The 72,089-nt window shown below is 36.5% G+C and overlaps 4 protein-coding genes across 10 annotated transcripts; 3 read left to right on the top strand and 1 right to left on the bottom strand.

The window, feature by feature from the left end:
- Positions 1–45,539: 45,539 nt before the first annotated feature.
- Positions 45,540–46,736, top strand: LOC107801215 (NDR1/HIN1-like protein 13). The gene has a single exon (XM_016624499.2). The coding sequence runs from the start codon at positions 45,715–45,717 to the stop codon at positions 46,492–46,494; it is 780 nt and encodes a 259-aa protein (XP_016479985.1). The 5' UTR covers positions 45,540–45,714; the 3' UTR covers positions 46,495–46,736.
- A 10,347-nt stretch (positions 46,737–57,083) lies between these two features.
- Positions 57,084–57,621, top strand: LOC142182240 (uncharacterized). The gene is made up of 2 exons (XM_075256366.1): positions 57,084–57,483; positions 57,614–57,621. Exons 1-2 carry the CDS (start codon positions 57,084–57,086, stop codon positions 57,619–57,621), a joined length of 408 nt encoding a protein of 135 aa, XP_075112467.1.
- A 307-nt stretch (positions 57,622–57,928) lies between these two features.
- Positions 57,929–58,522, top strand: LOC142182239 (uncharacterized). Its single transcript, XM_075256365.1, has 2 exons — positions 57,929–58,240; positions 58,358–58,522. The coding sequence occupies exons 1-2, from the start codon at positions 57,929–57,931 to the stop codon at positions 58,520–58,522; spliced, it is 477 nt and encodes a 158-aa protein (XP_075112466.1).
- Positions 58,523–65,238: 6,716 nt separating this feature from the next.
- LOC107801213 (protein FAR1-RELATED SEQUENCE 4) lies at positions 65,239–69,941 on the bottom strand. 7 transcript variants are annotated; one of them, XM_075256176.1, is made up of 6 exons: positions 69,660–69,941; positions 67,228–69,371; positions 67,071–67,124; positions 66,803–66,894; positions 65,940–66,137; positions 65,239–65,851 (listed from the first exon to the last, which is right to left on the bottom strand). In XM_075256176.1, the coding sequence occupies exons 2-4, from the start codon at positions 69,289–69,291 to the stop codon at positions 66,814–66,816; spliced, it is 2,199 nt and encodes a 732-aa protein (XP_075112277.1). In that variant the 5' UTR covers positions 69,292–69,371; positions 69,660–69,941; the 3' UTR covers positions 65,239–65,851; positions 65,940–66,137; positions 66,803–66,813. The 7 variants fall into 7 exon arrangements, with proteins under 7 accessions (XP_075112277.1, XP_075112279.1, XP_075112278.1 ...); XM_075256178.1 differs by having other exon boundaries at positions 65,239–65,845; XM_075256177.1 differs by having other exon boundaries at positions 67,228–69,367; positions 69,660–69,909.
- Positions 69,942–72,089: the final 2,148 nt, after the last annotated feature.

Below are 72,089 nucleotides of genomic sequence, written 5' to 3'. Positions count from 1 at the left end.
ACATGTCGTGGATATTGCCCGCGCATGAATCGGCGTGGCCTTATTCCCCTCGTTGCGGGTATCACTGATGGAATCTTCATGCTAAGGCCGATTTCCTTGGGCCTCAATGTTGTGTGCGATGTTGACATTGTTATCTGCCATTTTAATAATTTTTGCTAAGAACAAAGAATTAAACAAGTTAGTAATAGATGTAAGGATCAATTCAATTACACAACCATATAAGCCCCACGGTGGGCGCCAAACTTTTTACCTGTAAAATAGTACAATTGAATTTATACGTGGTTTATAGACAAATGAATCAATTTGATCCTAAAATGATAAATAAATTAGACAAAAATGTAAGACTTAGCCTTAAAGTTGAGATAAAATAACAGAAATTTTGGTTCCGGGAGAGCTTCCGGAGGGAGTAATAACAATATAAATAAGTAAGAAAGTAAAATGTTATTGAGCTCTGGATAGAATATAGTGTATGCTTGTGAGAAAATTTGTCTCCTTTACAATGATGGTAGAGCTCACTATTTATAGTTGCACCTAGGGAACAAGGTCCTAGGATCAAGCCCCTCTTTAATGACAATTATGAAGGCCATTGAAAAATATATAACAGTAGGCAGTGAATGTCATATTCTCTGTAACATACCATATACTTAATGCTGCAAAATATTCTTCATTAAGTTCTATCGGGTGACGGACATTTATTCGCCTTTATGAATATCATTCTCTTCGATAACAAACGAGATCGTTACCTTCAGACCCGATTATCTTTTGTTTTCGGCTCTACGTATCGCGTTCACGCGATCATTTAATATGAATATATTTTATCCTATACACGCATGAACAATATTTTGATTGAAGTTGAAATTCAAAAAAGTACACTATTTAAAAGTGCAAATAATGAACTTCAGAATTTCCAGATAATGAAATGTTTTTTTTTTTATGGTCTAAGGGTTCATTTTAAACAAGAAGTAAGAGGTATGTGACGTTAATCGTTTTTAGTAACTTAAAGCTGAAATTGCTCCCATTTAAATGATAATTAATAGGTTAAGTCACCAATTGCATGAAATATTGCTATTCTATGTGCTTACTAAAAATATTATTTAATTTTTTTAAATATCTCTAGTTTCATGTTGCGTAGCGAAAATACGAAGTATCGAATATGAAATATTAGCTGTTTTAATATTATTTACAATCGCAAATATAAAGAACGTTTTACCTTAAAATGTTATAGAATTTAAAACTCCTCTTTATCTTTTTCTCTTTTTTTTTTTTCTTTTAGCATTTATTAAATTTATAGGACGGGAGAGAGAATTTTATAGTGTTAGTAAAGCACTTATTATTTAATTTTATTTTTATTTTTTCCTTTTAGAAGGGACCTGGTCTTTGATCAAATGAAATGGAAGATATTAGTTATTATTTTTCATGGAATGGTTTTAATCGATCATATACTTAATTTATGTAAAGTATAGTTGCATTACCTGTCCATTGATTATGTAAATCATTTATATTACGGTGTACCAAATAATTTGTCAGCATTCTAGTTTATCAAACATGCAAAAAGACAAACATGCAAGTTGCTCGAGTATCATGATTTCCAATAAAATAAAGAGAAATTAACTTAAACAATTTAGGAAATCTTACCTCCTATAACAAAGCTTTACACTTTATTTGTTATAAATAAAAACTCTTTTAAAATATTATTTTCTATAGCTACCTATAATTTTTATAGCAAAATATGTATTTATGATCACTTCCTACCGTTAAGCTATTAAATACGCTGTCTAATATTTTTCTCTCTCTTTTATTCTCTCCCAAAATCACCGTATAGTATCAAAGTTCTCTCTCCACTATCTCTCTCTCACAGTGCCATTTTCTTCCCCATTCTATAGCCATGATTCTCCTTTTATCATCTCCATTGTCTCTCTTAATTTTCAATATTTTTTGCTCCAAAAAATTGTGGCAAGTGTAAAGTTGTTAGCTTTTCGTTGGTACCGTGCTTCTTCTTTTTCTATTTACTAATATTTTTTTAAATATTCACCATTGTTATGCTTTCACCAGAAAACTTAAAATTTCCTCTCTAATGGTTGATTCTTCAACTCAGAAGAGGGTTACCCGAGGTATACCCACCAAAACACTCAATTTCGATGGGCTATCTTTCAAATTGCAAATCACTCAAGCGGAACATGTATTTGCAGGTTCAACAGCAGCAATGTTGCAGGAAGGAGAACAAAAATACGGAATGACACACCAAAACAAGGCCAATTTGAGAAATCTTCGAAAGAATTAACACTTCCTGATACGAAAAAGAGAAGAAAACTCATGGATGATGCTTCAGGTGGTAAGGGAAAAGAGGTCGATACAGGAACTAGCTCGGAAACACTGAACGAAAAGGTAATTGTAGATGTATTTATATGTATTTGAGTCCGCATACATTGATTATTACCTTCTACAATGATTTTCTCTTCTTGTACGTTGATGTATTTATATATATTCAATAGTGCCTACACTGATTTTTTATATTATAATAACTTTTGACTGTTGTATTTAGATGTATTTTAGTTCATTCAACAACCTTTTTAAATACACTAGTTGTTCTAGTTTTAGTTATGTATTCCAACTAAGTGTTTTCATCTGTATTCTCAAGCCAAATGTATCATGCTGTATTTAAAATAACTGTCATTGTCATAACTAAAAAAAATTGTGGTAATTATCAATACATTATGTTTGTAAATTATGAATCTGTTATGTATTCCAAATAACTGTATTCATCTATATTTTCAACCATTTATTTTATCTTTTCAATTTTTGTTGTATGCGGAAAATAAAACTCTTTGTTAAACACCCACCTATTTTATTATCACATATCAGTTCCTACACTAACACAAACATAGTTTCCGACCTCAAAGAAAAGCTTACTCCAGAGCAGTAAAAAAAATTGGTACTACTTATTTTGGAAGTTTCCTCGATATGAAGCACTATGAGGTTCAACATCAATTGTTCAGGTGCTTCATGGTTCTACAACTGGAAGAAAGTCATGTTGATTCATTTTTAATATATGTGAATGGTACAACATTATCCTTCTCAATCAGGGAGTTTGCGGTAGTTACTGGTCTCAATTGTGTTAGTGGCGCTGAAGATTTTTAGTTTAACATAAAAATGTCTAACTGGATTGTGGATACATACTTCGGCGGTGCAAAGAATGTCAAGAAGAAAGATTTGTTGAAATGCTTTGATGACAAGAATTGGGGTTATGACAACGATGGAGATGCCATTAAAATAGATGTGTTGTATTTCATATATACTTTCATATTATCCACCGAGAAGAACTGCACAACCATCCCAAGACTACATTTTGACTTGGCCGAGAACGGGAGATATTCTGATTATCCATGGGGTAATGATGCATTCCAGGCCCTTATTAGATCTATTAGCAAGAAGATGGATTCTCAGAAGAAGTATTACAGGATAGCTGGGATGCCCCTCGCTATGCAAGTATGATTTTATGAGTGTTGTTTAAAGGTTGACCCCAAAATTGCACTCCGAGTTGATAAACGGATTCCCAAAATTTTTTAGTAATTTTTACCTCCTATAGCAAAGGTTAACACCTTATTTATTTTAAATAAATACTATTTAAAAAAATTATATTCTACACATACCTTTTAAGGTTTATAGCAAAATATTTAATTTTGGTTAACTCCTAGCCCTAAGCCACTAAATACGCTATTCAGTTACACTATTTTCTTTCTCTGTCTACTTTGATACATCCCATTCTCTTCCCCCTTTCCCTGAAAATACGATGCTCAATCTCAAAATTTCTCTCGTCCACACTATTTTCTTTTCATTCCGATCAATTCTTAGCACCGAATATTGTTTTGCGATAGCAAATCAAATCCCTAACCAAAACTAACTGATTTGGGAAAGGGAGTTAACCAACCTTTGAACTTTCCCAAAACTATCTGATTTGGGAAAGGGAGTTTTCTTCTCACTCTTTTGGTTGATCACGTAATAACGTATTCCTTCTCTGTTCTGAAATGAAAGTGAACATTGACGAAGATACTGGTGGTTCTCCGCCATCGACAACAGCGACAGTCAGTGGCGGTAGCAGTTAAAAGTATCGAAGGGAAAGGTAGTCAACGCAGTAGCATGTAATGAAAAAAGGTGTCGCATGTTGTACCTTCAAATTTCAAAGGTGTCGCGTGTTGTACTTCAAACGGTGCTACGGCGGATTCGCCGGAAATTAGGGTTTGTTCTTGAACAAAGACGACGGAGTTTGGGGCTGAGCAACTTGATTTTCTGTTAATATATTTCAATGTATTTTCATGTATTTCATTGTATTCATTGTCTTTTTTTTCATTGTAATTCAATGTATCTCGTTGTATTCCATGTATTTCATTGTATTCACTGTTTTTTTCCATTGTATTTCAATGTATCCCGTTGTATTCTATGTATTTTACTGTATTTACTGTCTCACTATATGCCATGAATGTATTCATATTTTTTTTAATTAATATAATTTATGTATTCAGATGTATTATATAATTTATCTGAAGATTGCTATTTTTTTTGGGGTATTTTTCGGTTGAGAATCTTTTTTATAACTGAAAATACAAAATTTGTGTGTTATAATTGAGTTTGTTGAGTTATATTAGGAGTCTATTATGTTAATTGATTCACTTTACGTTTAAAAACAGTGTAATCCCCTGTTTCACGCCATGAATACAGTCGAATACAATAATCTGTCCAGCTGTAATCCCATGTTTCACTCCATGAATACAATCGAATACACTCGAATACAACAACTGATTAGCTGGACTTCCCCGATTCATGCCTATTTTTGCTACTGTATTCATTGTGAGCACGTGATTTTTGTTTCGCACGACAATCGCTCCAAAAAAAATAAAAAATAATAATAATTGGCCCTGCTGTACAATTTTCGGATTTCTGTGCGGCACTTTGTTGATTTATTTGTGACTTTTGCCCATTTTTATTTTTTTTCTTATTTATTTATTTATTTAAAACAAAATACAAAATGTGTGTGGCATGCATAATTCGAACCGTAATCCGGTCGTTAAATAGAAAATCATAAATAGGCATCTTCGTCCGTGATTTTGATTTGTTTGATTTTACCTGTTTTGAAATATTTTAGTGTGTGTGCAAATAATTGTATTGAGTGTGTATTTTATTTTTAATTTGATTTTTTGCTTAGTTTTGTTTTTAAAATAAATAAGGAAAAGAAATAAAAATAAGAAAAGGTCCTTTCTTCTTCCGGATTGGGCCAATTTATTAAAATTGGCCCAAACAAACAATACCCAAACCAAGCCTGCCCGGTCCAGTCCAGCTGATGCCTAGAGAGTCCAAACGACGTCGTATTGATACAGGTTGATCTGGGCCGTTGATCTCGGATTGATTAACGACCAAGATCACATTTCTCATACCCACGAACAGAACCCGACCCGTTTCTACCCGGACCAACCCAAACCCTTTACCCTCGAAACGACACCGTTCCACTTAAGCCATCAGATCTAGACCGTAGATCTAGATTGATCTAACGGTTGAGATCCGCCTACCCATTAACTATATAAGCCCATAATCTTACCCTGCCCCCCCTATCCGAACCCCAGCCTCGTCGTCTTCACCAGAACCCCCAAACCCTAGAGCCGCCCCTGTACTCTTCACCATGAAAACCGGCGGCACGGACGCCGGTGACCTCCACCTGAACACCATAGAACCCCCTCACCACCCTGAACATGGACCTATTGACCGTTTAGGTCGAATCATCCTCTAGGTCCTCGAATCTTCATTTGAAGATTCGAGTCAAAACTCGGTTTACACCAACCGACCCCAGCTTCACACCAGACACTCCCCAGACCCTCCTCGTGACCAAACCATACTTGGTTTGGTCCGAATCTGATCAGGGAAGCATGAATCCCAGATCTGAGTTTTGGAACTTTGTAGTTCTTCATCACTGGTCCATGTCCGTCCGAGCCAAAGAGATTAAGGTCTAATGGACCTTAATCGAAGTGTTTCTCATCTGAGAAACACTTCGATTAAAGTCCGTTCAGCCTTAAGAAAGGTCTGTCCAAATCCGAGTTCAAACTTTTCACTTTTCAAGTTTTAAGGTGAGTCTGCTTTCTTTCCTTTACTTGTTTTAGTCCGTGTAATTTGTTTTAAAAGTCTGTTCATATTTGTTTTAATTTTATCAACTTTTGTTTGTCCACTTTACCTGAACCTCTGTGTTTGTCTGAATCCCCCTCCTATTCTGATAAGGCATATGTATTTGTTGTGCAATTAGTTTGAATTTCAAATTTGTACTGATTAACTGATTCCTCGAAGTACAGTTTTGTTTAATCAGTATAAGTCGAGTCATGTGTCCTATACTTTTGAATGTCTGATTTTTGGCTACGATTGTGTATGTTAATGCTAATATAGTCGAGTCGACATGTGTCGTCAATTAGTTTCAACTGCCTGAACAAAATAAATCGATTTGCTTTTGTTGAACATTTGCCTGAATCAATTAAGAACCAAGTTCAGTTACTTATAGTTGTTAATATGATTTCAGAAACCTAAGGCTTGATCTGTAATTAAAATCTGAGTTGATGGCATGTGCACTTGTGCACAGCATGTGCATTGTGCACAGCCTGTTTCCTGCATAAAAGGGTTTTTGAGTTAAAAAATGGTTTGACAGCATATGCTGTCAGATATATTCTACTGCCCATACCTTGCTTTAGTTTAAAAGTATTAAACCTTTTAAAAGTTAAGTCTGCCAGGGAATGTTGATGGGGGTTAATACTGTTAAAAAGGGGTAAGGTTAAGGCTTATAAAAGGGGGGCAGACATCTGACTAAAAGGGAGGGAGGATTAGAGGTGAGAGAACCTTGAAGATTTAGAGAAAAGAAATACACACACTGTGAGGATAGAAGAGAAAAAGAGAGAGCTGATAGAGATACGCAGACAGAGCATACAGAGATAGGGAGAGACACTGAGAGGGAACATCTGAGAATTCAAATTCTGGAAACAGAAAACTGGAAAAGAATTTTTGTCTAATAACTCAGACAGACAAAAACTAGAAATTGCTTCCTTTCCTTTTGTTTTGATTTCACTAAATCCGGACCTGTTTTGTGCAACACTGATTTCTCCCAACTGAGTCTGCTTGGTTGTTGTTTGTTCTACTCGAGAGTTTGGTCTAGTTGGGGTGTTGATCTCACTCCAATTGTTTTGTGAGTTGTGGCTGCTACTATTCTGTTTCCTGTTGCTGCTGCTATTCTGTCCTGCTGCTACTGCTAGTCCTGTTTCTTGCTGCTGCTGATTTCCCCATCTTCTTCTTATTCTCCTTTGCATTTTCATTATTTCCAGGTACACATTTCGAGTCCCATCTTGGTGTTAACTGTAACAGTTCGAAAGCATGAAATGAAAGGAGTTTTGAAGAAGTTCAAATATTTGTTCGTAATGCTCATGGTCTATGGATTTTTCTGCATAAATTGATTGATGTGTAATTCAATAGCAAAAGAAAAAAAAATCTAGTTAGCTAATACTTAACTGAGTTTAGCCTTTTGTATCTTAGTTTATAGTTGTTTGTTGACATGAATTAAGTAATAGTACAATACGTAGAATTGTACAAATGTTCGACATAGTAACTGACCGGACTCCTGTTTAGTTATAATGATATGCATAGGATAAAAGGCTTCCGCCTTCACAATAATGCTCTGTTTTATTTTAGTTTCTTTCATCAGAACCCGCTAGACAGTATATAGGAGCACGTTCGAACCCCCGTTGGTAATAATGCCTAGTAAGTTAATTCCCTTAATCCAGCCTAAATAAGTCTAAATTCGATTCGAGAGATGTTTTGGATATAAGCATAGCATTTTGTCATGTAGTTTCTTTGTCAAATTAGAACATTTCTCATAAAGTATGACTTTCTTTGCTTTATAAATAATTAATCCGAAATCAATAAGAATTAGGCCCAAAGCATATACTTGAATCAACATGTATCTTCCTTTTTCTATTTTAGACTAAACATAACAAAGATGTAGTCATCGAAGATTTATCCTCTTTAAATAAAATGAGACGAGCCTCGACAAACAAGCTGCGGGGCCCTCTAAATGTATATATTAAAATACTTAGAATTCGGGACAGGCCGTTTAGCAAATTTCGCGGCCTTCCCAAAATAACAATACGATAGTTGCTTTAGGCGCGCCTTTAATAAATTACATTCTTAAACTTGGGTGCACATTGATGTGACCCGAATCCAAATCTCAACGGAGTTGAAATGTGTTAACGACTACGGGTGCATTGATTGTGACGTGGTTCGAGATGCATTTTCACGACGTTGCAATTCTATAAAAATAAATGATAAAAATAAAAGCGGTTTAAACTTAATAAAAGCACGTAAGTCATAACATGTATTTAAATCAGATATTTAGCCATTATAACAATTTAAGCGACCGTGCTAGAACCACGGGATTCGAGGGTGCCTAACACCTTCCCTCGGGTCAACAGAATTCCTTACTTAGAATTTCTGGTTCGCAGGCTTTATTCAGAAAGTCGAAAATTTCCTCGATTTGGGATTCAAGATAAACCGGTGACTTGGGACACCAAAAACCAAACCTTTCCCAAGTGGCGACTCTGAATTAAATAAATAATCTCATTTCGAATATTGTCACTTAAATTGGAAAAAACTCCACCCTCGCGCGTTTAACCCTTCGGGGCGGGCGCGCAAAAAGGAGGTGTGACAGCTCTGGCAACTCCGCTGGGGACTGGACCCAGAACCACTGGTTCAGGGTTCAAGAATTCGAGCTTAGAATAATTGTTATATTTGGCTTTATTATCTGATCTTTATTACATGTTTTTGCATAACGTGCTAAATGTCGTCTTTACCGCTTTGATATTATCTGAACTGTATATAAACTGTGCCGAAACCCTTCTCTTCTTACCTCCGGGGAGAAGCTCGCTGGTCGAGACTCCCTATTCTGTCAGTGTCAATACCTTGAATAAGAAAGAGGTCGGACAAGTTACAAAGCCGGACGATCTCGCGGGTCCCCGGTACGTAGCCCCTTCCTCGACTCGAGTTGTCCGCTCGGGTACACAGTCTAGAACAAATACCCAGGTTACGAACCTAGAATAACTTGACTTCATGCCGGATCCCTATTAGGAACGCTTATTTGCATCATGTTGCATTTGACTTAGGGGACTCAACACAGGGGTTGAGTCCGTCTAGGACAAGCAACCTGAAATGAAAAAGGACCATCATGCTGCATTTTATCTATGTGTGCATTTATTTGCTTCAATTCCGCATGTCGACCGGTTCCTAAAAAGGAAAATAGCAACGTAGGGGAGATAATTACTTAGGTTGGAAAAATAAAACCAATGTCCAAGTAGTGTCAAAACCTCACCGGAATTTTTCTAAAAAAAAATGAAAACAAAATTGGTCTTTTTATTGAGAGTTATTAAAAAAAATTAATATAAAAATTTTTCTTTTTTTTATCACTTTCAAAATAAAAAAAAAAGAGTATTTATTTTTAAAAGTAAAAAAAACGAAAATTCATAATTCAAAAAAATGTGTTGTTTCTTTCGTAGTACCCCTTTTATGAATTCAGACTAATAGTCCAAATTTTTCCTAAAAAAAAATATAAAAAAATAAATAGTTTCTTTAATCTTTATCTCTTTTCAAAAATATAAAAATACGTATTCTTGATTTCTAGGTTTATTCGATTTTTCCTATTTTACGATATGCCCGAACTACGCCGGTTTGATTCTCACCGGATGTGAGATACATAGGCAACCCTCGTTGGGTTCAACCCCATTTTGCTAAAATAGCTAAAATCAATAAATAAATAAAAAAAATGTGTGTCAAATTTTTTTAAAAAAAGAGTCATAAATAGGTCAGGTGACGTTGTTTTGTCATAAATAGCCGAATGTTCCCGAAAGGGACGCCGGAAGGCTGACTTTACATAAACAGCCACCTTTGGGTCTTGTTTAGCACTTTTATCCAATAGACCCACACAGCCTTAAAATCTTCGTCCCCGAAGTGTTTAAAGGCCGTGTTCAAAACTTGATCCACTCTGTAAAAATACTTTGAGTCAGCCATTTTTGTTAAAATCACCTTAATAAATGTGCAGGATGAGCACGATGCAAAATGAACATTTTTCAATATGACCAAAATCCCTGTCAGTTTACGGCTATGGTGGAATGATCTAGGTGTTGAAGGACAAAATGAGGTTAAGAAATATCTGAAAGGTCTTGTGGGTTTATTGGAAATCCAGCCTCGAGGAGATATCATAAGAGCTTTGGTTACCTATTGGGACCCGGCGCACAATGTTTTCCATTTCCCTGATTTTGAGCTCACCCCGACTTTGGAAGAAATGGCCGGATACATCGGGAATACTGAACTTCCCTTGAGGGAAAAATACTTGGTCGCCCCAAGAGTCGTCACGGTACATCGGTTCCTGGATTCATTGAAAATACCTTAGAACAATCCACAACCCGGATCTGGCAGCCGAATTTTGTACTCCATGCTTCATATATGATAGGTACGGTCATGAGGAGGGATTCAATAATCCAATCAACAAACTGTGCAGCAAAGGAGTTCGTCAGAAGTGGGACAAGCACAGACGGGTAGCGTTCATGATGATGTTCCTGGGCCTTCTGGTATTTCCAAGGAAAGACGGAAACATTGATTTGAAGATATCCGGGGTCGTCAGCACTTTACTCACGCAAAGTGACAGTACTCTCGCGCCTATGGTGGTGTCCGACATCTTTCGAGCTCTTACAGCTTGTAAAGCTGGGGGAGATTTCTTCGAAGGTTGTAACTTGCTCCTACAGATATGGATGTCCGAGCACCTCTGCCATCATTCCGAGATTTTGAGCCATGGTTCCCCGGAAAAGACCTGCATAGAAGAATCTTACATGAGAACCAAAGAGATCAGCTTTCCCAAAGGAGTCCTGGCATGGACCTCGTTCTTTCAAGCTCTTACTGCCAGCCAAATACAATGGACGTTGGGATGGTTGCCTGTTGATGAGATCCTGTATATGCCTGCAGCTAAAACTCATTTCTTACTAATGGGGCTTAAGAGCATTCAACCTTACGCACCCTGCCGAGTTTTGAGACAGTTCGGAAGATGCCAAACAGTACCTCATGAGGAAGATCTTAGCACTCAAGCAATTGAGATAAGTCCTAACGGACAATTCCCAGAAGCAAAGATTCGTCAAATCTGGAGTGAGTATCAATATTTGAAATCAGATACTTGCGTGCGGGATCGAGCCAAAGGAGAGACGGCGCCAGGTTACCTTGCATGGTACAGAAGGGAACTTGAGCATGAAAGGCTAGCTAAGAGGCCCCACGTCCGGAATTTCACCGAATCATCGCAAAAGCAGTGGGATTGGTTAGCAAAAGAAAGAGGCTATTGCGCCGAAATAAGCAGGTTAAAGCAACAAGTAGAAGGCTTGAAATATGAGCACAACATACAAGTTGCTACCAATCTGGGAGAGCGGAACAGGTTAATTCAGGAAAACGAAATGCTCAGAGCACAGATCAAACAGATAAGGGTGGATACGGATAAACAGCCAAGGCGTCGATCAGACGAGCAGCTGATAAAAAGGCTAAAAATGAAATCAGGGAATGGCAAGACGGTTTGGAGAAATCTGAAAACGCCATAGCAGAACTCAGGGCACAGCGGGATACGAGAGCAGATGAGCATCGCCGATACCTGAATCAATTGGAAGGCGACCACGAAAAGACTGTTGCTAAAATGAAGAGGGAGATGGCTACACTTGAGATCAAAGCAGCTAATCAGGCCAAGGATTTCGAAATTGAGAGCAGATACTGGTACGACTCAATAGCCCAGATAAAGTTGGAAGTACGGCGACTGAAGCATCAGCATATACAGGATGCTCAAGTATTCAAGATATGCAGCGATCAGATAAAACGCCTACTCGTAGAGAAGAAGCAAACCCGAGATAGGATCAAGGCCATTGCCCATGCCATCACCAGACGATGTCTACGATGTGAGAACATGTCCAGCATTACCGTCCTCTCGGCAGTAATGGTTTATATTAAGCAGACTATGCATGAGCTGGAACAACTTGAGAGGGATCTCACGCCTAGGACTGCGGCGAGGCCGAACGATGCCCCGCGGAAACCAATTTTTAAAACCATAATGCATTCATAGGTCAAATCTGTATCTAGCATTTTCTGCCTGTTTTCCCATCAGGGTGATTTTTAGTCTATGTGGAGTCTAGGTTTGTTTTCGAAGTTTGCTTTTCCTTTTGCAAAATGTAGTTTGTAATAGACCACTTCAACAATAAAGAGGTTGCTTCTTTTACGCTCATTTGTGTTTTTCGAACTACGTAATGATCTGATTCACGTAGGCATCGTGATACGTAGGCAATCCTCATCAGATCCGGTCGCATTTCTTTTACTGCAAAAAAAAACATAAAAGAAAAACAAAAGAGAAAAGAAAAAGAAAAGAAAAGAAGGGGAAAAACTAATAAGAGGAAAAATGCCGGAATGACGCATGCTCTCGTAGCAAACATATAGTAATCCACTTGACTGTATAGGTGCAACATGCCCAACGTGAGATTAACTATCTGTTATTTGCTACAAATTAACTGTGCGTTTGTCGTTGAGTTTCCAGGGTTTTTGAAAAGACGGTTGGTTTGGTGAAAGTCTGGCCTCGCACTCATATTTCACGAGGTCAAGGAGAAGTGTTCAACTACCTGTTGTTAGGGCCAGAAGCAGTACTCACACTTACTTCACCAGGTCAAAAGGAAGTGTGGAAATGTCTTCAGAAATTCCATTGCAAACGATCCCTGTTTCTGAGGAGAGCTCAATCTCAGCCGTATTCACACCTGAATCCGCAACTGCGGAGGAAAATAGAATCCTACGGCTCCGCATGCTGGAAATGCTGGACGATTGGAATAATGGGAAAGAGCCGCCAAGTGTCGTCCCCGGATTCCCTGAATTATTCTCCAGGTCAAGTGGAACGTCTAATGTCCCCATAAATTATCCTGCTACCCCATTTGGGTACCCAGCCACCTCCGCCTTCTCTGCTGGATCACCTTCTGAGCCTCATCCCCGAATGTCGGCCACTGATGCAAGCATGAACATCTTTGCTGCATCGCCTTGCCCGGTTACGGCACAGCCCACCACGTACAAGCCAAGCTTTGACTCATCCTCTTTTACATTCCAAGCACCATCGTTCTCAATGGAACCAACTACGTTCGCTACCAGTACCAATCCTCTACCGCCTCAGTGCGAGCTTGCACCTGGGCAGGATCAGAACCCCAGAATTGCAGAACAAAATGAGATTGCCAAGAGAATGAGAAGCCTTGAACAAAGTTTGAAGAATATGCAAGGGTTGAGCGGACAAAAGAGCGTCTCTTACGCCGACTTGTGCATGTTCCCTCACGTGCACCTGCCAACGGGTTTCAAGACCCCCAAGTTTGAGAAATACGATGGGCACGGTGACCCCATTGCACATCTTAAGAAATACTGCAACCAATTGCGGGGAGCCGGCGGAAAAGAAGAACTGCTAATGGCATATTTTGGGGAAAGTCTAGTAGGGATAGCTTCAGAATGGTATATGGATCAGGAAATGTCCCGATGGCATATATGGGATGATCTCGCCAGAGATTTTGTAAAACAATTCCAGTATAACATCGACATTGCGCCAGACCGAAACTCTCTGTCGAATTTAAAGAAGAAACCTTCTGAAAGCTTTAGAGAGTATGTTATTAAGTGGCGTGAGCAGGCGTCGAGAGTGAAGCCTCCCATGGATGAAGTGGAAATGGTCACTACCTTTCTCCAGGCTCAAGAGTCTGACTATTTCCAAAACATGATGTCAGCCATGGGTAAGCCATACGCAGAAGCGATCAAGATTGGAGAGATGGTGGAAAATGGTTTGAAAACGGGTAGGATTCTGAGTCAAGCAGCCATAAGGGCAACCTCCCAGGCCGTCCAAAGCGGGTCCGGAGGAACGACGAGGGGGAAGAAGAAGGAAGAAACGACTATGGCAGCCTCTGAAGCAAGGGAGTATCGTCATCCCAGGCCCCATTTTCCGGAAAGAGCCCCACAACACTACTACCCCCACTCAAGTTTGGCATATGCTCATCAACCTTATATGGTCATGAATGCCCAACCTTATAACCATCCATCACAACAAGCCAACCGAGGCCCAGCTCCACCTCCCAGAAATCAGCCTCCATACCGCAACCACTATAACCCACAACCCCCACAGAATAACTTTCGCCCTCAGGAGCCACCTCGACGGCGGACTTTCACGCCCATCGGTGAACAATACTCTACTTTGTTCCCTAAGCTAGTCCAGTTGGGTTTCTTGCAACCAATTCCCCAAACAAGGCAAAACCCAACATCGCCTTCTTACAAAGCCGGAGTCAGATGCGCCTATCATTCAGGGGCCGAGGGACATGATACAAACGACTGCTGGTCATTGAAAAGAGTGGTAGAAAATTTGATAGAGCAGGGGAAAATAGTGCTAAGAGACGAAGAGATCCCGAATGTGACTAACAATCCATTGCCTGCTCACAATAATGGGCCGCTGATCGGAATGATTTGTGAAGACAAAGAGTTCGACCCTGCTCTGAAAGCCATAATTGCCATTGTCGATACGGGGAAGAGGCTTGAAATAGACCAGAAACCAGAGAAGGGAAAGGAGGCCAAGGCTATAAAGAGCAAGCCTGAAAAGAAGATAGAGAAGAAAGTGGTCCCTGTAAAAAATGAAGTTCTTTACATACCACGAGGTCGAGCTGAGAAGACGCAGAACTTCGGGATCAAAAAGACGAAACCTATGTACATGCCGAAAGGGGCCTATGTGGTCCGGGGGACGATTCAACCACCTCGGCTGAATGAGCCAGTGGTTATCGGACGCGTGCCACAAAAGCCAGTGACCAACCCGTCCACAGTGCCGTGGAATTATCAAAAGACTTTGGTGATGTACAAAGGTAAAGAGGTCATGGGAGAACTTCCAGAAAATACTTTCATTGGAAGGTATTCAAATACCCAAGAACTGAACAACGCCACACAAAGGCGCTTCCCTCCAAAGAAGCCAGTGAGTGTTGAAGAAGCGGAAGTGTTCTTCCAACAAATGAAGATGCCGGATTACGAAGTGATAGATCAGCTGCGTAAGTACCCTGAGCAAGTATCCATGTTGTCATTATTGATGAGGTCAACCAAGCATCAAAGGATCCTACTGAAAACCCTGAATGAAGCATATGTACCAGTTGAAACCTCGGTGGAGCAACTAGAGCGGATGACAGAAAGATTCTTCGCCGTCAACCAAATCTCTTTCAGCAAGAATGATTTACCCCCGGAAGGAGCGGCACACAACAAGGCTTTGCATCTAACAGTTAAATGCGAAGACTATTATGTCAAGCGGGTAATGTTGGATGGGGGATCAGGTGTTGACATTTGCCCGCTCTCCACGCTACAAAGGATGGAAATTGGGACCGGAAGGATCCGACCCAACAATGTCTGCGTAAGAGCTTTCGACGACATCAAGAGAGATACCATGGGAGAAATAGACCTGCTGCTGGTCATAGGACCAGTCGAATTTCGAGTAACCTTCCAGGTAATCGACATGGACACATCCTACAATTTTCTCCTTGGCAGACCTTGGATCCATGCGGCAAGAGCCATTCCTTCCACTCTTCACCAGATGGTGAAGTTCGAGTACGAAGACCGAGAGATCGTGGTCCACGGGGAAGATGAGCATGCCATTTATCGGGACCCATCCATCCCGTACCTTGAACCGAGGGAAGGAAGTGAACATACGGTCTATCAAGCTTTCGAGATTGTACTGGCAGAGCAGCACGAAGAGGGAATACCCTGCCCCCAGCCTTTCTTGTCTAACACCTCGTTTATGGTGGCCAAAGAGATGATCCGAAATGGATTTAGGCCAGGGAAGGGGCTTGGGCGAACCCTTCAGGGAATAACGGAACCCATTACTTTGCCAATCACCAAGAAACCTTTTGGACTAGGTTTCAAACCTACTCCATCAGACGAAGAGTGGGCAAAGAAAAGGAAAAATGAGGGTTGGAAGTTACCACAACCACTGCCGGATTTATACGCAACTTTCATCAGGCCGAGGTACATTGAAGAAGAAGATGATGAGGTCTTCACAGCTGAGGAAATCGAGGAGATATGTGGGGCAATGAGAGAGATGCTCTACGAGGTCCACATGGTTCAACCAAGTGAAGGCACAAGCACTGCTGAGATGCTGTACATGGGGCCGAGCGCCCAACTTCAAAACTGGGAGGCCACGCCATTCCCGACTAGACGGAAGTCCGGGTAGACCTGTCCTGCCACCTTTCCTGTGTCACAAGTTATCTCCAGGACATAACTTGAACGTTTTCTTCTTTTCAATTGTTGATTTGAATTCCTAGTTGTAAACATTGTTGTTTTCCAACTTTCCAAAGAAAATATAAAAAAAAAAATCAATCATTGCTTTCTTATTCTTTCTTTTGTTCTGATTTTTATCATTTTTCCTTTTATCTTTCTTTTCAGTCCTAATAATGCGGCTTTAAATATGACATGCTTGCGGACTTCACGCCCAGATCACAATGAGTTATTTAACTGCGAATTAATGAACCCAGAACCAGAATATGATGCGGAAGAGGCTTTTAGGGAGATAAATCGAGAGTTGGAATATTTCGAGAATAAACCTAAGCCAAATCTGAATGACACTGAACCGGTAAATTTAGGAACCCCGGAAGAAATCCGGGAGACCAAGATAAGCATTCACACGGACGAGAAAACGCGAGAGGCGATAATTCAACTCCTTCTTGAATTCAAAGACGTGTTTGCTTGGTCATATGATGACATGCCGGGACTAGGTGTTGATCTAGTGGTTCATAAATTGCCGATTCATCCTGATTGTCCTCCAGTTCAACAAAAGCAACGAAAGTTCAAAACGGAGGTCAGTGACAAGATTAAAGAGGAGATCACCAAGCAACTGAAAACAGGAGTGATCCGGGTAGTCCAATATACAACATGGTTGGCGAATGTGGTTCCAGTACCAAAAAAGGACGGGAAAACTCGGGTATGTGTAGATTACCGAGATCTGAACAGAGCAAGTCCTAAAGATAATTTCCCGCTGCCCAACATCCACATCCTCGTTGATAATTGTTCCAAGCACGAGATACAGTCTTTTGTAGATTGTTATGATGGGTATCATCAAGTACTGATGGATGAAGAGGACGCCGAGAAACCTGCCTTCACCACGCCTTGGGGCACCTACTGTTATCGGGTCATGCCATTTGGTCTGAAGAATGCGGGGGCTACTTACATGAGGGCCATGACTGCCATTTTCCATGACATGATGCATCAGGAAATAGAGGTGTACGTGGACGATGTGATAGTCAAGTCCAGGACGCGGGATAATCACATCCAAGACTTGAGGAAATTCTTCGAGAGGCTAAGAAAGTAAGACTTGAAGCTAAACCCAGCCAAATGCGCTTTCGGAGTTCCGTCGGGCAAACTTTTGGGCTTCATCGTAAGCAGGAGAGGAATCGAGCTAGATCCAACTAAGATAAAATCCATCAGGGATCTACCTCCCCCGAGAACAAAGAAAGACGTGATGAGTCTATTGGGCAGGTTGAACTACATCAGTCGGTTTATTGCCCAGCTGACAAGCACGTGTGAGCCCATATTCAAGCTGTTAAAGAAAGATGCGGCGATCAAATGGACAACTGAGTGTCAAGAAGCCTTTGATAAAGTCAAAGAATACCTTTCAAATCCCCCAGTCTTGGTCCCTCCAGAACCAGGGAGGCCACTTTTCTTGTATCTGACAGTCTTGGAGAACTCTTTCGGTTGTGTCCTCGGGCAACACGACGTAACCGGAAAGAAGGAGCAAGCAATTTACTACTTGAGCAAGAAATTCACCGGCTACGAGGCCAAATACACTCTGCTGGAAAGGACATGCTGCGCTCTCACATGGGTTGCTCAAAAGCTGAGACATTATCTCCAAGCCCACACTACATTCCTCATAAGCAGGTTGGATCCTTTGAAGTATATATTCCAGAAACCAATGCCTACAGGGAGACTGGCTAAATGGCAAATCTTGCTTACGGAATTCGACATAGTTTATGTCACTCGCACGGCAATGAAAGCCCAAGCGTTAGCAGATCATTTGGCCGAAAATCCGGTCGATGAGGAATACCAGCCATTAGATACCTACTTTCCAGATGAAGAGGTAAACACCGTAGAAGTGATCTCGGAGGAAGCTCATGTTTGGAAGATGTTCTTTGATGGAGCCGTGAACGCCAAGGGTGTAGGGATTGGGGCAATTTTGATCTCGCCTTCCGGTAAGCATTATCCCGCCACAGCTAGACTGCGTTTTTTTGCACAAACAATACAGCTGAGTATGAAGCCTGCATTATGGGCATGCATATGGCAATCGATCAGGATGTCGAAAACTTGCTGATTATGGGAGATTCTGACCTGATCATCCGGCAAGCTCAAGGCGAGTGGGAAACTCGGGATGTCAAACTTATCCCATACCGACAACATGTGGAGGACCCCAGCAAGCGCTTTACCTCAATAGAGTTCAGGTATATTCCGAGGTGTCACAACGAACTGGCAGATGCACTTGCTACTTTGGCTTCAATGCTACCTTACCCGGGCAACGCCCACATCGATCCTTTGGAAATCCAAATCAAGGAAAGACACGGTTACTGCAGTGTAATCGAGGCGGGATCAAATACGCAGCCTTGGTACCATGACATCAAGAGGTTCCTGAAGACGCAAGAATACCCCGAGCACGCTACTGGTGATCAAAAGAGGATCATTAGGCGACATGCAAGTGGTTTCTTCTTGAGCGGTGAATTGTTATATAAGAGGACCCCGGACCTCAATCTTCTAAGATGTGTCGATGTCGAGGAAGCGAGAAAGATCATGCACGAAGTACACGCAGGTGTGTGCGGACCTCACATGAACGGGTATGTCTTAGCAAAGAAAATCCTTAGAGCAGGTTATTACTGGATGACCATGGAAAAGGATTGCTTTAGCTTTGTTCGGAAATGTCATTAGTGTCAGGTGCACGGTGATTTGATTCATGCACCTCCCACGGAACTGCATCCCATGTCCGCACCTTGGCCATTTGTCGCCTGGGGCATGGACGTCATTGGACCAATTGAACCAAAGGCCTCGAATGGACACAGGTTTATACTGGTTGCCATAGACTACTTCACAAAATGGGTAGAGGCTGTCACCCTCAAGTCGGTCACTAAGAAAGCTGTGGTGGATTTTGTACACTCAAATCTTATCTGTCGTTTCGGTATTCCTGCGACTATCATTACAGATAACGCAGCAAACTTGAACAGTCACTTGATGCATGATGTATGCGAACAATTCAAGATAACGCATAGGAATTCTACTCCTTATCGGCCGAAAGCCAATGGTGCTGTGGAAGCGGCGAACAAAAACATCAAGAAGATTTTGAGGAAAACGATCCAAAGTTCCCGACAGTGGCATGAGCAGTTACCATTTGCATTGTTGGGGTACCGCACTACGATACGCACATCGGTGGGAGCGACTCCTTATCTTTTGGTTTATGGGACCGAGGCTGTAATACCGGCAGAGGTAGAAATTCCTTCGCTTCGAATCATTGTCGAAGCAGAAATCGAGGACAGCGAGTGGGTCAAGACTCGGTTAGAGCAATTGACGTTGATTGATGAAAAGCGGATGGCCGCAGTTTGTCACGGACAGTTATACCAACGAAGGATGGCCCGTGCTTACAACAAGAAAGTCCGACCCCGGAATTTCGAAGTAGGACAATTGGTACTGAGGCGTATTCTGCCGCATCATGAGGAAGCAAAAGGGAAGTTTGCTCCGAATTGGAAAGGCCCATACATCGTAAGGAAGATATTGCCAAGAGGAGCATTGTATCTAGGTGATATCGAAGGAAATGACCCCGACACAGCAGTAAATGCAGATGCAGCCAAGAGATACTACGTTTAAATCATACTCCAGTGGTCCTGACACGTTTGAAAATGGCGAAGGTTTTATTCCCCACTACTCCCCAAACACTACCCAATTCTCTCTACCAACTTTTGAGCCGCTTACAAAACAAAAAAACAAAAAAAAAATTGATTGAGGCCTGAACTACGTTTGACTTGATTTCGAAAGGATACGTAGGCAGCCTCTCCCTGAGGTTCAGTCACACCAACAATAAAATCCCATTCACCCTGAAATTGAAAACCGGGGCACGTCGAGCAGTTGAGAAGCTAGTATCATCTACCTTTATTTACCAAGCACAAGCCTTCAAATCAATTACCAAATATGGTGGGGAACCAATAAGCATCACAAATGGAGACCAGCACACTCTGAATCGAGAGAGATAAAATGAGAGAGTCTCGGCGGTGAAAACATTCGGGCACCGCGAGGTGACAGGAGTAGAGAAACCAAAATGAGAGAGCTTGTTTAGTAAAAACTCGCAAAGAGTGCTATCAAGCGATGACAGGAAGAGAAATGAGAGAGGTCAGCCAGCGAAAACCCGCAAAGGGCGCTGTCGGCCGGAAAAGAATGACGCCACCCCAAGAAAGTTTCGGCAGAGTGCCACCGGTTTGGAATCACAGATCCGTTCTGGTTCAGGAAAACGCAAGTTCTTAGAAGGTCAGACGTCCAGTCCAAAGAGCATGTCATGTCATTTAAAGCCAGCGTTATCTTTCTCAGATAAGTCTTTCTCGTCCCGAAAAGGGTATTCCTTTTCTGATTTGTTTCCCCCTTTCTTTGTTTCTTTTCGAATCCCCTTTGCATTTTAACCCCGAGTTCAGGACACACCGGAAAGGGCAGGTGGCATGGTTTGTTTGCACAGGAATCCCGTCTCATGAAGGAAAGCGCCTCATCTCGTTGGTATGATTGCCCAAGCATGATGAATCATGACGTTTGATGGTGTTTCAGAGTAAAGAGGAAAGAGAGGAATCTTGAAATCTTCCCCAGCAAGTCCGCCTTCGGACAAATCCCCACAGAGTCTCCCCCTGTACAAATCCCCACAGAGTTTCTCCTTTTGTACAATCTCCCACAAAGTCTCCCCAATATGAAAAGAAAAAAGAAAAAAAAAAGAAAAAAAAATCCCCGTCGGAATTTCATCAGCACATCCCCAGCAAGCCTGAACAGTCTAGAAGGGCTTCGCCATTCGAATCAAATCAATGGCGGAACTTCACAACAGAAATAAAAAGACGCAAGAAAGCAACTGGAAACGATCAAGGTCACCAAACCGACCGTCATTTCCGAACTAACAAATGATTCTTTGTTAGAAAGGTTGAAACAGGTCTAATCCAAGACAATCGTGTAAGAAGCGGGTGTCGCCCAAAGAAGAAGGTACACGGGTACAGGAAGTACTTCGGCAATGATGAATTCACTCGAAAGGTAAGCTTCCACGAAACTCCCTTTTATCTTCTGTTAAAACAAGAAAACTCAAAAATAGATCGTATAGTATTCTCGAGCTTTATCCCCAGCCAGTCAGCATTAGGGTTTTAAACCCTAAACTGAATTTTTTCTTAGTCAGCATTAGGGTTTTAAAACCCTAAACTGAATTTTTTTCCATTCAGCCAGCATTAGGGTTTTAAAACCCTAAACTGAGCTTTTCCATGCAATCAGTATTAGAGTTTTAAACCCTAAACTGAATTTTCCTTTTAGTCAGCATTAGGGTTTTAAACCCTAAACTGAACTTTTTCCTTTCAGCCAGCATTAGGGTTTTAAACCCTAAACTGAGCTTTTCCATGCAATCAGCATTAGGGTTTTAAACCCTAAACTGAATTTTCCTTTTAGTCAGCATTAGGGTTTTAAACCCTAAACTGAACTTTTTCCTTTCAGCCAGCATTAGGGTTTTAAACCCTAAATTGAGCTTTTCCATGCAATCAGCATTAGGGTTTTAAACCCTAAACTGAATTTTCCTTTTAGTCAGCATTAGGGTTTTAAACCCTAAACTGAACTTTTTCCTTTCAGCCAGCATTAGGGTTTTAAACCCTAAACTGAGCTTTTCCATGCAATCAGCATTAGGGTTTTAAACCCTAAACTGAATTTCCCTTTTAGTCAATATTAGGGTTTTAAACCCTAAACTGAACTTTTCCTTTCAGCCAGCATTAGTGTTTTAAACCCTAAACTGAGCTTTTCCATGCAATCAGCATTAGGGTTTTAAACCCTAAACTGAATTTTCCTTTTAGTCAGCATTAGGGTTTTAAACCCTAAACTGAACTTTTTCCTTTCAGCCAGCATTAGGGTTTTAAACCCTAAACTGAGCTTTTCCATGCAATCAGCATTAGGGTTTTAAACCCTAAACTGAATTTTCCTTTTAGTCAGCATTAGGGTTTTAAACCCTAAACTGAACTTTTTCCTTTCAGCCAGCATTAGGGTTTTAAACCCTAAACTGAGCTTTTCCATGCAATCAGCATTAGGGTTTTAAACCCTAAACTGAATTTTCCTTTTAATCAGCATTAGGGTTTTAAACCCTAAACTGAACTTTTTCCTTTCAGCCAGCATTAGGGTTTTAAACCCTAAACTGAGCTTTTCCATGCAATCAGCATTAGGGTTTTAAACCCTAAACTGAATTTTCCTTTTAGTCAGCATTAGAGTTTTAAACCCTAAACTGAACTTTTTCCTTTCAGCCAGCATTAGGGTTTTAAACCCTAAACTGAGCTTTTCCATGCAATCAGCATTAGGGTTTTAAACCCTAAACTGAATTTTCCTTTTAGTCAGCATTAGGGTTTTAAACCCTAAACTGAACTTTTTCCTTTCATCCAGCATTAGGGTTTTAAACCCTAAACTGAGTTTTTCCATGCAATTAGCATCAGGGTTTTAAAACCCTAAACTGAATTTTCCTTTTAATCAGCATTAGGGTTTTAAACCCTAAACTGAACTTTTTCCTTTCAGCCAGCATTAGGGTTTTAAACCCTAAACTGAGCTTTTCCATGCAATCATCATTAGGGTTTTAAACCCTAAACTGAATTTTCCTTTTAGTCAGCATTAGGGTTTTAAACCCTAAACTGAACTTTTTCCTTTCAGCCAGCATTAGGGTTTTAAACCCTAAACTGAGCTTTTCCATGCAATCAGCATTAGGGTTTTAAACCCTAAATTGAATTTTCCTTTTAGTCAGCATTAGGATTTTAAACCCTAAACTGAACTTTTTCCTTTCAGCCAGCATTAGGGTTTTAAACCCTAAACTGAGCTTTTCCATGCAATCAACATTAGGATTTTAAACCCTAAACTGAATTTTCCTTTTAGTCAGCATTAGGGTTTTAAACCCTAAACTGAACTTTTTCCTTTCAGCCAGCATTAGGGTTTTAAACCCTAAACTGAGTTTTTCCATGCAATTAGCATCAGGGTTTTAAAACCCTAAACTGAATTTTCCTTTTAATCAGCATTAGGGTTTTAAACCCTAAACTGAACTTTTTCCTTTCAGCCAGCATTAGGGTTTTAAACCCTAAACTGAGCTTTTCCATGCAATCATCATTAGGGTTTTAAACCCTAAACTGAATTTTCCTTTTAGTCAGCATTAGGGTTTTAAACCCTAAACTGAACTTTTTCCTTTCAGCCAGCATTAGGGTTTTAAACCCTAAACTGAGCTTTTCCATGCAATCAGCATTAGGGTTTTAAACCCTAAATTGAATTTTCCTTTTAGTCAGCATTAGGATTTTAAACCCTAAACTGAACTTTTTCCTTTCAGCCAGCATTAGGGTTTTAAACCCTAAACTGAGCTTTTCCATGCAATCAACATTAGGATTTTAAACCCTAAACTGAATTTTCCTTTTAGTCAGCATTAGGGTTTTAAACCCTAAACTGAACTTTTTCCTTTCAGCCAGCATTAGGGTTTTAAACCATAAACTGAGCTTTTCCATGCAATCAGCATTAGGGTTTTAAAACCTAAACTGAATTTTCCTTTTAGTCAGCATTAGGGTTTTAAACCCTAAACTGAACTTTTTCCTTTCAGCCAGCATTAGGGTTTTAAACCCTAAACTAAGCTTTTCCATGCAATCAGCATTAGGGTTTTAAACCCTAAACTGAATTTTCCTTTTAGTCAGCATTAGGGTTTTAAACCCTAAACTGAACTTTTTCCTTTCAGCCAGCATTAGGGTTTTAAACCCTAAACTGAGCTTTTCCATGCAATCAGCATTAGGGTTTTAAACCCTAAACTGAATTTTCCTTTTAGTCAGCATTAGGGTTTTAAACCCTAAACTGAACTTTTTCCTTTCAGCCAGCATTAGGGTTTTAAACCCTAAACTGAGCTTTTCCATGCAATCAGCATTAGGGTTTTAAACCCTAAACTGAATTTTCCTTTTAGTCAGCATTAGGGTTTTAAACCCTAAACTGAACTTTTTCCTTTCAGCCAGCATTAGGGTTTTAAACCCTAAACTGAGCTTTTCCATGCAATCAGCATTAGGGTGTTAAACCCTAAACTGAATTTTCCTTTTAGTCAGCATTAGGGTTTTAAACCCTAAACTGAACTTTTTCCTTTCGGCCAGCATTAGGGTTTTAAACCCTAAACTGAGCTTTTCCATGCAATCAGCATTAGGGTTTTAAACCCTAAACTGAATTTTCCTTTTAGTCAGCATTAGGGTTTTAAACCCTAAACTGAACTTTTTCCTTTCATCCAGCATTAGGGTTTTAAACCCTAAACTGAGTTTTTCCATGCAATTAGCATCAGGGTTTTAAAACCCTAAACTGAATTTTCCTTTTAGTCAGCATTAGGGTTTTAAACCCTAAACTGAACTTTTTCCTTTCAGCCAGCATTAGGGTTTTAAACCCTAAACTGAGCTTTTCCATGCAATCAGCATTAGGGTTTTAAACCCTAAACTGAATTTTCCTTTTAATCAGCATTAGGGTTTTAAACCCTAAACTGAACTTTTTCTTTTCAGCCAGCATTAGGGTTTTAAAACCCTAAACTTAGTTTTTTCCATGCAATCAGCGTTAGGGTTTTAAACCCTAAACTGAATTTTTCCTTTGATCAGCATTAGGGTTTTAAACCCTAAACTGAATTTTTCCTTCGTTCGGCGTTAGGGTTTTAAACCCTAAACTGAACCTTTCCCCAGCTAGTCAGTATTAGGGCTCCAACCCTGAACTGAGCATGCATATCCCCTTTCATCAATTTTATGAACTTCCTGGCGAATAATTAACGAAATTTTCCTAGTGAAACTGGGGCAGAAAATTTTGTTCGTTTGTTTTCTCCCGCAGGTCTAACCTCGACCCACATGGATCGAAATGACCTACGAGATGAGTCCCAGTTCGGAATCAAAGAAGAAAAATAAAAAAAGAAGATGTCCCGAGATATCGGAGTAAATGGAAGGCGGATTGACTCCAACATTTGATTAAGGTCCTGAACCCTGCCAATTGCGTCTCACTCAGTATCCCGGAGATAAAACGAGTCGCCGCAACTCGCAAGTATCAAGATTCAGATCGGAGTCTACAAGCAGAATCAGCTGAGACCCAAGATCAAGTCATAAAAGAATCATAGATAGGAATCTTGTAACTAGCAGTTGACATGCATATAAGTAGTTAGTTCAGTTTCCAATTTTCGTTTGGTTGTAATAAGGCGGTCAGTGACGCAGCAGTGACAACAGCAACAGCAGTAGCAGCAAGCATTGCAATCCCATGGTAGTCCCAGCTACCAAAACTTCTCGAACTACACTGACCTGATTCCTGTTTAGCCCAGGATATGTAGGAAATCTTTGAAGCAAGATTCGGTCAGATATTTCAAAAACATGCTTCATACGGAGTGGTCCATAGGCAAAAATCGCTCATACACGCTCACTTTATCTTTGCACGGAAACTCTTCGTGTTTCCGAACAAAGAGGGGCAGCTGTGAGCACGTGATTTTTGTTTCGCACGATAATCGCTCCAAAAGAAATAAAAAATAATAATAATTGGCCCTGTTGTACAATTTTCGGATTTCTGTGCGGCACTTTGTTGATTTATTTGTGACTTTTGCCCATTTTTATTTTTTTTCTTATTTATTTATTTATTTAAAACAAAATACAAAATGTGTGTGGCATGCATAATTCGAACCGTAATCCGGTCGTTAAATAGAAAATCATAAATAGGCATCTTCGTCCGTGATTTTGATTTGTTTGATTTTACCTGTTTTGAAATATTTTAGTGTGTGTGCAAATAATTGTATTGAGTGTGTATTTAATTTTTAATTTGATTTTTTGCTTAGTTTTGTTTTTAAAATAAATAAGGAAAAGAAATAAAAATAAGAAAAGGTCCCTTCTTCTTCCGGATTGGGCCAATTTATTAAAATTGGCCCAAACAAACAATACCCAAACCAAGCCTGCCCGGTCCAGTCCAGCTGATGCCCAGAGAGTCCAAACGACGTCGTATTGATACAGGTTGATCTGGGCCGTTGATCTCGGATTGATCAACGGCCAAGATCACATTTCTCATACCCACGAACAGAACCCGACCCGTTTCCACCCGGACCAACCCAAACCCTTTACCCTCGAAACGACACCGTTCCACTTAAGCCATCAGATCCAGACCGTAGATCTTGATTGATCTAACGGTTGAGATCCGCCTACCCACTAACTATATAAGCCCATAATCTTACCCTGCCCCCCTATCCGAACCCCAGCCTCGTCGTCTTCACTAGAACCCCCAAACCCTAGAGCCGCCCCTGTACTCTTCACCATGAAAACCGGCGGCACGGACGCCGGTGACCTCCACCTGAACACTATAGAACCCCCTCACCACCCTGAACATGGACCTGTTGACCGTTTAGATCGAATCATCCTCTAGGTCCTCGAATCTTCATTTGAAGATTCGAGTCAAAACTCGGTTTACACCAACCGACCCCAGCTTCACACCAGACACTCCCCAGAGCCTCCTCGTGACCAAACCATACTTGGTTTGGTCCGAATCTGATCAGGGAAGCATGAATCCCAGATCTGAGTTTTGGAACTTTGTAGTTCTTCATCACTGGTCCATGTCCGTCCGAGCCAAAGAGATTAAGGTCTAATGGACCTTAATCGAAGTGTTTCTCATCTGAGAAACACTTCGATTAAAGTCCGTTCAGCCTTAGAAAGGTCTGTCCAAATCCGAGTTCAAACTTTTGACTTTTCAAGTTTTAAGGTGAGTCTGCTTTCTTTCCTTTACTTGTTTTAGTCCGTGTAATTTATTTTAAAAGTCTGTTCATATTTGTTTTAATTTTATCAACTTTTGTTTGTCCACTTTACCTGAACCTCTGTGTTTGTCTGAATCCTCCCTCCTATTCTGATAAGGCATATGTATTTGTTGTGCAATTAGTTTGAATTTCAAATTTGTACTGATTAACTGATTCCTCGAAGTACAGTTTTGTTTAATCAGTATAAGTCGAGTCATGTGTCCTATACTTTTGAATGTCTGATTTTTGGCTACGATTGTGTATGTTAATGCTAATATAGTCGAGTCGACATGTGTCGTCAATTAGTTTCAACTGCCTGAACAAAATAAATCGATTTGCTTTTGTTGAACATTTGCCTGAATCAATTAAGAACCAAGTTCAGTTACTTATAGTTGTTAATATGATTTCAGAAACCTAAGGCTTGATCTGTAATTGAAATCTGAGTTGATGGCATGTGCACTTGTGCACAGCATGTGCATTGTGCACAGCCTGTTTCCTGCATAAAAGGGTTTTTGAGTTAAAAAAATGGTTTGACAGCATATGCTTTCAGATATATTCTACTGCCCATACCTTGCTTTAGTTTAAAAGTATTAAACCTTTTAAAAGTTAAGTCTGCCAGGGAATGTTGATATATTCTGAACATGCTGTTAAAAGGGGTAAGGTTAAGGCTTATAAAAGGGGGGCAGACATCTGACTAAAAGGGAGGGAGGATTAGAGGTGAGAGAACCTTGAAGATTTAGAGAAAAGAAATACACACACTGTGAGGATAGAAGAGAAAAAGAGAGAGCTGATAGAGATCACAGACAGAGCATACAGAGATAGGGAGAGACACTGAGAGGGAACATCTGAGAATTCAAATTCTGGAAACAGAAAACTGGAAAAGAATTTTTGTCTGATAACTCAGACAGACAAAAACTAGAAATTGTTTCCTTTCCTTTTGTTTTGATTTCACTAAATCCGGACCTGTTTTGTGCAACACTGATTTCTCCCAACTGAGTCTGCTTGGTTGTTGTTTGTTCTACTCGAGAGTTTGGTCTAGTTGGGGTGTTGATCTCACTCCAATTGTTTTGTGAGTTGTGGCTGCTACTATTCTGTTTCCTGTTGCTGCTGCTATTCTGTCCTGCTGCTACTGCTAGTCCTGTTTCTTGCTGCTGCTGATTTCCCCATCTTCTTCTTATTCTCCTTTGCATTTTCATTATTTCCAGGTACACATTTCGAGTCCCATCTTGGTGTTAACTGTAACAGTTCGAAAGCATGAAATGAAAGGAGTTTTGAAGAAGTTCAAATATTTGTTCGTAATGCTCATGGTCTATGGATTTTTCTGCATAAATTGATTGATGTGTAATTCAATAGCAAAAGAAAAAAAAATCTAGTTAGCTAATACTTAACTGAGTTTAGCCTTTTGTATCTTAGTTTATAGTTGTTTGTTGACATTAATTAAGTAATAGTACAATACGTAGAATTGTACAAATGTTCGACATAGTAACTGACCGGATTCCTATTTAGTTATAATGATATGCATAGGATAAAAGGCTTCCGCCTTCACAATAATGCTCTGTTTTATTTTAGTTTCTTTCATCAGAACCCGCTAGGCAGTATATAGGAGCACGTTCGAACCCCCGTTGGTAATAATGCCTAGTAAGTTAATTCCCTTAATCCAGCCTAAATAAGTCTAAATTCGATTCGAGAGATGTTTTGGATATAAGCATAGCATTTTGTCATGTAATTTCTTTGTCAAATTAGAACATTTCTCATAAAGTATGACTTTCTTTGCTTTATAAATAATTAATCCGAAATCAATAAGAATTAGGCCCAAAGCATATACTTGAATCAACATGTATCTTCCTTTTTCTATTTTAGACTAAACATAACAAAGATGTAGTCATCGAAGATTTATCCTCTTTAAATAAAATGAGACGAGCCTCGACAAACAAGCTGCGGGGCCCTCTAAATGTATATATTAAAATACTTAGAATTCAGGACAGGCCGTTTAGCGAATTTCGCGGCCTTCCCAAAATAACAATACGATAGTTGCTTTAGGCGCGCCTTTAATAAATTACATTCTTAAACTTGGGTGCACATAGATGTGACCCGAATCCAAATCTCAACGGAGTCGAAATGTGTTAACGACTACGGGTGCATTGATTGTGACGTGGTTCGAGATGCATTTTCAGGACGTTGCAATTCTATAAAAATAAATGATAATAATAAAAGCGGTTTAAACTTAATAAAAACACGTAAGTCATAACATGTATTTAAATCAGATATTTAGCCATTATAACAATTTAAGCGACCGTGCTAGAACCACGGGATTCGAGGGTGCCTAACACCTTCCCTCGGGTCAACAGAATTCCTTACTTAGAATTTCTGGTTCGCAGGCTTCATTCGGAAAGTCGAAAATTTCCTCGATTTGGGATTCAAGATAAACCGGTGACTTGGGACACCAAAAACCAAACCTTTCCCAAGTGGCGACTCTGAATTAAATAAATAATCCCATTTCGAATATTGTCACTTAAATTGGAAAAAACTCCACCCTCGCGCGTTTAACCCTTCGGGGCGGGCGCGCAAAAAGGAGGTGTGACATTCATGAACACAATAGCTTAAATACATCAAATACATCTTATAACCACAGAAAAGATATTTGTAATCCGTAATATATCAAATAGTATTTATAGAAGATAGTGCTTTATGAAAAATTTTCTTTATTAAGCAGGAAGGATGTTGGGCCTCCTTACTGTCCAATAAGGCCGTCAACTGGGTTGCTTATCAGAAACGGATCTTTACATAAATAGTCGGTCATATTAATTTTTTTTTCTAGCCATAAAATATAGATTATATATTAATTATATATAATTATACATATGTAATATATAAGTTATACATATATACATTCATCGGCTATTTTTAATTTAAAAGGTAGGGTAAACAACTATTTGGTTAATTCTTTTATCAGAAAGTTTAGTATTTAGGCTAAATGGGTTTCCCTACAGCCCAGTAAGTTGGATTGTTTTTGCACTAAAATTGCAGAAACATGAGACCTTTTGGGTGGTCTTTAATATTTGAACCTCGCTTGTCCCATGGACAGAATTTCAAGATCGAAAGTTAAAAGTGTTTCTATGGGGAAAGCGAGGGGCAACACTTGTTAAATTTGAAGTTCTTCCTATGGGGTAAACGGGGACAAACATTCAAGATCATCCGCATTGAGGTCTATTTGTGTACTTCACATGTTTTTGCAGCTCCAGATAACATGAAACACGGAAACCAAAATTGGAATCGTATTGCCTTTTGAGGACACACTTTGAATTATGTTTCCGTTAGCTCAGAGAGCTAAAGTTTGAATTGAAAATGGATTGGATGAATTTTTCTTCTCGCATACAAATTTAACCCAATGAACTGACAGATGTAGAATTTAAGTAGTATGGACCAAGAATTACAATTTATTAGGAGTTTTTTCACTTTTAGCTCACGCTAAAAACTATTTATATTTGGTGGCCGAAAAAAGTATATAAATTTTTTATTATTTTTATATATAACATATAGAGTGTATATGTATGGGCCTCGAATACTAGTATGAAAATGTTAGTCACATTGTTCATGTGTCTATTAACAACAGACTGCAACTCAAAATGTTGCCGAATTCGAGCTAACCTCCAATAATTGTGGAGCCATTCTTGTTTGCTTATTCTGGAATTTCTGGTGATCATTTTGTGATATTTTCTTTTTTTTTTTCCGCCACTTTGAACTGATCATTGATTTTGCAAATATCGAGAAGAGTTCTTCATACATCAGGCTAGAAATTATTGGAACTAGAATATTTAATGAAAATAAATACTTAGAATTGCTGTTGATGATTAGAAGAACTTTCAATATTGTTACTCCTCTGTCTTTATATACGATACTGTAACTAATTTGGATGTCACAAAGTTCTTTCTTTGGCTGTGGGTTTTCCCAAATATATTTAAAGTGGGAGAAAATATTCCTCTTGCGTGAGCATTAGCATATATAATACTAACATTCAATAACATCTAGTTGTCAATATGATCATATATTCATAGTATATTAGGCCATTCAGAAATTGAGATTACACAAACAATTTCCTTATCCTTTCATTTCACTAATGTAGATATAACAATGTATTTAATTACCTTGTGGAGGTAGAGATGTAGGATATGCATACCATTAATAAAAAAAGAAATACAGTAATGTAGAAGTCACGAAAGAAGATAGTAACAACAACAATATAATAGGATAACGAAGCGACAATAATGTAGATAGCTAAGCAAAAATAATAAGTTTGTAGAGATCATGGCAAAATCCGGGGATCTTGTGAGGGTAGTGTGTATACAGACTTTACCTTTACCTTGTGGACCAGCGAATTCAGAATTTTAATGTCGTGGGTGCTCAACCGTCTTTAACTAAATATTTTCACGATGTGATGAGTGCTCAGTCAATATTTTTGTATATTAGTACTAGTTTCTGTTGGGATTTTAAGTATATGATATGCTTAAAATAGGGTGAATGGGAAATGGAGGGAAATAAAAAATTTAAGTGAAATTTGAAGTTTTTCCCCTTGGCAAAGGGACATTGTCCCATATTGGAAGAGGAAGAGGTTTTTTATCGGTATATAAGCAAGGGATAATTACATAATAATACACTCCACAAGTTAATATTGCGACCGGATGACCCAGATTTAAGTTTACAAATATGTAGCCAACATTAGTTGGCTCAGATTCGAAAAAAACCTTCATGCCCTTTTTATTCTGGTGCAAATTTTTCATGATTTTTTATTCTCTTTCTTACCCAAGTTTATACATTCTCATCTCAGCTATAAAAATATTAAAAAAACATACCTAAAATCTCTTATTTTCCAAGTTCTATATAGATGAATTTGCTCCAAAGTTTCTGATTTGACAGAAAACTCAACAAAGAAAGAAATATTTGAAAGTTCATGATTTAGTAGAGAAATCAACGAAACAATTAACTTTATCTATAAATTGTTCGAAAAAGTGAGAAAAATACAAAAAAAAATCATTTTCAGTTTTAACTACATCTGTACAGTACGTGTATAATGATGTATAAATTTGTATATGAAATGTTGAATAATGTATACCAGTATTTCGCTGGCATAGAAAAGCAAAATCAGTGTTAATGGAAAACATAGAGAATACGAAGTAAAAGCAAAAAGAAAAATCTAAACAAAAAGTAACCAAAACAAAAGCAAACGGGAACTGCAGCAAAACTAAAAATAAAAAACATGCAACAAAACTAAAATTATTACCGTAAAAGAGAAACTTACTTCAAAAGAAAGATCAATGCTGTATAACAGTATTTTTACACCCATTATACAATATTATACAACATTATACCCTTATAATTTTGGATAATGTTATATAATATTGTATGATGATGTAGAACGGTGTATACAAAACTAGATTTCATCTTCAACTTGCTTCTTCAACTAGTATGGTTCCCAAAACCAACGTTAATCAAACACAGTTAACCCAGCACTCAAGATTCATATCATTACAAGCTTTTACAATAATTTTTAACTTAACCCTATCACGTTAGAGTAAGATTTTCCAAATCTGAGTTGAACTTAGAGCTTCAAAGCTCCTTCAATGGAGTTTTTCATACGGATGCAACAAAACTTCAATTTTTAATTTGGACACCTATAAATCGAGATTCAAATATCTGAGATCTATAAGAATTTAGGAAGATTAAGCAACTTAGTAGAAAAAATTCTTTAAATCAAGTTTGAGTTGTATTAATATTCAGATCTATGTGAATGAGAGAAGAGAAAGAAAGGAGAAAGTAAAGAGAGGCAGTGGAAAGTATAGAGTGTGCTGGGAATGAAGAAAAACGAAAATAAAGAAACCCTAAAAGTGTGTCTCTAATAGTGGCTAAAGGCTGAAAATTTTCTTTCAGATTATGTACAACTTGGGCCAAACTAGGTAAGGACTTCAAACGTGGGTCGTTTTCAATTGGACTCTTCTTCTAGCTCTTAAAGAGTTGAGAAGAAGGCAAGCCTCGCACCGTCATCGTCGCTCACTCGGCTCGGCTTCGGAGAAGAAGGCAAGCCTCGCGCAGCCGTCGTCGCTCGCTCGGCTTCGGATTTGGATTTGGTCAAATGATCGATTGATTGATTAATTTTCTGGATCAAATTTATTTGTTAATAGTAAAATATTAACAGAAATGTTATTAAATATTTATTTTAATAACAGAATATTAATATTAAATTCAATCCGTTTTCAGTTGTGTAACTAAAAATTGAACTACCCTCTTCAATTTTTCCTCTTTATTTTCCCTCTTTATTGTTGAGTAAATAGTCATTTATGTTGTGACCGTTTTGCATAAACAGTCATTCTGAAGAGTTGCACCTCTTCAGATTTCAACCCAACTTTGGCTATAAATATAAGACTATTCTGCTCAGAATTTTCATATGATTTTCTGAGTTTATCCTCCTTCTCCTGCATACTTTTAACATCAAACAAAGCAACAGTAAGTGTGATTTGCTACCGAAGTTTGTGTTCGTTGAAACACTGGGGTTTGAATTACCACTACACCAGTGTGTAATTCGTTCTATCTTGGGAGGAAATAATCTACAACCTTAGATACTAGGAGGGGATTAAATTCCTTAAGGAAACACTGTGAATTCAATGGGCTCGGATTAAGATTTTGTTTCTGTTTATATTCATTTATATTTTCTAGAATTATTTTACAAATACAATTTACTAACAATTTCCAACATAAAAATATACAGTTTTAGAAAACACAATGAATGGGTGCTTGAGCACCCATTAGGTTCAATGTAGATCCGCCACTACTTGTGGAGGTAGAGAAATCGTTCCAATAGACTCTTGGTCCAAGAAAAGCATAAGTAACAATAATAAAAAGACTATAGAAGCCATAAAAAAAATAGTAACAACAACAAGATAATGAGATAATAAAATGACATTAATGCAGATAGCTAAGCAAAAATAATAAGTTTGTAGAAGTCATGGCAGAATCAAATGCAGATTTACAGGTGCAATAGAACTCAGAATTTCAGGATCGAGCTCTACTCGATATACGTATATTTCAAATTCACAATATTTTAATTCTGAATACATTATCGGAGAGAATACTCCTGATTAGGTACTGGTCCAAGTAGCCATTTAATGATTTTAGAGTTCGAAATTGCCATCTGGAACAACCAAACAAATTTTAGGCGTGGGAATAGGGACCAACAGATCACTCTCACATATATGGTGGAAAAAAGAAGGATATATACCATCGAATCTATTTATAATAGTTCCGATATTTTTTATTTACTATAATAAAATATATATTATAATATAGCATGAAAAATTAATTCCTAAAAGAAAACTTGATTATTATATATATTATAACATAATATAAAAAATTAACTAAATTGATAATATTGTTTTAAAAAATAACAGTTACATAATCATTTCACTATATATATATATATATATATATATATATATAACAAAATAAGCCCTCGAAAGGTCCACTGGGCCATAGTTGTTGAGGTGGAGACATCTATTTTAGGTGCAATAACACAAATCTTACTATCTTAACCACTCGTTTAGCACGCGTCTCCATTACCAATTCTTTATACGTCAGCTTCCTCCTTTTTTTTTTTTTTCTTTTTTTTTTTGTTAATTGCTAGAAGGCTGAAAGCTATTTTCTGTTATATATATTATGGATGTTCATTTAGTACTCCGTTGTAAATAAGTTTCCTGAAAAAGCTTATTATTTCGGTATTCCGTTATGGATAAATATTACCTCCGACAGAAGATTATCTATTGCTCTCAGTAGAAGATTATCCATATCTAGTATAATAGCAGCTTACACAACAGCTTGTAGTAGAAGCTTACACAGCAGCTTGCAGTAGCAGCTTACACAGCAGCTTCCTTTCTTCTATAAATAGAAGAGATTTCAGTTCATATGTACATCAGTTTGAATTCGAATTCATTATGTACATGAATTTGAAGTTGAATAATAAATCTCTCTTTCTCTCTATCTCTTCTTGTCTTTGATTTCTTTACTTTAAAGTCTTAATTTTATAACACGTTATCAGCACGAGACTCTGCCATTTTGAGCACTTGCTTCAAATTTAATTTATATTTCAGTGTTCATCTTCGATATAAGGCGACGCTCTTACATCTGTGGTTAGATCTTGTTCATTCCGAGCATCATAAGGCATATTATATCCTTGAGGTGGTAAGCTTTTCTTCTTGGCGGTAGAGATGTGGATATCACTTACGTCTGGAGTGGCCAAATTTGTGTAAAGTAACTTGAGTCTTTTGCTTATATTTGGTTTAATATCTTTATCATCGCTTGCTTGGTTATATGCTACGTATACAGTACCTATTTTGGTATTTATTTTCTTAATCCTAATTATCTTAATAAAGGATTATAAAGTGGATAACATTGTTAGATCCACTTAAACTCCAGCAGAGTTTGCAAGAAATATATAACCACCAGAAGTGGTTATGTTTTGTATATCTCATTATAACTAAATTTTGTTAACCACCAGAAGTGGTATATGCCTATAACCACCAGAAGTGATAATTTAGGATTTTTATGGTTACAATTAAAGATAAGTTAGAGAAAATTTCTCTACTTTACTTGTATGCCTCGATTTGCTCTTGAAGTAGCAATATCTTAAAAGAGGTTTTAAACCATCACACAATTTGGTGTGATTAATACACATTCAAATAATTATGTTCCATTCCCCGAAGGAAGAGAACTTTTGACAAATATTAACCATTCCCGAAGTCAATGTGACAATATTAATAAAGCTCGTAAATATGAACGTGCTTTTGATGTGAATATATTACACTTTACCTCCAGAAGAGGTAATATAATTGAGAGAATATATACTTAATATTTCGTATTTTAAATTTGCTCCTGAAGAAGTAACGCAATTGAAATTTTCTCCTGAAGCAGGAAAATATTATGAAACTGTGTCTTTCTGTGCTTAAACAAAATAATAAGCTATTCAAAGTTATTTTTGAAGCACATTTTCATTCCCTGGAGTGAATGAAGAAATACCACAACTCACCTCCTGAAGAGGTAGAATAACAAAGGATATAAATTTTATTTTTGTGGCATAAAGATCATTGCCGCACGTACCCGTTGTACGTAAAATATCTTGAATAATTTTATTAAATATCATTCTAAGGCAAAAAACATTCTTGTAGAATGCTTTGTACAACAACCACATTAATATGATATGGTTAGTTATCGAGTTTCCCGAAGGAAATAACAATGTATGTATCTTTCCCTGAAGGATGTAATGATTATGTGGTTGCTACTTTAATATAAAATATTCAGATGTTAATGGTGTTTCTCCCTGAAGGAGATATTTGTCACAAAGTTGGTGGTAAAAATACTGAAATTCTTAATTTATTACATTTATAAATTTAGAATTGTCTTTATAGTGTTCATTTTATTGTGATTTTCTCTCATGATACCAGAAGTGTCTGAGCAATATTTGATAGTACAAAATATATCAACAACTCCTGAAGAGCTAACTGCTTGTCTAGAAGACACATGACACCAGTAGTGTCTGATAAATATTAAATTGTGGATAATAAATGAAGGCTCTCGAAGAGTTTATATACAAATATGTCATTCATATTATATGATTATGGTCAAAACGTTGTAGTAAACCTGAAGTTTACTAATACAAATGACTGTCATATTGAGACTACAAATGATTGGAAGATTGAAAATCTTCATGTTTCCACAATCATAGGGGTAAAATAATATGTATGTGAGAAGTTACCCACCTTATTCTTCAATTTTGTACTATATCATGTATCAGAGTAAACCAGAAGTTTACTAATGCAAAAGCAATCACAATAAATCAGAAGTTTACTAATGCAAAAGTTTATGTCATAATAAACCAGAAGATTACTAGAGATAGCACATGCCATGATAAACTTGAAGTTTTCATTTGCCATTTTTAAATGAGCTATTTTAGAATTCAGATAAGCATATACTGAAGAACTAGAAGATTCTTCAAGAATTCTCTTGTGTTGCTTGTTCTCATAATAAATTTGTTATACTGGCTAAAGTTGGGACTAAGACCCCTGAATTCTAGAATATATAAAAGGTGAATATGGGATCATTCACCTATCATGTGAACCACTAATAGATGCATATATAAGATGGTTACATATGTGTTCATTGCTTTTCTAGGTTAAGAGCATAATTTTCATATTATAAAATCAAGAAAATTTATCTTGATAATGCTAGTTTATATCCAAGCTGGTTTAGCATTGAATACCTCCTATTAATGGCTAAACCATTGCTTATGAGAACAAAACTTCATGTGTTGGTCTAAGATTTTCTAAATTGCATATAGCAGCACTTGTATGCATCAGACCAACAATATATGATAAGTTCTCACCTCACAATTGGTTTAGGATCAGAAACCAAATATTTTTACTATCTTTTGATGTGCGGTATATGATTAATTTCTTTACCACAATGCACAAAGATATGTTTCTCAAAGAAGATTGGGAACATATGTTAGTTTTCTAATATTTGGGGGATGGAATAAACAGCTGAAAAATATGCTATATGAATCGAATTATTATTAATATGATCTTCACTTAGAAGATAATTCAAGTCAAATGTGAGAAGCATTTGCTGATCCAAAATCAAATATCGTATTTCAGCTGCAAATGCTCCTATTAAAAATTTAAAGTCCTTGAAGGATAGAGTTTACTATACGCATGAAGCATGGTAGACCGATAGGTTCCAAAGGTAACAATCCTTGAAAAATGATAAGGAGCTAATGATCAAATGATCATAATGAGAAGGAAACGAGCTCTAGAAGAGCCCACAACATAACATTTCATGAAACTCCAGAAGAAGTTCAGGTACTTGAATATAAAGAAAGTGATGAGATCTCAACAAGTTATGTCTCTTGCGAACCGATACAAAATGATCGTCGATGATATATTTGATATAATATACTGCACAATATTGTGAAATATTGTGAGGGTCAGACCAGTAGTCCAGACACCTGAAGATGTCATGCCATTTAAATGCGAGTCATAACTTATGTGACTCATTTGATCAAATCTCTATAAAGATCCCTGAATGATTTAAAATGTCTGAAGCATATTCAAAATCTCAGGAAATGTACTCAATCAGATTACAAAGATCTTTGTACGGTTTAAAGCAATCTGGGCGTATGTGGTATTATCGCCTCAGTAAATATTTGATAAAAGAAAGTTACATAAATGATGTTATTTGTCCATGTATTTTTATAAAGAAAATGAATTCAGAATTTGTTATACTTGTTGTTTATGTTGATGACATAAATCTTGTTGGAACTCCAGAAGAGCTCCAAAAGGCAATTGAATATCTTAAGAAAGAATTTGAGATGAAAGATCTTGGAAAGACAAAATTTTGTCTTGGTCTGTAAATTGAACATTTAGCAAACGGGATCTTTATCCATCAATTTGCCTATACAACAAGGGTCTTAAAATGCCTTTACATGGACAAAGCGCTTCCGAAGTACCTATCTCAATGCAATTGATGCACTAATGTATCTTGCTAATGCTACAAGGCCTAACATAACATTTTTTGTTAATTTTAATAGCAAAATATAGTTCTTTTCCTACACGGATTAAGGATCCGTTCTTACCTCCAGAAGAGAATGATGAACTCCTTGGACGAGATATACCCAAGTCTCTGCACTGTACTCTTTTTCCCTTGCTCGGGTTTTTTCCCACTGGATTTTTCCTGGTAAGGTTTTTAATGAGGCAGCTTGCAATGTATATTATTGATGTACTCTTTTTTCTTGACTAGGATTTTTTCCCACGGGACTTTTCCTAGTAAGGTTTTAACGAGACACATAATAATGAACATCCAAGGAGGAATGTTTTGAAAATATTTTTGTGGATGTCCATTTATTACTCCGCTGTAGATAATCTTTCTGAAGAAGATTATCCATTTAGTACTCTATTGAAGTGAGATAATTAACGAATCATTTAGTCAAATTGAATCTGGAAATTGGCCAAATTCTTCCCTGACAGAAAGCAAAATGAAGGATTTGACTGATAGAACAAGTACAATCAAAAATCAAATAAAAAGAATTACAAAAGAGAAAAAAAAGTAACTCCACAAATAGACACTGGTCATAATAAAACAAATAATATTAAAAAATTCGAATCACCAAAAAATATTTTCCAAATATTAGAAAGAAGAAATACTCGATTAATATGGAATTCCATTATTTTCTAAAATTATTCATTCAAAGATTATACATCGATCTATTTTTATCTATCATTAATATTCCCAGAATTAATATACAACTCTTTCTTGAATCAACAAACAAATTGATTGATAAATAAATTTTCAATAATGAAATAAATCAAGAAAAAATTAATAATAAAAAAATCACTTTATATCGACTATAAAAAAGTCACTTTATAATAGTAGTAAGAAAAAATTCACATATTTTTTTTGATTTATCCTACTTATCACAAGCATATGTATTTTACAAATTATCACAACCCCAAGTTATTAATTGGTCTAAATTAAAATCTGTTCTTCAATAAAATAGAACGTCTTTTTTCCTTAAGACTAAAATAAAGGACTATTTTAGAATACTAGAAATATTTCATTCTGAATTAAAACACAAGAAACTTCAGAATTATAGAATCAATCAATGGAAAAAATGGTTAAGACGACATTATCAATACGATTTATCTCAGATTAGATGGTCTAGATTAATGCCACAAAAATGATGAAATAGGGTTAATAAAAGTTGTATGGCTCAAAATCAAAATTTAAACAAATGGAATTCATATGAAAAAGACTAATTAATTCATTACAAAAAAAGAAAATAATTTTGAGCTCTATTCATTAGCAAACCAAAAAGATAATTTTAAAAAATATTATAGATATGATCTTTTAGCATATAAATCGATTAATTATGAAAATAAAAATGACTCTTTTATTTCTAGATTACCCTTTCAAGTAAATAAGAAACTTGAAATTTCTTCTAATTCCAATACGTCCAAACACAATTTTTTTTATATGCTCGGCAATCTTCATATCAATAATTATCTAAGAAAAGGCAATATTCTATATATAGAAAGAAATATCGATAAAAAATATTTTGATTGGAAAATTATCCATTTTTCTCTTAGACAAAAAGAAAATATTGAGGCCTGGGTTAAGATCGATACCAACAGTAATCCAAATACTAAAATTGGTATTAATAATTATCAAATAATTGATAAAATTGATAAAAGGCCTTTTTTATCTTACGATTCATCAAAATCCATAAAACAATCAAAAAAATTCGAAAAAAGACTTTTTGATTGGATGAGAATGAATGAAAAAAATATTAAATCGTCCATATTGAATCTGGAATTTTGGTTCTTCCCAGAATTTGTACCACTTTATAATGTATATAAAATAAAATCGTGGATTATACCAAGCAAATTACTTCTTTTAAATTTGAATACAAATGAAAATGTTAGTCAAAATAAAAACATCAATAAAAACCAAAAACAAAACTTTTTTCTACGATCAAATAAAAAAATAAAGAATCAAATTCAAGAAGCAAAAGAACCCGCAAGTCAAGGAGAAAAAGAGCGTGGATCAAATATAGAAAACAAAGAAAATCTGGGCCCTGTTCTCTCAAAACATCAAAACGCTCTTAAAAAGATTACGCGAAATCAGACACAAAGAAGGGTAAAAGAAAAAACAATACAAAAGCAACACGGAAGTAGAACTAGATTTGTTCTTGAAACGTTAATTGTTTTTTCAATTGAGATGGAACGATACTTTGAATCAAAGAATGATCGAGAATATCAAGGTATATTGTCTCCTGCTTCGACTGATAAATCCAAGCAAAATTGCTATATCGTCAATTCAAAGGAAAGAAATGAGTTTAGATATAATGCTGATTCAGAAGAATTTAACATTTACAGAATTGATGAAGAAGGGGATATTGATTATCGAACATATTCGGCTGTCTGTAAAAAATAATGGACAATTTATTATGTATCAAACTATAGGTATTTCATTGGTTCATAAAGCCCTCTAAAAGGCTCAAGAAGAAGGATTGGATGATCTGCGGAATGAAACTGCAACAATTGCCAGACCAAAGTCTTACCCTTTCTTTCCCTTTCGACTGGCATTATCACACCGCCATCACCAGATTCAATAGCTGCTCCTAGCCCGATTCCAAGACCTGACCAGGTTTGAAAGTTCAAGCAGCCTTGATCAACTATAGGAAAGCACCAGTTTTCCACAGTGACAAGGACTTCGCGCGAAAGCATTGATTTCCGGTCTCATGGTGGCAAAGAAAAAGAAAGAGGAAGCGCTCTTGTTCTTGTTGCGCGGACCCTACAATAAAGAAAGATGGAAGACAAGAAGCTCAGTAGCAAGGCCGTCTCATAGTCACCACTTGTCTGTCATTTCAAGCTTCCAAAACAAGCAGAAAAACACATTGTCGGTTCAGCAGCTCGAAGTTCATCTCAATAAAATGTCAGGTCAATCACATGACTCATTCTGTTAGTCAAGCATAGCTAACGCTACCATGACGTTATGTTGCGCCTGCACTGACGTGACTTGCAAACAACGCTGACGCTATATAGCCATATAGGCAAGGCTAGTCAGAGAAGAGTCTAGTTGCGAACCTGTGCACTCCTATCCTATTGTTGCTTCTATCACGATAAGGAATCGTGTGATTCTTTCTATCCCCATACTTTCTCACTCTTATAGAGTTGTATTCCCTAGGTTATGCAGTTATCTTCCCTGGCCTGACAGTAGTCAAGGGAAAATCACTTGAGCTTTTTTGCCTTTGCTCCTTCTTTTCGGAGCGCACTAACAAAAAACCTGAGATAATTCTTAGTTGTTGTGGAAGTTAGCGTCTTAAAGAAAGTAAGTGCTTGCTGCTCCTGCTCTTATAGTTAGATAAGGCACTAAAAACATACCTTATCTCAGGGGTATGAGTACACTGCTTTCACACTCGAACTCTCCTAATGTGTGTTGTGTGTGCTTTCAAGCAATAAGACTGCTTGCTAAACGAACCACTACTGACGAAGTGTCCCATACCCGCACTAAGGGGTAACCTGAGATAAGGTATGGAAGCAGTCTGATTATTTCCATTTGAGCCGACTTAAGTCTTTCTCTCCTCGTACAGTCTTGGCTCTAGTAAAGAGAAAGAATCTCTCCCTACCCTATTGCGGGAAAAATTCTATCCCCCCGTGCTACAAAACAAACAAACTTATCTAAGCACTAAAAGCAACAATAAGGAATGGAATGGGAGAAGCTATAGTGCAGAGCACTTTTCACTTTCTCATCAGTCCAGACCTTGTCCTTGGTTCTATCAGCTATGGAGTCTTCTTCTGGTTCTTTCCGTCTCTAGTACAGATCAAATCACAAGATCTCTGTATGTATACGCTGAGGAGCTATATCTCCCGTACGAAAGACTTCTAAACCCTGATTTCCGGAATGGTAGCAATCGACTTATTTCTGTCTTACAGCTTTCTTGTAGTACTGCTCTATTTTCAAGCGAATCTCTATTTCAACTGCATTCCCTATTGCAAAGAAATCAACCTCGGTTCTTTCTGTTGATAGGTTAGTTTGATGTAAGGTGTGAGCCTTTTCAGTTGCAGTAAAAGTTCCCGACTCTCTAGTGCTATCCCCCCTTTTAAGCCTGACATTACAAAGGTAGACTTCATCCACCGGACGCCCTGGCTTTCTTTTTAGTTTTCCAATCTTTTGTCCTTCATTCTTGCAGATGCAAATCATAGATGACCTAGTGGCATTTATGCCAGACCAGAGCATTCTTCTCAAGAAAAGAAAGCGGAGAGGGTGACTGAATTTCACTCTTTATCATTCCTTACTACTCCTCAATTCCCATCAAGTGTTGTCTTATTTCCCAAGCCACAACTCAATCCTCCTTTTCTGATTGATTGAAAGTAGCAAGGAAAGACAAGCAAAAACTTTGTTGGCTCAAGAAGCAACTGAGGAGAGAGAAAGAGTAGTAAAGGAAATACAAGTAGCAGTCTTAGGTCAAAGGAATCAAGGAAGAATCTTCTGATATTGCGGTTACTCTTTCAGAATCTCATCTTGAGACCTAAGTATGTCATTCTCTTCGTCAAGAAAGATCGAGCAGCATAGAAGCCTTGACTTCAAGCTTAGGTCTTTTTTTAAAAAAGGGAACTAAGGCAACTTTTAGGTGCAGGGAAAGAAAAAGGTTAGCGAACCTCTTTCCAAGCGGTACAATACAAAGGGCGAAGTTCGAGTAGGTTACTTTGATTGACCTTCATGGCGGGTGTTCCGGTGTTAACGAGTTCGGAAAGAATTTTCTACAAGCAGCTGATGCAGGCAGGTTGCAAGCAACTCAATGAAATGACTTGTAGCAGCTTCTTGGTTTGATGAGATTAATCTAAATCGATCTGAAATAGTGGTGGATAATATTCTCTACAAATTCAACTTTTGAGAAGATGGTATAGAAGATTCGAATGAAGAGACTCGAATATTTGAAACAAAGTTTTCATCACGGGGAGTAAAATATGCGATACACTCTTTTTTCCTTACTAAGATTTTTTCCCACGGGGTTTTCTTTCTAAGGTTTTTAATGAGGCACCTAGCAATACGTATTACTAAATATGTGTACTAATTTTCCTTCACTATGATTTTTTCCCACGGAGTTTTTCCTAGTAAGGTTTTAATTAGGCATATTATCTTTTAATGAACATCCAAGGGGGAGTGATATAAATATATATATTATGGATGTTCATTTAGTACTCCGTTGTAAATAAGCTTCATGAAGAAGCTTATCATTTCTGTGCTCCGTTATGGAAAAATATTACCCCCGACAGAAGATTATCTATATCTGGTACAGCAACAGCTAACAAGCAACTTACAAGAAGCTTACACAGCAGATTGCAGTAGCAGTTTACAAGCAACTTACAAGCAGCTTACACAACAGCTTGCAGTAGCAACTTACACAGCAGCTTCCTTTCTTCTATAAATAGAGGAGATTTCAATTCATTATGTACATGATTTTGAAGTTGAATAATAAATCTCTCTTTCTCTCTATCTCTTCTTGTCTTTGATTTCTTTACTTTAAAGTCTTAATTTTATAACATTTTCCCCTATTCATCTATATTGATCTTGCGTTTCTGCATTATTTCTCCTTAAACGTATGTTTACAATGTATAAAATTGAAGGCAAGAGTCATTATAATCATCAAATAGTCAAGAAAATGTAAGCCTTTGAAAAGTTATAATCTTTTCTTTTCTTTATTTTTTTCCTCAGGAAAGGCACTCATGGAAGGGGAGAACAAGTTATTTAAATGTCGATTAATGGTCGAAGGCGAATTAAGAATTTGTATACGGTTAAAATTTGGCTTGCCCGATTTTGTCATTAAATTGAGACCAGGAAATAATATCGAGGGTCAGCCCCGTAATGGATCAGGCCAAAGTACGAAGACAAGGTATCGAGTTTGAGAATCGAAGTGCCCATCGAGATCGAGACCATCAACAATAGAGACTTAATATGATCGACTTCGAGCGAAGCGCAATAACGGAAAGGCGGAATATCTGTAACCGGTCGGAGATCACGGCAGAAATTCCAGAACAGATCAAATCAAGGGCGATTGCTTAGGCTAATCATGGAATTTACTTCCGTAATTAGAATTATACCATAACTATGACTTCTCTGCTATATAAAGACGGCCCTAATCATTTTGTAAAATACTTACATTCATACAGATCAAGGCAATATAATATTTTGTTTTACATTCTTGTTAATTCCTATCACTTATCTTTAAATTAATCAATTGGTATTAGGTGAAATCACGTATCCTTAAAACCACATTATAAGTTTAATTGTTACCCAATTTTTAGGGTAAACAAAATTAAGCGATGAAAAAATTAAAATTAAACTCAATATATGAAAATATAAAGTTAGTCCATGAGAAAGCATTAGCAAGATTTAATGTAGTTTATCTCTTGGTTTGACGTGAAATTATAATCAATAGCGGCAACTCTAATCTTAATTATTAAATTCCCATTCAGAAAAATAGTTTAAAGTAAGGCAAGTTTTCTTATAATAATCAAACTGTCAGAAACTTGTATGTAAGACTTTGAGAAGTTAATTTTTCCCCCCTTTTTCTGTTGAAAATTGGCCCTTAAATAATGAAAATGGAATATTTTGCAACGAATCTTTAAATTTCCCACTCATAAATTATTTTCCATATTTTTTCCTAACATTCGAAAGGAGGCTTCAATGTAACGGTTCCGCGTATAGAGATAAAAGGCAATAATATTTCATTACAAGCGGTTAATCTCAAATTATTAGCCTAATAACTGCTGATTAAACACTCGCTAATGAAAGCGTGTGGTGATATGTGAACACAGCATTAGTTATAAGGTACTTGTCTGTCTCTTCAAAATCTCCATTGCAGTTGCCATTTCACCTTCCTTTCACTTCACAATTCAACTCTCTTATTCTTCTTACTACCACCGCCACCATAATTTTATTCCTTTTCTTTCTATATAAATACTATCTATACATAGAAACCAAACCCTAATCTCTAATCTTTTTTTTTAGTTCCTAACATGGCGGATAGAGTATACCCAGCTGCTAAACCCGCTACAGCAAATGGCACGGCCGCTCCCGCCGTCAACGGCGGAGCTAATCCAGCCTTTCCGGCAAACAAGGCTCAACTTTATAACGCCACCCGCCCTACCTACCGTCCTCAGCCGCCTCCCCGTCGTAAACACCGACGGAGCTGCTGCTGTTGCTGTTGTCTCTGGACGACATTCTTCATAATCACTATCGTCTTCCTCGCGGCCATCGCCGGCGCTATTTTCTGGGTCCTTTACCGTCCTCAGAGACCGTCGTTTTCAGTTTCTTCTCTTCAAGTCTCGCAATTCAATCTCACTTCCACTAAACTCGTCTCCAAATTCAACCTCACCGTCATCGCTCGTAACCCTAACAAAAAAGTCACCTTCTTCTACGATCCGATCAATATTTCATTCAGTTCCGATGACGTGGACATCGGTTCTGGCTCTTTACCGGCTCTCACGCATGGCACGAAAAACGTTACCACTTTAAAAACTGTCGTGTCAAATTCGGGTCAAAATCTCGACGATTCGGCGGTTTCTGCGTTGAGATCTAAACTGAAGAATAAGAAAACACTGCCGTTGGAGATACAGCTTGATACTAAGGTGAAAGTCAAAGTTGGAAGCTTAAAAACGAAGAAAGTTGGAATTAGAGTTAAATGCAACGGTATTAAAATTACTGTTCCTACCGGAAAATCGCCGACTAAAGCTACTACCTCTGATGTGAAATGTAACGTGGATCTTCGGGTCAAGATCTGGAAATGGACTTTCTAAGGTGTAGTTCCCTTGAATTTACTGGGTTAAAGGAAAGAGTGTGATTTTCCTTTTTCCTCTTTTTGTTTTGGTTGTTTAATTTTTCATTTTTTTTGTTAATTTTTTGCTTTTGTTTTTGGGTAAATGGATTGTTGGTAGGATATAGTTGAATTTGATTTTTGTTATGTATACATAATCTGCAAATCGAATTTGTTCAGTTAGGCATATTCATTCTTATACAGAGTACTACTATTTGTTTGTGATATTTGATCATAAATTAGATTTGCATTTGAATGATAGATCCTTCTTTAGCTCCACCGTTGTCTTCTTCTTCATTAGCCATTTCCAAGGCAGCTAATGTGCACCTCGAGTAATTTATTTTAAGTAACTTTTGACCGCTAACTTTGTGTAACATTACTATTTCATTAACCATTGTTGAATACTAGGAATAGTATTTTTTTTTTTTTGAGCCGAGGATTTATCGAAAACAATCGTGTCTACTGAGCTGAGGTAGGGGTAAGTTCTGCGTACACAATATCCTCAAAATTTTAGTGGGTCGTTTGTTTTTTGTTGTCGAGTACTGGTAGTACTATTGGCAAATTGCCGGCAAAGGAAGCTGGTGAGAGCTGTCAGTAATTGAATTATGTATAAATAGCACGAATTATAGTGTATAGTATTAAACTGAATGCATTGACTTAACACATGATAGGAGTAGGGGAAATGCCTGCACACCAAATCACAGCTGTTTTAATTTATTTTAAATACTACTATTGTCAAAATCTGTAGATGCCGTAATATATAAGGTCAGCAGAGGGCAGGTTCAATTATGAAGATTAGTTTAATGTCGGAAATAGGGTGGAGCTGTCGGTGAGGAATAGTTTACATGTGTTGTTGAATTTGGAGTAGGACCAATATAACTTTCCCCCTCATTTTCCAAGATTTGTCGTTTGCATTTCTCTGAATTAGTTGCCTTTCTTTGGTCATTTGTTGTCTGGTTTGTAGAAAAGGAGGGGCATAAACAGCTAAATACACAACTCAAAAGAGGTGGTCACTTTAACTATGTAATCCTAGTCTTATATTACTGATCGTGGTTATTAAAAATAGTTATCTTAAATTATTTATTATTAAAATTTTAAAATAAAATTGATTATTTTTTTTCCGTTTTATCCTTAGTAATAATTATCCTTGAACATTTCAATTATAAATAACTTTGTTCAAATATCAATGAAAAAAGATTAGTAAATATTAAGACATAACTAAGGATAAAATAGTTAAAATTTCATCCTAATTAATTATTCTTAAGAAGCGTATTCAAGAGAATCATAATAAATAATATGTGACGGAGGGAGTATATGATTAAATGATTTTAAGTAAGTATTTGTGTTTACACCAGAAGTGCTACAAAAGTTGGGAGTTTAGTAGTAGGTGGCTTCCCTTCAAATTTTGATATTTGAATAGGTGAAGCCATTTTATTTTGGTTCTACTTAGTGATACTTACCGGTTACCCCCAATTTGATCATAGATTTTGGCTTTATTTTTTTAAATAAATTTTGAAAATATTATTTATTTATAAAATATGATCATATTTTGTGGTAGGAAATTTTTTCAAGTTTTCAAAAACTAGTTTAAGGCAGTTTGTGGATGAAAGGTTTTCTTCAACTCACAAAATTTTAAGTTTTCTTCGAATAAAATGCATGTCCAAGCCCGCAAGGGTTGGTCGAGTTAGTTGGATGAGTGGTTTCCTACATGGGAGACCTGGGATCGATTTCCCTCACCAGCAGCCTCCTCAATCAGAGCTCGTCACATCGGGTTTGCCTAGTGCGGTTTATATCTCTGATGTGGTTTGCGAGCTATTGCATAATGAGCAGGTTACCCTGTGCGCATCTAAAGGGTAGTGGCTGCGGATTTTCCTGGGGATTTCCAAAAAATATATGTTCAAACATAACTTTAATTTCAAAAATTATTTTTAATAAAATTTTAATTTTTTTTTTTAAATTTCAATTAAACTTATATCCAAACGCTAACTTGTTTTATATGATACTCGATGATTTGAGGAGTTTCTTTCTTTTTACCTTGGGAGTCGAGATGCATGTCAATTTCATACTACAAGGTGAGGTGGAATATGATGTGCCTCTTACCTTATGTAGAGGTAGTGATTCATTCACACAATAATTCACTTCTATTGACATACTACAAAAGATGTCAACTTACAATTGTACCTGAGAAATAACAATTAGTAGATATTAGCACTGTCATTATACAAGCAAATAATTGTATTTAAAATAATAATAGAAGTAATAATATTTTACGTTTAATTAATTTATAACTCTGGAATTCTGTTCAAAGTCGGAAAGCTTCGAGGACCACGTGAAGTTATAAGGTGCTTTTGATAATAAAGGTCAATGAGAGCATAAGGCATCCCTTTCGTAGTATAGTAAAGAAGAAGAGTTAATGAGTACATATGCATCAAAAGCATGTGAGTTAAAGTTTTAGGCTGAATTCAGTAAGTGATGGATTTTTTTTGTATTCGTCTTAAGAAATGCATCAAATATATACAGGAAAAAATAAAAAATATTTATATTTATAACTGATAATTGAAAAATAATCACAATTTTAAAAGTAATCGACATTTAGCTACTTTTTCATATAAAGATAAAATTTGAACAAAACACTCTTAAAAATTCGGAAATATTCCAGTATAATAGGACGGATTTCGAATTTTTTACATAGGAGTTTCCAACATAATGTGTTGGAGTTCCAACATAATATGCCAGAAGTTTATATGCAGGAGCTCCATAATCCAGCATATTATGGTGAAACTTTCCGTGCGTTGGAGTTCTAATATAATATGCTAGAAGTTTATATGCAAAACCTCCATAATCCCGTATATTATACTGGAAATTTTTATATTTTAATAAAACATTGACTATTTTTTAATAACTTTACAAATATTAGCTATTCTTTTATTACCGATAAAAACTGACTAACCCATATTATTTTTATAATATATATACAAATTACTAATATAAAATTCAATAATTTAAAATGATTAAAATCTTATAAACTTCAAATTATGACTTCTTTATGTAAAAGATGATTAGTTCAGAATGGAAGAATACAATTGAGTAGTAAGATTAGTGATCGGGACATGTGGACAAATGGTATATTATTATTGATATATAAAAGTATACTAATCCAAACACACAGTAACATGCCCACATGTTTACTGATATTTGGTTCTGTTTCATTAATCATTGCAACGCAAACGCAACTAATGCTCCAACTTCCAACTCATATTATTGCGACGGCCTCCTTCAATGATATATCATGTACAACTAAACTCCTCTATACTATCATCCTTATATAATAGTCATTCTCTCAAATATTATATAATATTATAATATGTGTTCTCTATAACATCATTTTATGATAGCAGTTAAAATTTTTTAAAACGAACAAGACTGTTATACAGATGTTTTGAGTGTAACTGTCATTAGTTCAAGTTGTATACATTGATAATGCATAATATTTTTATACTATCACATTAAGTTACAAGCAATAACGAAAATTGTTTTAAAAAAATATAATTTAATAATTTAGGAAAATAAAATAAATACATGTTTAGTAAGTTAGATTATACTAATGGTATAAAAAATTATACGTAAATGTATATTAATAAATCCGTAAAAATTTAACACGCAATGGGTATTTATATGAAGCCAGTAAATATAAAATATATGTCTTATATATACACTTTGTAACACAATACCTTGATTAAATGATGTACAGTTTTATTTTGATATGTTGATTCTTTAAGGTAATTATTTGGTTATGTATAAACATCCTATACATGTAAGTATTTACGGTTAAATGCTTCTAGAGTATACAGTCTTGAGCCATTTCTATTAGAGTTCAATGATTGGCGCCGGTCGCCAGATAAGCATATCCCTAAGTTTAGACCACTACAGCTCATTCATTAATTATTTGTATATATAAAAAATAAGAATAACTCGATACGTTGTGAAGTCTCAATTGTTAGGCTTTCACCACTTCGTTTTTATTCATATATCTACTACGGTTTTCTGATAAAATTAACTAGACAAGTGGGATTACCGAGTTTCTTTAATAAAGGATTATTTCTTTAATCTGTATACAATTCAATAAGCCTCTGCATGTGACAAATTACTCCATTTTCGTTAATATTTGTTCACCTTTAAAAAGTCAAACTTTAAAGGAACATGGATGACGTGTTTTAGCAAATTACTTGCACCATTAAATTTGTTAATCTCTGTAAATTATTAAAGTGGGAAGTGAAGAAAGTTGTAGTTCTTTTGATTGACAGTAGAAAATGTTTTAGGCACGTCAAAAAGTTGAGATGTTGGCAAATTTTTTGGACAGTTGGGTAGAATGTCATTTGGAGATGAAAATTCTTACGTATATTTTCTCCCTTTGAAGCTAAATAATTGATATCTATTTTCTTCTTCTTTGTTTGCATTATCTATTTACTAGAACAATGTCTTATGGATATTAATTAACTTAAATTTTCCTTTATAAAAAATTAACTTAAATTTCCACTCTTTTCTTTTAATGATGGCTCAATTTATGGGAAATTATCAACATCTTTATAAAGCAACCATAACCTTCTAACAAAATTACCATTGATTTCTCATAGATTTTCCCCACTTGATAATTTCTATTGCCTCTTTGCTCCACTGATTCCCAAATTAAGAACTCTGGAAAGTTGATTAAAAAAGAGATCGTCTTTCACAGCGGTCCGGGTGAAATTAAAAAAATTGCCAGATTTTTATAAATGGTAATTGAAAAACAGTCATAGTTTCAAAAGTAATCGAAATTTAGCCACTTTTCATATAAAGATAAATTTGAACGAAAACATTGTTCAAAATCTGGAAATATTCCAGCATTATATACTAGAGTTCGAATTTTTTACATGTGAACTTCCAACATAATATACTGGAGTTCCAGCATAATGTGCTGGAATTTCATACACATGTGCTCCAATCTCCAATATATTATTCTGGAACTTTCCGTATGCTGGAGTTCCAACATAATATGCTGGAAGTTCATACGCAGGTGTTCCAATCTCTAGTATATTATGCTGGAACTTTTCGTGTGCTGGAGTTCCAGCATAATATGTTGGAAGTTCATGTACAGGTGCACCAATCTCCAGTATATTATACTGGAACTTTCCGTGTTGCAGCAAAATAGTGGCTATTTTTCAATGACTTTGTAAACACTGACTATTTTTCAATTACCAATCCAAAAACGGGCTCACCAACGGTCCAACTAACATTTCTGGGCATCTAGGAACGTGCTATCTCGAAAAAGAGCATTTTATTCACTTGATAACGATTTTAATAAGGGAAATACCATATAGGAAACTATATTACCAAATATATTCATGGTTTATATATTACCCGCTATGCTAATAATATTTCTACAAAATATAGACAATTCATTAAATAAGGAATTATTGTAGTTGTAGGCTTCCTTATTTAGGTGCGCTAATATTGGGGAATTAAATATTCTTTCAGATATTTTACAACGCAAATAACGCATTAATAATTATCAGTTGTTTCGAATCAAAATTTAGCGACTCTGTTTTTGCGTTACACTGTGTTCAACATTTTTTCTGGTCTCACAAATCAAAAACGACTAAATCTTCTACAATTCTTCTGCAACAAATGCAATTATGTCCGAAATCCCAATTATGCTACAACTGAATGAGAATTGAGATAGCTATGGGAGATTTAGAGAATTTCAGGTCGATGACATTGTAGTCGCTGAGGATGCGAGTTATGTCCATTGATTTCTACAAAACCACATTAATTAATGATCGATACATCCGAAAAAATTATAGAAATCAAATAAATTCTCAATGAGCCTTGTCCTCCAATGGAAATTAGGAATGATATGGGTGTTCGTATATACATGGAGACGAAAAAGGAAAACAAAAACTTAGGATCATATCCAATATGTATAATTGTACCGACCCGAATTTTCGTTCTAAGAATTTGCATTCCCGTTCAACGGCTTAAGACCTTGAGAAGCTTCGTAATATGAAACATGACCCACATGTATGGTCGAGTTTGGTTTTCGTAAGATTCGGAGTTAAATTTAAAGAAAGAAAAATCTTATTTTTGAAGCTCAAATGGAAAAAGTTGACTGGAGAGTTGACTTTTGAGTAAACGACCCCGAAATGGAATTTTAATGAGGTCAATAGCTTCGTATGGTGATTTCGGACTTAGACGTGTGTCCGAATTTGGAGTTGGAAGTCCACATGACAATTCGGCGCATTTCAGCGAAATAAGAAAGTTGACGTGTTCTAATTATTTTATCTTATATGTGGAAGAGGTCTATTGCCATGATAGATACCAATTGGATATGATAGCAAATGCACGAGGCGTACTATAAGATATATGGAGTCTAAGGAAAGTTCTAAGTCTAAGCCAAGTTGGAAAATTACATAATATACAAAAATTTTGCAAATGAGTACGCATAAGACCTCACTTTGGACGAGCATATCTACGTAGATGTAACGAGTTGCATGATGCACAACCTATCAAATTAAAGCTCTTTGAGTCTATTTTTCATAAAATTAAACCGTTCATCATTTGGAGGTGTATACAAAAAGTTATGACTATTTTACTGGACCTGTGTCATAAGCGCGCCCAGGCACGCGGCCGCGCCGCGACCGCGGCGAATTAGAAGTTTTCTGCCTATGAACGCGGCGGGAGTGCGGAAAAGCACGTAAAATCCCTATAATACCCATGGACAGTGTAAAAATCGAAGGGGTCCGAAATTTCTTCCAATTTTGGTCATTCAAGCATGGATTTGGGCGATTCCAAAGGGGTTTGTCACGATTTTGACTTGGGTAAGTGTTTTATATCCGGAAGTGATTACATTTCATGAATCTATATCAATATTCATCGTTTATTTCGGATTTGGATTAAAGAAATTGTGGTTTTTGTAAAGTTTTCCAAAAATGAAAATTTAGGATTTGAAGGTCTATTTGACATCGAAATTCGATAATTTTTGTATAGTTGAACTCATATTGGAATTGGGTTGTCGGATTTTATGAGTTTCGTCGGATTCCGAGACGTGGGACCCACGGGCAATTTTTGAGCTAAATTTCGGATTTTAATCCGGAAAATTTGTAAATTCATATAGAATTAGTTCCTACGATTCGTGTTGAGTATTTTGAATTGTTTATGACCAGATTTGAGAATTTCGGGCAGGAATTCGCGAGGCAAAGGCTTGTTAGAATTTTGAATTGGTTGCAAAGCGAGGTAAGTGTTTGGTCTAACCTTAGCTTGAAAGATTAGGAGTTGTGTCCTATTTGTTATATGTTATTTGTTGAGTATGACGTATAGGCATGATGACGAGTATCTATACGTTGGTATCAAGCATGCCCGTGAGTCTTATACTTTGATTAATGTGACTCCGTTTCGTATTGTATATGCTCTATATGATAATTTCTATTGAGGAATATGACTTGTGGGAGTATTATTGTTAATTGAACATGGTAAAGCGTTGGCTCAAGTTGAGAATTGAATTGTTGAACATTGTAGAGCATTGACTCTAGTCAAGAATAGAATTGTTGAACATCATAGAGCATTGGCTCAAGTTGTGAATTGAGTTGTAGAGTAAACGTGAAAGAAAAAAGGAGAGAGAGAATCATGATATTGTCTCCCTTGCCGGGATGTTATTGTTTTGATATTGTTTCCCTTGCCGGTATTTCACTGCTTATGATATTGTTTTCCTTGCCGGGATTCTTTTATGATTGGTGTTGATTTGTAAATGATTTGGATCGGGTTGCACGCCGCAATAATATTATATGGATCGGGTTGCACGCCGCAACAATATTATATGGATCGGGTTGCACGCCACAATAATATTATATGGATTGGGTTGCACGCCGCAACAATATTATATGGATCGGGTTGCACGCCCCAACAATATTATATGGATCGGGTTGCACGCCTTAACATCATTATATGATTTGGATCGGGTTGCACGCCGCAACAAAATGATATACTTTGGATCGGGTTGCACGCCGCAACAGTAATATATGATTGGGATCGGGTTGCACGCCGCAACAAGAAAGAATAAAAGTGAATATTGATTCTTATGGTGAGCACGAGAGTAAAAGCACGAAGGGTGATACCGTGCACTTTCTGCTACTGTGTTTATTTATTGTTATCAATTCAAGTGTTTTTAACGGTTTAGAATTTCCTTATTGTTGTGATCCTTTGTGTTGGAACTCGTATTGTTTCCAATACCTCGCCGCATTTATATAAATCTTTCAATACTTAAATTTTCAATAATTGTTATACCTCTAATTCAATTGGCTTCTCAATAAAATCTCCTTAGAACGTCTGAGGTCGTATTTTTACTTAAAAATGAAATTTCCACTAAGTTAATTTATTAAATTCCTTGTTAAAGGTAATATTTCATTTGATGTTGTACCTTAATTGAAAATGGTACTTTCTCTATTTAAATGATTTCTAAAAATAACTTCATCTTTTCTTGTTGATTTCCTAAATGGGTTGGAAGTTGTACTCTACTTTATATTAAGTAAATGAGGCACCTTGAATATTCTTAAATGTATTGGGTTATGGACCCTATGAACTGAGTAACATGAGAACATTGTTGCGCAATGTGAGACGGAAACATGCGGGAAGCAGGTGCCGGGAAAGAAATATGATGATTTTATTTAATGGCACGTGAGTTGCCCGTGCAGTTGTGATAGAAATATGGGCACGAGATGCCGTGGAAATATGAAAGTGGACTGAGACCTATATTATTTATGATTATGAAATGAGGCATCATAAGGTGACCTTTACTCGAAAGAATTATATTCGAAAGATGTTTATTTGAAAGATATTTATTTGAAGGAAATATATTCGAAATATATTTATTGAAAAGTATATTATCTTAGAGATTATTACTTGAAGGATTTATAGGCGAAAGATTTATATTTAAAGAACTACATTAATTAATTGCACTTGTATTTATTATTTATTGAGTAACAATTATGGTGTTCTTGTTGCCTGCTTTTTATATCACTGGTTGATCATTGTTGTCATCATTGTTATCTGCTGCCTATTATTTTTGTACGCTATATTGCACAGGTTTATTTTGTAGTCTAGTCCTAGCCTCGTTACTACTTCGCCGAGGTTAGGCTAGGCACTTACCAGCACATGGGGTCGGTTGTGCCGATACTACACTCTGTACTTTTTTGTGCAGATACCAATGCTGTAGACTTCGGACCGCAATGAGATTGTTGTTTCTTGTTCATCAGGCAACCCTAGGTAGTCCTGCAGGCGTGTGCAGGCCTTGGCGTCTCCTTCTATCTATTATTCCTGTTTCTTTCATGTATTTCCAGAGACAGAGTTGTATTTATTTCTTTCAGACCTTTATTGTAGTACTTCTAGACAGTCTGTGAAGTTGTGACACCAGTCTTGGGTAGATTTGTTATGGATTGGTATTAGCAGTATTATTAAAACTTTACAACGTAACCTTCCGCTTATTTAATTCTGTTGTTATCTAATTGTTGGCTCTTAACTATTATCAGATTAAAAATGGTAACATGGTAAATAGTTCTGTTGGTTGGCTTGCCTAGCTTTCACTAGTATGTGCCATCACGACTCCCGAGTGCGGGAAATCCGGGTCGTGATAATAGTTGTTCGCGATTTCAATATGGAATTGAGTATCACCAATGAGAATACAGTTGCAGGTTTGTGCTGTTACATTTTCTATCAAATTCTGGTTTTATATCAATGTCCTACACTTTATCTGCATTTTATCTACAAATAAACTAAATATCAGAGTAAATAAATATATCAGTATGGATTTTCACAATATCTACAAAATTTTTACATTTATTCTACAATAAAACTACATATCATTTGAAAAATTAATGTGAAATACAGAATTTCAATATTTCTACAAATTATCCACAAATTTCTACAAACTGTTCATAACAGTATTTATCTTTATTTTCATGCAGGTTTGTTTGGAACACTAAAGTCACTTGATATGCCAACATCTCCAGTTATAGAGGAATATGAAAGTATAATAATAATGGATAGTACACCAAGTTTTATTGAAGTAGGACAAGTATACCAAGACATGCAAACAATTGCAACTGCAATGAAGTACTATTCTGTCATGCACAAGTTCCAATTCAGGGTTAAAAGATCTAGTGCTAGAAGGTATGAACATATAAATGGTCAAAGATCATTATTTTTTTTAATTTTGTAGTTTATTTGTAATTTTTTACTTCATAGGTTTTTCCTTGTGATAATATTTATCAGTATTGTAGATAAATTATAGTTATGTTGTATATAAATAGTATAATGTGATCGTTTAAGCTAAAACAATCTTTTTTTTTGAATCTAAATTTTAAACCAGTGTTTAAATTTTATTTATTTTGTAGCTACTGACTGTTATGTGTTGGTGAAAACTGTACATGGCACTTCAAAGCAACTAGCATAAATGATTCTGCAATGTTCAAGGTCAAAAATTTCAACAGCCAACACACATGCTCTTTAATGCACAATACATTCATACAACGCAAACCTACTGTCATGGTAGTTGGTAGCATGGTTATTCCAAAATATTCTGATCCTAAGACAATTTACACACCAAAAGACATACAAACTGACATGTTGTCTGAACACGGCGTGAATCTAACCTACATGCAAGCTTGGAGAGCAAAGGAAAAGGCTTTACAGTTTTTGAGAGGTCATCCTGCTGACTCCTACAACAAATTGCCTAGTTATTTGTATATTCTAGAGAAGACTTATCCGGGGTTTGTAGTTAAATTGAAAAAGACGGACAATGACTGCTTCTTGTATGTATTTGTTGCAATTTGTACGTCAATCAGTGGTTGGGAATATTATAGGCCAGTTGTAGTAGTTAATGGGACCTTCTTAAAGTCAGCATACAGGGGAATAATGCTAACAGCTAGTACAATGAATACAGCAGGTATTGTAGTTTTATTGTAGAAATATTGTAGCTTGTCTGTTTTTTGTAGTACTTGTAGATTTATTATAGATATATTGTAGAAAAGTTGTAGTTTGTATGTATATGTCTTCTTTTACATTTTTTCCTGCAGCCAATTAATTACTTTTTACCTCATAATGTAGGTATCATATTACAAATTGGCATATGTTGTTGTTGATTCAGAAAATGACGTATCATGGAAGTGGTTTTTTGAGCAATTCAAATACGCATATGGTGAAAGACCAAATATATGTGTTGTTTCGGATCAGAATGAGAGTATCTTGAATCTATTGTTTATCCTGGCATGCCACATTATTCTTGCATGTGGCATATTTGGACAAATATAAGGGCAAAGTTCAAGAAGGGATATTTAAAGTTGTACTTTGCCACGGAACGATCATACACACTTGATTAATTTAATGAAAGGATGTCAAAGATTGAAGAGATTGACCCGCGTGTTAAAGCATACTTATACGATATCGGCTATCATAAATGGTCTCGAGTACATGCTACGGTAAACAGAACTTGGACTATGACATCAAACATTGCAGAGTCGTTGAATGTTGTAACAAAATATGCAAGAGAGCTGCCGATAGTAGAACTATTAGAGTATATGAGGACTCTTCTTGAACGTTGGATGAATGAAAAGTTATTGAAAGCAAAGGGTACATTCACATACCTTGGGTTTAAATTCAACAAAGAGTCGGATGACAACAGAACATTGTCGCACAAGCTTAGAGTAAGATATGATCATTTATTGCATCAAATTAATTTATACAAGACAATGTAGATATTTTGTAGATATTTTGTATTTAACCGTATATAAATTGTTTTTTTGTTTATAATGTAATTGTAGGTGAGGGTTTCAACAGACTACATCCATACAGTACTAGATGGTGTGAGGCGCTATATTATTTGTCTTCAAATCAAGAGATGTAGTTGTAGACAATTTCAGCTTGATGAACTTCCTTGTCCACATGTTTTGGCTGCTTTAAGACACATGGATGAGTCTTTTGAATAATATTGTTCTCCCTATTACATAAGGGAGAACCTCTTGCGTACTTATGAAATACTAGTAAATCCCATGACTGATGAAAGCAAATGGAATGTGCCACAACATATATCTGAAGAAGTAGTAAATCCACCTACTGGAGGGAAACGCCAGCCAGGAAGACCTCAAAAAGAAAGATACAAAACATATCATGAAATAAATTCAAAGAAGTACAAGGTTTCATGTGGCAACTGCGGCGGAGAAGGGCATAACAAAAGATCTTGCAAGAATGCACCCAAAAAAAATAAAAGTTTATGTAGTTAACAGAATATTTCATAAATATTGTTGGCGAGTTCAGGATAACAAAATTTGATATGTAATTGTTGAGGTTTTTTAAGATCATAATGTAGTTAGATAGGATTTTTCAGTATCGAGATAATACTTCCATAGAGTGATTTGTTTATGAATGGTTTCTCTCTCTCTCTCTCTCTCTCTCTCTCTCTCTCTCTCTCTCTCTCTCTCTATATATATATATATATATATATAATCTACCACTTTTTTTACTATCTCTAGTATCCTTTACATAGTTGCTAATATTTTTTTGCAATTTATCTACAATACAACTACAAAAAAATTACATTAACTGCATTTTACAGAGTAACTACATTATAAATCAGTAGGAAAGGAGTTATATACTAAAATATTGTAGATCAAGTACTGTTTACATTCAACAAATGAATATAAAAGCAACAAAACACATTGTTAAATATTTTCTACAAAGTTAACTACAAAAAACTACAATAGCTGGAGCTGACATGATAACTAGATTATAATTCAGCTAGAAAGAAGTTATATGCTAAAAATAATGTAGATCAGGTACTGTTTATATTCAACAAATTGAATGTAAAAGCAACAAAATGTTTAGTTACTGATTTTTATACTTTATCTACAGAAAAATAACAAAATAACTACATATTTTTGCGTTGACAGAATAACTGTATAAAAATTCAGTTGGAAAGGATTTATATGCTAAAATAATAAAGATCAAGTACTGTAAATATTCAACAAGTGAATATAAAACCAACAGAATATTTCCATTTGAACTACTATACTGGATAAGAAAAAAAATAAAGACTACTATAATTGTGGCGCAAGTCTGCTACAATTAAAACACAACAATATTATTCAAAAACTTGTCTATCATGTTTCTTCTAAACTAGCATAACTAAACAATTGTACTACTTGTTCCATACAAAACATTACAACTACTTCTTCTTCCTCTAGACTCGTGTTTTCTCATTCAAAGCTGGTGCACCTTTTCTCTTTGCCAATTTGCCTGTCACCTCACTTTCACTAATTACCCCATGCTCCTGTTTCTTTCTAGCATAGTCCCAAAGTAGAGTTCCATAGCATCTACGATGTTGGTCAATATCAGCAAGGTCTTCTGCCAGAATTGATAACTCTCCAATACTAACATACTCTGCAAAGGCAGCAACAAATACACCACAATCGCTGCAAAGATTAAAAAAAAATGTCAATATTTTCCAAATGATTAGAAAAAAAGGGTTAAATGTATAGCAAGAAAGAAGATTTTTGTTACAGTGATCCTTCTTTTTGCTGTGGTATCTCTCTGACGATCCACTAAATGTTAAGAGGGTCGGTAACAGCTTTCTCAATGTATGCCTTTGTATTCTTGAAGTTGATGTCTTTACGCTTCCCATAAAAACCAGTGCATGACGAATACAAAGAGATAATAACAGAAAACTTGTCGACACAAGATTCAACAATAGGGTGATTGCGTGAAGAGACCATGGAATCATACGCATAAAGTTGCCTGTCTGCAATATCAAAAACAACCAACACCTAGTGGAATATTTCTACAATGTTGACGGGCATGATGACATAATCAACTTCATCCCATGCAACATTTGCCGGTAGTCTATACCCCAATATATATTCTGCTACAACATCCTGGGGTTTGACAACAGAAAACTTCTTTTCTTGAGGAGAATTTTGGAACTTTTCATAGATTTGATCAATCATAGTCTTGAACAAACAATCTGTTGTAGTAAACCCGGTCTTGTTGTGGGGGCCATACTTGCCTCTTTTCCTCAAGTAAACCATTATAACATTAATGTACTGCAACAAAAATAAATTGCATTTATACTATAAGTTATCTTTAAATAATCTACACAAAACTACAAAATAACTACAACTACATTACAAACAGAAAATAAAGCATCTACAATCATAATATAAATTATCTACAAAATATCTACAAATCAAATACGTTGAATCTTACCGAGTCATTGAGGACTTGTCCGGGGTGTTCCAGGGAAAAGAACCGCTCCTTTTTGTCAACCTTTTCCACTCCAAAATCTAACCATGGCTTAATTTGATTGTCATTTATAGAATACAGAGCCTTCCTCCTATATAAACAAATAGAAATTAAAATAAAATTGTTGAATGAAGTGGATGTGTAAAAGATAAATACTGGAATAAAAGTGTCAAATTGTGCAAACTAACCTCTTTGAACCTGTGTTGGTACCGTGGTATAACCACTTGTTGAATTGATCCAACAACTCAGGATCTACATTTTGACCAATAACACTAGTAAATGGGTGCTTGAGGTGAAAAATTTGAGGTCCAATCGAGGTGCTGCCACCAGAATGGTATAAAAGGAGAAATGGTGATCGAGCATGCTTTCCCGACTGCTTTGTTCTACCTTGATGCACGTGTGTTGTTTCATCTTGTATAGGCTCGCCGAACTTAACCAACTGGGAGAAGTTATTAGGCAGCTCGAAATCATCAAGTGTAACCTCCTTCTTCTCACCTCCGGAGTCTTCTGAATCACCTACATTCACATACTCTGCCTCTTCACCTACATTGTCATCTTCCTCATTCTGTTGTTCTCTTTGAGCTGCTACTGTCACTCCGTGAATTGGAGATTGTGCATGCATATCTTCCCTCTCTGTAACACCATGTATATCTAGCTTAATAGAATGGTAAAAATATTGAAACATAAAGCAAATATCTCTGAATACAATTTCATACCTACATTCTCTTCATCAACTGTACCTTCAAAATATGTATATAAATCAACACGTGCTGGATGATTTTCTTCACCAAGTGCACCTTCAACATGTTTTGTTTTTTTCATTAAAAATGTTAAATCATACTGGATAGTAGTGGCTTGACAGTTTAAGAAGATATATTGGTGGGTTATAAGATCTACATAAATCTGTAGAGTTGTGCCAATATACTGTATTTATTTGTATATATTTTGTATATATAATGCAGACAAATTGTAGATATTTTGTAGATATTCTGTAGATAATTGTAGATAAAGTGGAGTTATTTTGTACATACCTGTTTTGCTGGTGCTTGCCTGCATTGGTTCTCCACTAGTGAACTGAAATTGCTGATTGTTCTTGTCATTTGGTTGGTTAGTATTTTTGGTTGAACTCCCAGCAAACTAAAAGTTTTATATTAGTTAGGATATATATTTTAGAGGTGACATAAATAGTTTTGTAATATGAATAAAATTCAAATGGTAACTTTGCATCAACTTGATCATTTTGAATGTTTATCGCCTGCAAAACAGTCTTGACTGACTCATTTATTAGCACTCGAAGGCTACCTAGTTCTTCAAAGACAACTTCCCTAAAATCTTCAAGCTTTTCATCGACCTACATATTAAAAAAAATACATAGTTAACTTCAGAATATGTCTTAACATACATAAAAGAACAGATGCACTATTATGTATACATCACAATGCTGTTTAGGAATACATGTTATCTTCTCAAGACCTCTTTTTAACTTTCTTATTTTACGAAGAATATACTCTTTGTCCTCTTTTCCAATTGATTCTTTGGGTTCCTCAGAAACGTGTTCAACCTCTTCAATTATATACTCAACTTTATCAGGCAAAGACATCACTGAAAGCCCTTCAGGTGATTCATTTATGTTGGTGAACTGAATGAGAAAAAAATTAGCTTGATTAAGGCAGAATATGTAGACAAATTGTAGATATTTTGTAGGTAAATTGTATAATCATAAATAAAAACCATTTACCTTCATCCATTAAGGCTTGATTATTCTGTATTCAATTGTAGTTAACCAAATCTGACCCTTAATAGCTGACCAGTTAAGTATGTGAGGGATTGAATTAGAAATCCATGTAGCTATATCAGTGTTGACGGAGGAGCAACACTCATACAACCATACTTGCATGGCTAGTGGGAATCGTCGAATGAACTAAGAATGAACGAAAGGATTTAGCTTGTGCCTAACTGATTCAATCAACTGTCTATAAGACTGAATATCCCATGGAAATGTCTCGCACTAATCGGATTCCGCCAATTAAAACCAAAAATGATCTACCAACCCAATATGGTCTTTCTCTGAAGGCCAAATGAAGAATTCTATGAAATATAGAATACATAACTCTACTGCATCCTTATCATTTACCCAGCTTTTGTTGGTTACAATCTGTTTTAGGTATGTCTTCTCCACTTTTATCTTGTTTGGAAAGTAATCGCTCATTATCTTAGTGACATAATTCGTAGTGTAACCAAAGTCTGTCACCTCGGTATGACATTTAAGACCAGTTATTAATGCAAACTCTCTCAATCCAAAATTTAACCTCTCATCTTTTAACTCAGCTGAAAAATAGGAAGCATCGGATGAATTCAATTCATACTTCATAAGAAGATGAATAGCTTGATTTTGCATGCATAAATTGGGAAATGACAGTAAATAGCCAAATCATGTCTTCTCAAATAGCTTCAAACCATTTGGAGACAAAAGCTCTTTAATTTGGCTAGGAATGCTAGGGTGACATAATGTCTGGAATCTAAGCACCCCATAATCAACATTATGGGATGCAAAAAATTGTCCATTCTGCACAATAAATAATCTCTCATTAATATAGTGCTTAAAAAACATAGATACATTTACAATTTATCTACAAAATAACTACAAAAAATATACAAAATATCAACAATTTTAAACAGATTAATAAAGCTACAATTAATCTTCAAAATGAAGATAAATAATCTCACATTAATTCAGTGCTTAAAAAACATAGATATATTTGCAATTTATATACAAAATAACTACAAAAAATCTACAAAGCAGAAAAAACACATATTATGTAGATTTTTAACAACTAAAACAAACGAAATAACTAGTGAAGAAATTACTAAATTCTTACCTTCACCAATGACTGTTTTCGAACATTTTTAGGAGATTTAACACTAGGAGCTTTTTTCGAATTTTTCTTCTTTTGGGGAGTTTTTGAACTAGGAGACACCTTCGCTTTCTTTCCAGGTTTACTAATAGGCACATCTTCTACAAAATCATCATCGACCACTATCTATTTTCCTTTCCTTTTCGCTTGTTTGATTGGCCTCGAAGATTCTCCAGCATCGAAATCATATTTTTGTTTAGTTCTAGCTTCAGCCCTGATTTGATGCGGAGAAAGACTATGCTTCTTATCTACAATTGCATGTGTAGATTTCCCATGCTTTTTGGGTGAATGTGGTGATAATACACCCAAATCGAAAGAGGGTATATCAACTTCTCTAGCTTTTTTAAGGCGGTGTTTTGAAGGTTTGTTCTTCTTCATTGAGAAAATTTGAAGATGGAGGTAAATGTGACTTTGAAGAATTGACTTCAATTTTGACTGGTTGTAGAAGAAAAAACTTGAAATTGGACGTTAATGGTGGGGGTTACATATGTTTCTCTGGTTTTAGCAGAGGAAATAATGGGAAAGAAACGTGGGTGGGATGATACGTGGATGAGGGTGTGGATTTGGGAGAGAGAAACGTGAGGGGAAGGGAGGGAATTTGGAGGAATGTACGTTACCATAAATTTAGGAGGGAAATACGGTACCATTAATAAAACACATAATAATATATAATTGGTAATTAGGTATACTAAATATAATTATATCAAACCTTAAACATTGAGGGTAATATAGTTTACTACTCCTAATGTTTTAGGATAATTGGAGCAGTTGATGCTTCTTTATAAAAAGATATTTCAGATTTCTTCCTTTTTTTATCAACGAAATCACCAAACAATTTGATCATTTAACAGTGACAGCCCATCCAATAGCCTAATTCAGGTTCAGATCTCAATAATTTAACATATATATTGAATGAACATTGAACAAATTAAGAAAGAAACAGAATACCTCACCCTGTTTGAATTAATCCGTCAAATAAAAACTCTAGATTTCTCTAACTGACAACCCCATGTGGTTTCTTTTTCCTTCTCTCTTTTCTTTTGTACCGAACAAGCCTTTTTGGCTTCCATTCTCAGTTAGTGTGAACGCAAACCTTACCCCTACCCTGGGATAGAGAGACTATTTCCAAATAGACCCCGATCATCCTTCCATCCAAGAACTTCCCACTTTGCTCTTGGGAAGACTCGAACTCACAATCTCTTGATTGGTAGTGGAGGTTGCTTACCATCAGAGCAACCCCTCTTGTCTTAGTCAGTAGGAGTAATGTTACAAATTGGCTTTAAACATTGTTTTTCTTAGAAGAGTTTATGTTCCGTACAAAAACGACATAAACAATATTTACACAACCAGGTTAATTGTGGCCTGGTCAGAAAATTAACATTGTATTTATCAACAATAACAACAAACCCAATGTAATCCCACAGGTGAGATTTGGAAAGGTTAACGTGTACGCTAACCTTTACCCCTAACATGGTATCTATCACAAGTTAAAATTCGCCAATAAGATTAAGAAATCTTTGCAATTTACACTGTCAAAGTGTCAATGTGTATTAACTTGAATTCTTCCCTCATCGAAACCTTCACCTGGCCATAAACTGTAACAAACCAATAAGTAACAACAACACCTATGCCTTGATCCCAAACTAGTTGGAATCAACTAAGTGACCTCACTATACATGGACAATAGGAGGGGAGGGGAAGCTAAACCCACAAACACATCGCCTAGCGGTCCATGGAGTATGTATTTGAAACTGCTGACAAAGAAGCTGTGGGTCAGTTTTCTTGAAGAAGAAAAACACACCTCGAGCCGACCTTCCTTGCCAAACTTGGGTCTAGTATGAGTTGATAAGCTCAACAAGACTGAAGATTCTAATTCCAAAGCAACATTAACATTATAACAATCCACCTCCACCCCCAACCACTTTCCTCCTTACCATTTTACATAGTTGCAGAGCCTTTCACACTGCAACACCAGAAAACAGGGAATCTCGGGGCTTGGAGATTATTAGAGCTAGTTACTTTCACATTTGACATATTTAATTGTGTAATTGGAGATGCCCGCACATGCATTAAGCATCTCATTTCTTCAATCTTCCGATCCTGCATCTTATGATTAGTGATGAAGTCAGCAGCAGGTTATTAAAATGGTCTCGGAGCTGAAAACAGTGTGAGATCTTTTTTAACAATATAATACCTTTTCCACTTTGAGAGGAACACCCCAATTAAAAAACACAAATTGTTCCTCCACGAATCCATGATTTATGACCCTTAATTTTTGTTACTCCAACATCTCTCCGAGCAATTCCACACTTCTTTTGTTAATGTCACCACCTCTTAACAGTGTTGTTAATCTGGGGTACAAGGTTGGATAATCCAGGCTACCAGGCATATCCTACATGAATAAAAACTCAAATATCAATGTATGTCGTGCAAAAAGCATAATGAGACTGTAGGTCATAAGTGAAAATAAGAAGAAAAACAAAACTTAGCCTGCTTATTTCCAGGACTAAAAGTACACATACTGGTACAAACTTTATGCAGGAAGTCTAACTGTTTCTACAAGTACAACCACCAAATGTCATGCACATTATGAACTACATTCATGTCATGTTACGGGACACTGTTGGTGCAATACGAAACAAGTGAGCCAGCACCATATTATGCAACTGCCTTGACCAAACACTGGGCAGTTCCAGCCACTATGATGAGCAGAAAAGGAATTCAGGCAACAAATGTTTGATTGCAAATCAACAAGACAATTGGAACCTGGAAAAGAAATGCATGCTTTTTCTGAAAACATAAATCTAAAGTTTAAATTAGTCAACAGTCTGCTGCATAAGATAACCTTCATCTCCCAACTTCCACCCTTACCATTTAATTCTAGACCTTTTTTTTTTTTGCAGTGGATTACAACAGCCTCTAGTTTAATTTTAGTCATTGTCCAGCAGATAGCTGTACCCCACACGTACACACAAAGATAGAAAAATCATGTCTGCCAAGACGACACATTAATATCAATTTGGCATTATCATCCTAAAACAGAACCTCTAGTTGTACCTTCTAGCTCGTCAACTACTAGGTGCATCAAATATATGTTCAAAATAAACTTTTCCAGGAGCTCCTGTCAGGAAATTTTGGTAAAAGAATTCCTGTCACCAATTTTTTGTGTAAGCTGTGAATAACAAACCAAAATGACGGATTACAGAAATGAATAAACAATTATGGTTGCATCACCAATTTCTAATTGTCCCAGAAGGTTCACAATATGAACTCGCTTAAAAGCAGGATTATGCATTAAATTAGAGAAGGTGATAGCATAACAAACCATTTGGTGAAAGACACCTTGTGCACCGTTAGGAATTTCTGGCTCCAAAGTCACCTGATATGAATGAAAAACACTTGTAAGAGAAGCTCATCTTAGGTGAGCATATGGTTGAGAAGAATAAATAAAGAAAAGGACATGTAAGATAAAAAATTCTAACCTTTCCTTTTTTATTAGAAGTGTTGTCATTGTTTTCCCTTTCTTTTCCAGGATCTGCTCTTTTAGAACCCTTGCTTGTCTGGGCCGCTCTACTGTAAGGCATTAGCTCTCTAGCTGCAAGACTATTTCCTTGACATACTTCATTAACACCTTGGATAGCAAGGGTAGCACAACTGCCTGATCTAAGATTAGCCTCAAAAGTGACATTAACAGTTGCACACTGTTTTAAGGCTTCTTTAATGGCACCAACAGCAATGTTGTAACTTTCCTGAGTCAGTGATCCCTCTTCACCCAATATTATTGCCCGTCGGCACAAATCATTGTAGCGACGGACTTTAGCTTGCACATCTTCCAGTCTTTCACTTATGGAATGCCTGCTCATGGCAGCATTGGTCCAGCGTTGCAATATATACTTAGACGGAATATTGAAGACACCAGACATTTGAAGAACCACAATAGCATGTCTACAAAGGTAACCTTTGTACTCAAATGAATGGCATGAGCAGTATATGTCCGACCTCGGCGCATCCCACTCCACCATGAAGTCCTGATTTGCGTCAAAATCTTTGACAGCATATGTTATAGATGTGCCGTCTTCTGTTTCTTTTTTTAGATGGCATGCAGCGGCTCCTAATACTTCAACTTGGAACTTCTTGAATATTTCATGAGTATATATGAGCAACATCTGTTTTTCGAAGGGCGAGGGAGACTTAAGCTCAGGCATCTCATGCCATGCATCAAAATTAGCTTTGGCTTCCTCTTCATACCAGTCTTCAAGGATTAGCTTATGTTGTCCAATAAAGCCTCTAAGAGACGTTTCACTCTGGATGTATTTGTCAAAGAAAGAGTTCACGCTTTCGGATCTTGAAGCCGTGGATAAACTGGCAAAAGATACATCCCTCATAAAAGCAGGCACCCAAAGCTTGCGATTTTCATATAATGATTGAACCCACTCGTCCTCTCTAAGACTGAACTTTTCAATCAACTTCCACCATCTGTGTTCATATTGTTCTTCAGTCCATGATCTATATATGCACTTAGTAAATTTTGCCATAAATGTATCATGCCACAGACTGAGATATTCAAGATGCCTTGGGATCTTCTCCAATATACTCCACAGGCTAAAGTAGTGCCCGGTGTCCGGAAAGATTGCTCCAACAGCTGCTTTGATGTTGTCGTTTTGATCAGACAACAAAATTTTTGGACCTCGTCCACCCATTGCCAGACACCATGTCCGCATCAACCATATGAACGTATGCACTGTCTCATCAGCAATTAGTGCACAACCTAGTAAGGTGGGTTGAACATGATGGTTTGCTCCAATGAAGAGAACCAAAGGTATTTTGTATTTGTTTGTGAAGTATGTAGTATCAAATGACACCACGTCACCAAAATTGGAATAATTATCCATGCCTTTGGCGTCAACCCAGAAAACATTCCTCATTCGATGCTCCTCATTTAAGTCCACGGAATAGAAAAATTTTGGATTCTCTTCCTGCATTTGCACAAGAAATTCAAGCAAGACCTGCGCACCTCCTTCTTCTAAAGTCAAACTTCGACCTCTATCATGTTGATTCCTAAAAAGATTTTCCAGATTACCAGAGAATTGGTATGCACCGTACTGTTTTGATACAGAAGCCAACATCTTTTTCCTTCGAACTTTTGCGTCACTCTTAAGTGGATCAACATTCCTGTGGCTTCTAAAAAAGTGCACTTGAGCTGGTAAAAGCTCATGGTTATGTTCTTTTACGAAACTATGAATGTACCACTTCCCATTCGACGACCTTCTCTTCACGTGCATACTAGCTTTACAACCTATCTTAGGAGAAGGCCTAGGGTTGATTGCATCATCAGACTGCTGTTTGTTTCCATATCTTATGCATGAAAACTTCGCATCAATAAACTCTTTGGATGCCCTAGAACGACGACTACTCAATTTGGCGGTGCCAAACCCGGCTGATTTTGCATATTCTTTATAGAATTCATAGGCTGCATCATGAGAATCAAATTCCATATCATCTCGAGGCTCCAGGTTATTGTTCTCCGTAGCAACAGTCGATTCCATTGCTTATATAGCACAACTTGCACCTAGCTTTACTCAGAAATTTGCTTCCAGCTAAGATTTTCGTACAGTATATAGTCTACCTTGTAGAATATAACATGCAATTCAGTTTCAAACTCAGAAAATCTGAACATAGTCACGTGGAAAGCACAAAACATACTTATAATGATAAAAAATAACTAAATACAGGATTTTTAGTCTAAAGATAGGAGTTTTAGTCTTCCTTATGCATTGGACCGAAAGAAGCCTGCATCCGGATTCAAAATTCCTTAGTTTACAATTTTAAATATTTCACTGGAGAAAGGGATTAGGGTTTTTGTGTCGGGAAATCTAAGAAGAGGGGAAACGGAAGAACCAGAGATGGCACTTACTGGTGAATTTCGCCGGAGAACAGGACGGAGCCGCCCGACCCGCTACTGTCGAATCCATGGACCATTGAATTCGTGGACATTCACAAAGAAAAGAGTTCGGGAGATTTGCACAAATAGAAATGTTTTTGCGCCATTGTTTAACCTTTGTTTCTCTTTTAAAAAGTTTGTGCAATAATAGACTTGGGGCTTTGTCTTATGAGATTGTCAAGATTTGTCTAATTTATAAGTTGTGCGACATATAAATTCTATTGTGGTATTTCTACATGTGTTATACTTGTTCAGGCTTCTTCTTTTTTTTGGTTCGAGGGATGATTATATTAGAAATTAAGGTGGAATCGGTACATCATCATCATAGGGGTATTAATATTACATTCATAATGTCTCTTGAAAATATAGTTCTTAGAGATGTATGCCCAAAAGCTTCATTTGTAAACATGGGCGGATTTAGGGGGCGCAAGGGGTTCACCCGAACCCCCTTTGCCGAAAAATTATACTGCATATATAAGGCAAAATCTGTTTCTTATCTCTATATATTAAGTTTTGAACCCCCTTAACACAATCCAAAAGTGTAGTTTAGTGGTCAAGGGGGTTCAAAATCTACATAAGATCGTGGGTTTAATTCCTTCCCACTAGCTACAAATAATGGTTATTCTTCCTAAAAGATTTTTTTTTGCTCCTTACTTTGCCAGTATATTAGCTACCTTGTTCGTCTCCCTGTAGTTGTGCTTCACCATTGTTCATGAACATAGGTTCATTTGCGACAGAAACCTCCTTTTGTCCAATGATTTTTTTGTTTGGAATTTTGCCTAGGTTGCCTCCGACATGGGTTTGCATCGGGCAAGCTTGTTGGTGGCTTCCATTGATGAGCAGGTTGAGGTTACTTGGAGGAGTTCAAACAACAGAAACATTTGTATGAGCTTCATATCTTGGAACTGCTGTGGGGGCAGGAAATGCTGACTTTATGAGAGCTTTTAGATCAATGATTACCACAAACCCAGCGTGGTCGCACTATTGGAGACAAGCCTAGCATATCATCACAACATAGTGGAAGATTTTGGGTTTTCAGGACTAGCTCAAGTGCCAGCACAGGGTAACTCGAGAGGAATGACACTCATATGGAATAGCGATGAGGTTGATGTGGATCAAATAGGAGGGACAGTTCAAGAGATCCACGCAATGGTTAAGGTAAAAAAAAATCAAAAGTTTGGCTTTGCTCGGTTATATATGCTAGCAGTTTACTAGAAGAAAGACTAATCCTTTGAAATAACCTAAAATCTATTGCTAACAACTTTAGAGGGCATTAGCTAGTACTAGGAGATTTCAATGAAGTTACTAGGGCTAGTGAGAAGTTCGGGGGCCTACTCATTAACAATAATAGAATATCTAGGTTTATCGATTGCCTCGAGAGTTGCAAACTACTAGATTTAGGATTTAAAGGTCCCAGGTATACCTGGACTAATAAAAGGGAAAAAGGCAACACCTTCATAATGGAAAGATTGGATAGATTCGTAGTCAACGGAGATAGGATCAATATCTTTCAAGAAGCTTGTGTAAAACACCTAACAAGAATTCACTCTGATCATTGCCCCATCCAACTAGAATTCATGAAAAAACCTTGTCGAAACAACAATATTCTTAGATTAAAAACTATGTGGCTATCACACCCTACCTTTAAGGGGCTAGTGCAGGAATCTTGGATCAACCAACTAGATATATCAGCTGCAATTGACAACTTCACTAACAAGGTCATCCCCTGGAATAAAAATACCTTTAGAAATATCTTTAAAAAAGGAATAAAATCCTTGCTAGGTTAGACGGTATACAAAAATTCCCTAACTACCCTACAAGTGACTTTCTTTCTAACCTAGAATGTGAGCTCATTGATGAATACCAAAAAATCCTCAAACTTGAGGAAGAATTTTGGAAATTAAAATCAAGAATTCACTGGCTACAAGAAGGGATGCCAACACAAAAAAAATTCATCTTACAACCATGCGAAGAAGAAAGAAGAATGGGATTTTTAGTCTTAGAGATGATATAGGAAATTGGTTAGAATTAAACTCCATCATCACAGACTTTTACAAAAACCTATGCATCACGGAGCATACTATCTCCTATAAAAATAATCTTTATATGCCCGCGCATGCTACTATTAGCTTTCATGAACATGAACTCTTCATCAGAGAGCCTTCAGAGGGAGAAATTAAGGAAGCCCTATTCTTTTTTAAGCCCCTAAAAGCACCTGGCCTGGATGGGCTCCACCATTTCTTTTAGGATTAATTACCTCATATAGCAAAGGTTGATACCTTATTTACTTTAAATAAATACCTTTTAAAAAAGTTATATTCCATAGGTACCTTTTGTTTTTTTATAGCCAAATATCTATTTATGGTTATTTTTCTCTCTCATATCCCCTTAAATTTCTCCTAT

The sequence above is a fragment of the Nicotiana tabacum genome, chromosome 6, assembly GCF_000715075.1.
Source record: "Nicotiana tabacum cultivar K326 chromosome 6, ASM71507v2, whole genome shotgun sequence".
Classification (NCBI taxonomy): Eukaryota; Viridiplantae; Streptophyta; class Magnoliopsida; order Solanales; family Solanaceae; genus Nicotiana; species Nicotiana tabacum.
The sequence above is the reverse complement of the archived record's forward strand: the minus strand, read 5'-3'. Positions and strand labels throughout refer to the sequence as shown.

Excerpts from the sequence above, each read along its gene's own strand:
- LOC142182240 (XM_075256366.1), top strand. The coding sequence starts at position 57,084 with ATGGTAGTTGGTAGCATGGTTATTCCAAAATATTCTGATCCTAAGACA.
- LOC107801215 (XM_016624499.2), top strand. The coding sequence starts at position 45,715 with ATGGCGGATAGAGTATACCCAGCTGCTAAACCCGCTACAGCAAATGGC.
- LOC142182239 (XM_075256365.1), top strand. The coding sequence starts at position 57,929 with ATGTCAAAGATTGAAGAGATTGACCCGCGTGTTAAAGCATACTTATAC. Across the intron at positions 58,241-58,357 it reads CATTGTCGCACAAGCTTAGA|GTGAGGGTTTCAACAGACTA; the intron begins GTAAGATATGAT and ends ATGTAATTGTAG.
- LOC107801213 (XM_016624492.2), bottom strand. The coding sequence starts at position 69,291 with ATGGAATCGACTGTTGCTACGGAGAACAATAACCTGGAGCCTCGAGAT. Across the intron at positions 67,125-67,227 it reads CTTCTAATAAAAAAGGAAAG|GTGACTTTGGAGCCAGAAAT; the intron begins GTTAGAATTTTT and ends CATTCATATCAG. Across the intron at positions 66,138-67,070 it reads AAGGTGTCTTTCACCAAATG|GATATGCCTGGTAGCCTGGA; the intron begins GTTTGTTATGCT and ends TTATTCATGTAG.